We start from the raw sequence: 71,784 nt of genomic DNA, 5'->3' as shown, positions 1-71,784 counted from the left end.
ATTGCATGTAGAAAAAGTGTGTGTTGGTACTTAGGGTGGGTGATGTTTTTAATTTGGCCATTGTTCAGTTATTTCTAAGTTGTTTTAGATGAAGATTCTATTGCTGAGGTTAAATACTGTGGTCAGAATTGCCAGTCTGAAATTACATGTAATATTTCCTAAGCAGAAAGCCCAAAGTGTGTAGTTCAGAGACAGCATATGCTACCAGTTTAATCCTAAAATAGAGGTGGAAAGTGGCAGAATGTTAGAAGAAACATTCAAGTAGACTAATTGTGAAGTTGTAATGGGCATACAGAAAGCTGCACATCTTCTGTGTAATACCTGAGTAGTGCTCTGCTTAGGAATATTTAGTCACATCTGAAAATAAGGCTATTTGCCATCTTCCCCTCTAAAATACATATCGAAGTGCTTTGTAAAGGAGAGGTGTCCTTTATTCTTTTGTTGTATGTAGGCTTTTTACACCAGCTGAAACTGGAAAGCTTATTTTGAAAAGTCACAGTTTTCAGTTGGTTCTCTAAAACAATTTCCTTCTTCCAGTGTTTCAGATGAAGGCTTTTGATCTTGAGCAGTCCCTGCAAGAGGTGACAGAGAGATACGAGAGAGAAAAGCAGAAGAGGAGAGCTCTACATAACAGCTTAGTTGTAAGTATCTTGAAAGACAAAACATCTTCTTATTCTGATTTAGTAATGCCCACAACTTCTTCGCCAATGAAACTAATTAATGTAGTGCTGCTGGATGTATCACTCCCAACCAGCATCTTCCACATGCATTCCTGGAGCATTTTGTCCTAAGGAATATCGTCCAACTTGAATAGTGTGCTAAATTTGAGTTTCTTCATCCCTTTCTCTAATCAGAAAATACAGTTTCTTATCAGGCAATTGCTCAATATGAACTTTCAGGTAATTCAATTCAGGTTTGATTTAGTACAAATGTTTCTCTGAAACTGTTTTAGAATTCTTAAAATGATCAGCATGAAACTGCAGAATTATCTTCGTTTTATTTTTCCAAGCATATCTTGCTGTACCTGCTCAGGCATTGGTGATGGTTCATTTGGGATTTGTTGTTTTGCTTTTTGTTCTTCAGTTTCACTGCCTTCTCCTCTCCCCAAAGGACTGATTAGGGATTCAGGACCTCATGTTTAGAAAGATAGGCAATATTTAAACAACGTTCTTCTGAGTTTTTCTGCCTGGGAAGAAGCAGCTCTTCATTGGAAAGCACTTACCTCCCAGAATCTTTCCCGTGTTGCAGTTTGCTGAGCGGATATTCCCTAAGGCAGTGTGGGGAGTATTCAGTGCTCATCACAGGCAACCTGTTTTCAGTAATACAAAATGAGAAGAAATGATCATGAACCAAGAGGGAAGAAAAACACCAGATTAGATGAGGAGAAGTCTGAAGCAGCCTGGAGAGAAAAATCAGTACTGGTTTTGCAGTCATATGTGAACATAGTGTGAAGAGAAAAAAGAACAAAATGTTTTATATCCTACATCTCCCTTAGGGCTGCTGAAGGAGACATGCAGTTTTTAATCTTGGTTGCTGTGTTAATGTAAGTTAAAAAGCTCAAGTGGAGAGGAAGGAGGCTGAAGAGGAGAAAATAGCTTTAACTGAAAGCATATTTTGTTTTTCATAGAGACTGAAGAGGGCTACACCATTTCAGAGCTCTGAAGACATTATACTTTATTTAAGAAAGTTATGAGAAAGCAAATGATACTGAGACTATTTTATCTCCACAGAGTCTAAGGCTGTGATGTCGCAAGCAGTTGCCTGCTTTCTTAAACATATATAAATTTCTGTATGTGAGTGTGTTTGTCCTCTCCAGTATTTGATATTGAATCACGTTAATGTTCTAATTCTAGGAGCTGAGAGGGAATATCAGAGTTCATTGCAGGATCCGACCATCGCTGCCTTTTGATCATGCTGCTGGACATACAATATCACAAGATAGGTAACTTATTATGGCTGTGTTATACCTTCTCTGGCTCACAGTTTATGTGAAGAGAAAACATTAGCCACATATATATGAGAATATGTGTGTATACTGTCACAGAATCACTAAGAAAAAAATACAGATTCTTTCCTCTTTCTCCTGCTAACTTGGCATTAGGCAACCTTATCCCTTCATCTAAAACTATGTCCACCTGAATAGGAAGACATAACAGTTGAGCAATCCAAGATTATCTGTGGTTTGGCAGGAGTAGCACAGCTGTAGTTGATGTAGAATACATTCACCATGCTGTACAAAGGCTGGGATAGAGTGATGTAATAGCAACTGTCAGAAATCGTAGGTAGAGAAATGCTCTCAGCATTACTGTTCCTTTTTTTTTTTTATAATGCTACAGAATGGATTTGCTGTCAGCACAAACACTGGTGATTCTATTTCAGTATGATTTGGCTCTGCATCCCTAATTTATAATACACTTACTGTAACTGAAGTGTCAACACCACTCAAGATCCAAAGGGAAAAGAGGGATTAAGTGCAAGTATGTGTCATAACAAGCTGAATTCTCCATAGATGACTAACACGAAAGAAGGTAGGGACTGAAACATACACAAACAGAGAAAGAAGGGGAAAACTAGGTGGGTGGCTAAAAAACAGAAATATTATCATCTGACCTATCACAACATGACTAATTTGGGAGTTTATTTTACTTTTCACTGACTACTTTTTCTAAACGACTACAGACACAGTTTTAAAGTTTGCTCATATTTGGCAAATCTTTAGAAAAAATATACAATTATTTTAATTAAAATAATGTAAAAATACCAGACAAGAAATTTCAAGGAGCCTAAAGGAGAAACGTGCATTACCCTGTATTTGATATACATGGGGAAGAACCAGTGCTGTTTTTGTTGCTGTATGGAATGGATTAGTTAGGTGCCAGATCAGAGTGTGAAGTTTTCTTAATATCTAAAAAAAAGAAATTTAATTAATGCCTATTTGTAAAACTAGGGACGGATTCTGGATGCACTTACACACGAGTGCATCTATACACCTCAGCATTCCCAGTCATTAGTTTTTGACTAATAATGGATACCGAGTTACTTCTGACTGCATTTGCAGGATCAGGACCAAGTACCTGTGAAGAAGGTGTTCTTCAGTTTAATGCACTAAAAAGGGAAAAACTCTTCTTACAATCTCACCTTACCATCCCAAAATGATGGAGTGGTTTGCATGTGAGATATTCTTAATTATACTTGCTCTAAATTGCTTTTTTAAAGCAGATTATTTTGCTTGATTGAGCTTTCATGATTCATGAATAACTGTGGTGTGCTGGCATGTTCATGGGGTACAATAGTAACGGAGATATGAAAGGTGCTCTTTAGATAACATGCCATTCACAGACATTTTGAGCATTGACTTCTGAACTAAATGGAACATTTAGATTTGCAAGGTACCTTTTCTTTTTTTTTTTCAACCCCTACTGGTTTCTTTTTTTTTCCCTTCCAGGCACAGAAACTCTCTAGAAAATGTGGCGTACGCCATTGATGATGTGAGTATATTTGATGGTGAAATTCAAGAACGTGCTTACTGATACTTGTAAAGAGAAACAAAAGGGATGTGTGAACCAGAGGTATAAACATTAATAGGGTAGGGTGTTTTTTTTTGTCAGTTGGTGCCCAGCTTTGTTTTCCTGTGGTGCAATAGCAGGAGACCTGTGCCATTTTCATCCTGGCTCTTTGTAGTAACAATAGCTTGGAGTTGCTGCTGCTGTAAGAACTGGAGCTTTGGTGTTTGCAGCAGTCAAACTGTTGCAGAATCCTCACAGTCTCAGTCCCTTTGAGTCACTTGCATTTATTGTAACCATTTCTAAAGTAAGGTGGGCCTTTTTCATTTACTGTTAGAGAACAACTAATGCATTAGCATGGAAATGTGATATCTCAGCACCCACAGCAGCCTGTGTGGTACTGCAGTCAGGCATATTAAAGTCTTGGCTCAGATCCATCAGAGGAAGGAGAGTTAGTATTGAGGCTGCAAATCCAGATGGTGTTATGGCATTAATTGTGGCCATTACCAAGATATAAAATTTGAGAAGACACAGTAGCATGAGCTAAGGTCGAAGTGTTAAATTAGGTTTTAATTTTCTTAGCCACCATAGTTCTTCCACTGTTGCTATACGGTGATTAGCCAGATTCTCTTAGTATAGTGCTTAAAATATTGCTGAAGTGACCTGAGGTATGTTATGCATTGAAATTTCCCAAATTATAGCTTCATTAAGCAGATCTTGGTTGTATAAAGTGAACAATTAGAGAGATATATATGCAATTAGGGGCTAATAGAGCATATGAAGAGTCAGCTAAGAATGAATAAATATGTCAGGAGATAATCAACAGGGATCTGCAATATTAGATGTAGTGTTTCTGGATGTCATTTATTGTGCTGTAAAATTACTCACCCATTTAAAACCTGTTATACTTTATTGTATGAAGATGAAATTAGGTTATATTTGGATTATTTTATATAGATATATCTCAAATCCGCACCAGTGGAGATGACCCACTGTTTCTATGACCCACTGCTGCTCTGGTGGCATTGTTGCTGAAATGCACCGTCCTCCACCTCACTGTGCTCACATCCACTGTCTGGTCTCCAGAAACACTCAGCAAACATCAATGAATGTCAGTGAGTGGGGCTTTTTCTGCATGGAGGAATTCAGTGCCATACCTTTGCTTCATATGTGCTTCCATGTCAGACACCATTCTCCCAGACTACCCCTCTTCTGCCATCTGTCACAGAGCAACAACATATAATGGAATATTGATGGGAAGCTTCAACCTCTACTGCCATACCGCTGACATCCACCTCTGATGTCATGAGCTGACAGAATACAATAGGAGACATTATTTTTCAGAACATCCATCCTGGTTTGAGGGTTGTAAGTTTAGCAGCCTGCTTGCTGTGGAAGAGCAGTAAAAATTTCAGCACTTCCATCAAATGCTGTAACATAAGCCCAGGTTAGTAAGCTAGGAAACCTCATTGAACTAGATGAAGTATTTTGTGTGCTGATTAGATTCCAAGTGAACCGTTGTAAGCACTCACATTTAATTCTTTACTTTTATCTACACTTAATCAAGATATGCCACAAGGAGTGGAAGGTCACACAACTTACTACTTAAGGCATTCCAGACAGCTGTGATTTCTCTGGTAATCATTCAAAGAGCTGCTGACACATTTGTCCAGCTTACAAAACTGCTACATAATCCATCTGGAAAGTGGATACTACTAAAAAATCATGGAAATCCAGCAATTGTACAACTTCAGTTCTTTCTCACAACTGTGGAGTAACATGATATGCCAAGAAATGCACATCTTCTGCTCAATTCTAGGCACAAATATTTATGAAAACTGTCCTTACAACAACAACAACAACAAAAGAAGAAATCTTGTTGCTGTTTATCTACCTGTAGTGGAGATTAGAGAGGCTGGATTTCTAGGTGTCTTGGTTTTATGGGCACATAAGAAGTTTAGGTTATTTTTTGGATCTTTCTTATGAAATGTGCCTATTTTGTGTTGGTTGTTTGTTAATAATCTGAATGTGCTCTAAGATCCTTACTTTTGATTTTGCTTGTTCACTGCAGTGCAGTAAATGTTTCCGTTTTATACAGACATTTGTGACATTAACTGTAAATATTTTGTTCTTCTTGTAGGAAACTGTCCTTGTGAAGTGTAGCCGTCCTGGTCATGCACCAATAAACAAGACTTTTCAGTTTGAAAGGTGAGTAGACCCACGCAGCTGGAATATTTGTGTAGTGAGGGACAATTTTTGAGGTCGGTAGGTGACAGAGAACTCACATAAATATGAGAGATTCTGAATGCAGAGGCTGAGAGAATGGTTCTTAGTTGGTCTTTGTGCCTTATTAGACTTATTAAACTTGATTGGAAGTCAAATGCATCCAACATGTATTATATGGTCTAAATTAATGTTCTGAGCCTGTTTTAGCATATGCTGCTGTAGGTTGGCCTAACACTGCCAGTTACTTGCTTTCTTTGAGGTGTCCTTTGAAGAAGCTGCCATTTTTCTGCTCCTGAAGCCCGGGGACTGCTGTTGTGTAGGCCACAAAATTCCTGAGATAATGCAAATCTTGGGGGAAGCTTTACTCACCTTAAAGGCTACAGGATTCCCTTGATATGAGGCATATGCAGCCTCTCACATGTTTGCTAAGTAATTCCTTTCACCCTTTAGTTATACCTATATAGACATATCAGTTGAAGTAAATACAGAATAATGCCGGAATTCAGTTCCACAGACCAACGCAGTTAATGGTTGACACTGGACTCCAGAGCCGCTGCGACTCTGTACATGTGGTGCAGATCCTGATAATCAAGGAAACGGGTTGAGAAAAAAATGTAAATCCCCCAAAGAATGCCATTCTTGGGGAATGTTTTTTCAGTGTCCCGGCACAGCTCTTTCTTATAAACAGTAGAGCATATGGTTCTTATGAACTCAAAAATGTTTATTTTTTTTAGCAACATTTTATGGAACTAATAAATGTCAAAATATTTGATTTCAGCTCAGGAAGAAAATTCCAGCTTTCAGCATGTTATGCTTTTATAATTTTTATTGGTGAATCAGTTAGCAAAATAAAAAGAAGCCTGGAATTTTCAAGGTGAAATTAACATTAATCACTACACAGGGACAAATCTGTCATCATTCTGATAAAAAGAAATGGGCTTAGAGAAATAGATTCTCTGGATTTGCTGCATCTTTCATGGTCTCAGATAGCTAATTGTCTGTCCATGCCTTTAGCCACTATGATTACAGCATAGCATAAACCAGTTGAAGCCAAACTGACAGTGCTTCATTTTGGTACTGGTAGAATTTGAAGCTCAGGAGCTAAAGAGAGGCAGTAAAAAAAAAAAAAACCTTTAGGAAGCTGAGTAAATATTTGGAGTAGTTACTGTAACATTGAACTCCATGCCTTTCCTCTGAACTGCTTACACGTACCTGAACCTGACATAGTGAGCTATTAGCTATGCTGATTGTGAAAGCACGGCCCACTAAAACTGGCTGAGTTTAGCTCTAGCTGTGGATAGTTAGAACGTTTGCAAAGAGCCAAAGCCCTCAGTACCGACTGAAGATAAGTTTTAATGTTCTTATCTCATGAATGCCCTTTAAGTTTGGTGGCTTGGTTTGTTGTTGTTTTTGTTTTTTAATGTAGTCGCTCTGAGGGAGATGTTTTGCTGTGTTAAGAAAAAGGTATCGTTTCAACAGAAATTGAATTATAGCCTGAGTTGGTTAAGATACAGGATTTGGTGCTAATGAATATTTCATTGATTGCAGATGATAAATGAAGCAGAGAAAAGTGTCTGGAAGTGCTTTTGCTCTCGTAGTGACCTTGAAGATGTTACATGCAAAGCTTATAGAAGTGTGTTCTTGTATGCATGCAAAGCAAAGATGGCGTATTGCTATTCAGTGTCTGTGTCCTCCCAGTAAGAACTGTGCCACATCTCTGCATGTTTGTTGGCTTCTCAGTTTAGCATGACAGCATGTCAGTGGAATGGCAAGACAAGCAGTATTTGTCCATCAAGCCAGAAAAGTGCTCATATCCTTATTAAAGAGAGTACATTTTCATACAGCTTACAATTAGACTGTGGAACACGTTGCCACAGGATGTTACTCAAGGCCAAGAATTCAGAAACATGTAAAAAGAAACTGAATGCTAATGCTAATCATCTTTTATTTATTTTGAAGCAAAGATTCAACTTATGTTTCAGCTTTGAGACCAGTTTGCAGCAGTTATTATTAGGCAGAGATAAACTACTCTGTCTCCCACCACCATAGTGTTTTTTGCTTCTTTCTCTCGCCATTGTCAGAAGCAAAATGTTGAACTAAGTGGTTTACGTCTAATTCTGTATTCATCAGTGATCCCTCTGTACAGTCCTATTGGTGGAGAATGCAAATACAAAATCTATGTGCTGTCTACAGACTGTAGTGATCAGATCCTGGTCGACATACACAGCACTTTGAGTAAAGAGCCAACTATGTTCTCCATTCCTTCGAACTTTTAGCATTGTGTATTAAAGCCAAGTGTACTCATATGCTATATACACAGGAAAATAACGACACTTTGTAATCTTTGCTGCAACCAGAAGTCCTGTCAACTATTTGGCTATAAAAAATAGAAAACACGCACAACTTAAAGTGGTGCTCAATGGAAAACAACAAGAAAAAACATTGCAACATAAATATAGCAGAAAAGGAAGCTTTTTCCAAAGAAGATTCATGCCTCAAATTTCTAAGTGTTGGCTATGATATTCATGTTGCAGATTTGGACCATCTTCTATAAGCCATATCTGTTGCTGACTGCGTTCTTGTGGGGGATTCTTTTTTGGTATGCTAGAGAAGGACTGAATGAATTAGGATGTCTTTAATCAAAATTTCTTCCCTCTAATGATTTTTTATTTTCAGGCACTGGCTTTATATTGTATGAGGTTTATATTTGAAAAGGTGGGAGGACAAACAATAGTTTTGGCCCATGAATTATATTGGCATTGCTCTTTTTCTAATAACTTACTCCATTTGATTGTCTTTCATTCACTTTAAAACTTAGTTTGAAGTATACATCATGACTCCAAAAAAGCAGAGGAGAACCCTGAAGTTCTAATTTACAGTCCCCTGCACTGCAACAGGACAGAAAAACAACAACCAATAAACAATTTCTTTGGTGAATTCTGGCCCCTCTCCTGCTTCAAGGTTCTCTTCTGTAACGTGCCAGAGGTACATCACACATTCCTACACAACCTCTGGGACATGTTGATGCGTCACTTTTTTCCCCTTCTAGCCAACTGAACGAAGTGGTGACTCCCAAGGAAGCTCAATTCTGCCTCATTACCTTTTAATTTCCTGGCACAGGAAGTCAAGTTTAGAGCAGCAGTGAATAGTTTTGGTCTGCCAGCTTCATATTGCCAAGCTAAACAGTTGTTTTTTAAAAACCCAATCTGTAAGTGCTGTTGTCATAGAAATGTCAGCAGGTCACAAGCTTTAGAAGATCATAGGCCTACGTTTTCCTTTGTCTGTGCTCCTCGATTATGATAATGTAGATACCTACGTCTTTTCTTCATTGTACTTTGCTCCTCAGGGTTTACAGTGCTACTGAGTCTCAAGACACAGTGTTTGCAGATGTGGCCCCTTTGCTAACATCTCTCCTGGACGGGTAAGTGAAAAGGTGTGAGTAAAAAAGCTTAACAGCAATTCTCTACTGAAATTCATCACCTAGAAAGGGTTACTTAATAGAGGCTGTCCTGATGTGTTCTAAAGCTTCTGGGCTCAGTTTTCCTGTTTTCTTTCTGATGAACACCATGTGAAAGTTGCTTCCCCATGTAAAAAGAGAAAACACTGCTTACAAAAATTAGCATGACAGACAAATTTGGAAAGGAGAAAAAAAAAGTAGCTTTTTTCGTCTGCTTTCTGGCAAATTTAAGCACTGCTTCTGATGGAGGACACCATCTTTGTTTCTTTGCTGTGATTTGGTAGAACACTGACATTTCCCAGTCACTTTTTCTTCCTGGTAGTTAAAAGCAGTGCGGAAGAGGCATACCAGGGTGTTTTAAATATTGGGAAACCCCAGGCAACCATTCACTCATGCCACATTAGGACCTATAAGGGCTGTCTGGGGGCAAGAAGACACCTACATGGCCCATAAGGCACTATTCTGTCTTATCAAGGGTGAACGACCACAGTTGAGTAACCTTGGGATCACTAGATTGGAGGAGTTCGGAAAAGTCTGTAAAATCACTGTTTTATCTCTCTGACTTTTCCTTTTGTGGTGAGTGTAAGTTTGTTTTGGCTCAGTATGTTACCTATGTGTATTCAGACATAGCTAAAAAATACCTTGGTCTGCTCTACTTGCCACTTTCTAATTTGCACAATGAAAGGATCCCGTCCTAAAGATGGGGCTTTTATATTCATTTAGGAAATGTTCTGTTATTGAAAACAAAAAGCTGCCTTGTTCATCTAGAAGTGGCATTTAAACAGAAGCAGATTTTCAGAGGGGGACAGACTGCACACTAGCCATGTTTCTGAGCAGCATTCCCACCGTAAATGTGAAACAGACTTACTTGGTTGGAACCTTGAACCTTCTTGCTGTTCTTGATTATTTTGGTCAGATCTCCAAAGTGAACTGAAACAACTTTAAGCTTAAGTAGAAAGGAGCACTGCAGTCCTTTATTTTTCTTTTCTTTTTATTTTTTAATGACTTGTTTTGTTGGGTTTTTTTTCCTTTTTTTTCCCTTTTTTTTTTTTTTTTTTTTTAAAGAATAAATATCCAGGGAGAAGAGATTATTCCATATGCAAAGCAGATAAAGTACAACAAGCTTCAGAGATTTCAGTTAGCAGTACAGGGCCAGCAAGGGACTAAGATAACATTTCCCCTTTCCTCATAACACTGAAGATTCAACCTTATTTATTTTAAGGAAGGATACATTCCTCCTTCTTTAATTCCCATTAATAGTGATAACTTTCTTCCTAGCGATAACTTTCCTGTTTTGAACAGCCCCACTCTTCTGAGAGCAATAATGTGAAAGAATTGGTGATTTAATTTGATTTTAATTTTCTAAGCAATAATATAACTAATGAAGTAGTGTGGAAAAGGAGAAGTGTTGGGGGTACATAGGAGAATCATAAACAGAAAACCTCAAATTAGAAGCCTGAAGTTAGAAGCGGCTTCATGCTGTTTGAAATGACTTTGTTGGAAACAGAACATCAATAAAGTGAAGTAGATAAACATAAATTAGTCTTTTGCTGCTGCTTGTCGTCTTGTTGAATTACCCAACAATTCATTCTCTCTTGTGTCTTCTTCAGATATAATACAGCTTTGGGTAGTTTTAGTTCCTTTGGACTTACGGAAATACCATTTTGAATATGGCAGAGAGACTGTCACTGGCTTTATTCATGATTTGTATCTTTAAGGTTACTAGCAGCTGACTACTTAGCTTTTGATCATATCACCTGTATCTTGTCAGAACCTATTTTGATATCTAACAAAAGCTGTGAAGGGGGATTTAAGTAACAGCACTATATGGAAGTTGAAAAACTTCTGAGAAGACTTCCATTGTCTTTTTCCTATGGGCAACAGCCACTTGCAGACTTCTGGGTCCCCTTTTGGTTTCAGAGATCTCTCTTTGATTTTGAAAAGGCACTAGAGGTCTCAGGGAGCTATTATTTGGCCAGGCAGTGGGCAATAGGGAGCTGAACTATGAAAATCGCTTGTTCTTAGCCTCACTGAAGACTATCAAAATTATTGGAAGCTTCTCCACTGTAATAAATGCAAGCAGAATTATGTCAACAGTGAGTACTTAGGGATATCCCTTGTTTCAGAGTTACAGCTCTAATTTGTAACACATTTTGCTCTTTATTTTCAGTTATAGTTCTCTCCTTTCCTTCATCATATCTATGTCTAGACTTCCAGTTTATACTCTTTGTATCCTAAAGATTAGGGGAAACCTTATCATAGGTTCACTGACTGCAGCTTTGACTCCACATTCCCAGAAGGGGTACAGAAGTATTTGTTGTGTTGTCTACATTGCTTTCTAACAAAATAAAGCTGTATTTGTAATCCTCTAGAAAAAAATGCTTCTAGACATGTTTAATATGCAAAAACAAACAAAAAACCCAACCAAATAAATTAAAGGAAAAAAAAAAAGCCCTGCATATATATTTCTCTGCAGTGGTAATGTAAGGATTTGATGACCAAAAACCATACATCTAAAACAATTAGATGAAGGGCCTTCATTGAAATTTGCTGGCATGTACTTGAAACAATATTTTTTGATATAAGGAAAAGCATCAGATAACCAAAAGCAGCTGTTCAGGTCTGCCACAGAGGAACTAGAGCTTAAGCAGTAAAATTTTACTCTCTGCCAAGGAAGGAGCAAGCCTATTTTTGCAGCTCTGGTAGAGCAGAAAATCCAGCATACTGCACAGCACTTCCAGTGTATGGAGTGTCCTGAAGTTGTGTTTCTGAACAAATAAGATGGATAAATAGATGTGTGTTTTCACCTTCTACAAGCCCATAATGAAGCAGTTCCCCCCACCGTTACTCCAGAGTAGTCTCCATGTTCATGCTTGTGTGGAGCCTTATCCAATGCCTTTGGCTTAAGATTTGTGCCTTTTATTGCTTGTGCTGTCTAATCTTCTCCAGTGGCTGAGGGCTCTGACTGAGGAGTTCATCTGAAAAGACTGAGAGCTGAAGAGTTTACTGCTCGCAGCTGTTAAGATGTTTGTGCTGCGGTTTGCAGCATAGCACTGTCAGACAAATCACATGCAGCAATGGTTTACTTTAAAATGCTGTACTGTAAACAGCAGTGGTTCAGGAGCTGATTAACAAGCAGCTCAGCAGTGCATGAACTGGAAGTTGGACAGACAGGAGGCCTAACCTCATCAATCACTCCCAGCTAAGCATCCCTGTTTTTGTCAGTTACTTGCCCTTCACATTTGCTTAAAAAATAAAACCTGTTTAGGAGATGTAATGAGCAGTACTTTAATTTGTCAGATTTTGAGAGCTCCAGAAAGAAAGCTGCAGGAGTGGCATATATTTTTCCTTTCAATAGTTGTTCCCAAGTTGTTAGAGTCTTAACTTGGTAGCTTACTCAGTTTTGATAATGGCAAAATAAATGAAGTCCCTTTTGAATTTCAGATACAATGTGTGTATTATGGCTTATGGGCAGACTGGAAGTGGGAAAACTTACACAATGTTGGGACCACAGTTAGAGGAGAACCTTGCATTTGTCAGTGAAGATGAATCAGAGCTTGGAATTATTCCTCGTGCTACACAGGAACTGTTCAGGTAATACTGATCTGATAATATCAACCTAAGCAATGGATGACTACAGACTTTTCACCTTAAACTTTACAGAAAGGATGAAATGTTTGTAATGCATTTATTGTTACAGTTCATGGTTTCACAGTTGTTTATAGTATTTCTGGCTGCCATTTTGCATTTGAGACCTGATATTGATTTCTGGCTTCTAGCTTAGTCTGTTTTCCTAAGAAAATAAGACAGTGCAATTTAACTGTGTATGTATGTCTGTCTTTCAGACTCCTGTAACTTTTCAATATATTTCAACTATAGTAGCACAAACTGAAAAGACAACTGAAAATCCTTACCAGTTATGTGACAAGGACAGTTGAAATAGATGAAAAGGATCCAGATCAGAGCTCAGTCCCAAACAAATGATAGCTGTGTTTTAAACCATGATCTGTTTTCACTTTGAGAATACTTCTCACCTAGGGTTTTTTTAGTTGAACCTCACATGTGATTTGAACTGATGTTGGAATAGAAGAGCCCTTACATTTTTTTCAGCTAAGTTGATTTCTTCTGGGGAAAAAAGGTGTAAGCTAAATTGAAAGAGTGGATTGTACCAGAATAATGGTGTCTAGCTGGTAGTATGGAATCGCTTATCTGTTAATTGCTTGCACTCTGAAGAGTTATCATATCTTAAGCTCTGAATGCAGTCACCTTCAGCAGAGAAATGGCATGAAAAAATCTTGAGGAGGGAGTGGGGTTAGAGGAGAAAAAAGAAGCTGGCAATGCTGTTTGGAAAATGAATGTTTTGATTCTTCAGGTTAACATTAGCATCTGGGTGAGGTAAAGTTCCAATTGTTGATATTTACTAAGCACTTTTATGAGAATGTTGATTAGATTACAATTAAAGAATAATTCTATATTTACAGGTTGTTCACTTGAAGTTTGATTTCAGCCTTTTCTGGTTTCATTCATTTGCTTTATTCTACTTTTATCCTCCAGACTTATTTCAGAAAAGCCACCAGGAAGTTACTGGGTTGAGGTTTCTGTTGTAGAAGTGTATAATAATGAAGTCTTTGATCTTCTGGCCAAAGACAGTTGTGGAAAAGCATCTGGCATCAGACGTGACGTTGTCACAACCAGAGAAGGAAAGAGTGATGTTCCATTGCTTACATATGAGTGAGTACACAATTTCATCCTTATCATCTGATCATGACTGAATGTTAACGTGATGCCTGGCTGTTCGTAATTACATTGTAGATGTCAGAACTTGCTTCTAAACTACAAGTCCTTATCATCTGCAAAAGAATATATTGGATGGTTCCATTACCTGTGTCAATTAGACTGCAAATGTCAAAATATTTTCAGCATTAACAGTACAATTATTTTTGGTTAAACTTCTGCATTAGCAACTTTGATCTTCATCATGATGGCAAAAGGAGACCCAAAGAAATGAAGGATACAGCTGTACTTACTGTGAATTTTTCTTTTATGTATGTCTCAAGTATTACAAAAGAAATTTGTTCTAGTGCACATGAGAATAATTGTGGATGTTACATACATGTACTGCTCAAAGCAAATTCTTCTAAAACAAACCCCCCTGCCTCATCAGATAACAAAAATATCATGCTTGTATCAATTTGTGCATTAACAAGAGTGAGTCTGTTTCAGATATTTTAGTAACAGGTGTCTTGTTTATGCTGGTATTAATTAAGTCAGCATTGATAAGAATGAAAGTGCTGACAAACAGCACTTGTGGCACTTGAGGGGAGAGGCTGCCCCGTGGAATTAAGCTATTGGCCATCCCTCTGTGAGTGCCTAGAACGTGAACAGATCCCAAAAGTGCACATTTCTGCTTGTGCACAACAGGGAGGCATAGGAACTTAGAAAAAATGTTCTGTTCTTTGGCCAGATAAATCTGTGAAAAGTCTCACTTTAATGAAATGTTTAGTGCCGTATAATAGCTTTTTGTGTTTCTGGAGGAAGAATAATGTTTTATTTCGCTTCCCTATCATGACGCTGATCACAATCTAACCTAACCTATACTTTTCTAGGAGGAATTGGAGGTCAGTTATGAAAAGCATTTTCCTTGTCTCCGTGTTAAAGCAAAATGCATCTTCAGTAGGAAGGCAGTATTTGTGGGACAGAATCACATAAGCAGACTAGTTCTTCGTTCATGTGAGTTCATGCCTTGATATAAAAATACAACAAGGTTCTGGCGGATTACACAGACATACTTTTATTCCACCCAGTGATATGCATTGCATTTTCTAGGCATTGTCAGGCTCTTAGAAAATGGAATGCCAGAGAAGTCATAAAGTGCCTTTCTTCACCATGGGAACTATATAAATCTCCTTTCTTTCTATGAAATAATAATCACTGTAATACTGTTGGAGGGTTTAACATTTTTCTCTGGGGTATGTCTGCTCTTCTTGAGGTTAAATATGATTTCCAGACAAATTCTGCACCCTTGATTGCACTCTGTACGCTTCGTAAGAGCATGGTATGAATTAAAAATGAATTGAGCTTGAAGTGATGAATCCTTTTGCCATCTCTGTCTGTATTATGCTGCATGGTGGGTTGTTATTGGCTTGTGTTCTTGGTTTTCCCCTGCTGTGGCTCTATCCCAACTTTTAGGATCTGGTTAAGTCTCTGTCAGTAAAAAGAAAAACTCATTCAGAAGTGAGTGGTATGGAGCCTAACCCGTTTGTGCTGAATCTTTCTTGAAGAAGCTGATCTCTTACTTGTGTCTAGAGAAGAAAGGAACGATGTGACCCAGAAAAGAAAAACAAGTTAACATAGTGCGGGTATTATAGAAATTAACTTTTTAATAATTCTTGATTATTGTATTTCTTTCAGTAAAAATGAGTTTTCTGGATTTATTCTTGAAGAAAGCCTATGCTCTTTACCCATGGAGATTTTTATAATATGCAATGACCCTTCTCTTTTCCCAGGCTTTGGGGAAGGGAGAGGTGAGGTGTAGCTGGATTTGTGCCACAGAAAAAGGGATTATAATCCACAGTAAGGCTTCATTTGTATTTTTAGTTCATAAAATTGATGCAGTGTTTATTTCTCTCACTTTTAATTTATGGTGACGGAACCTGGTGCCTTGAGCTAACCACTTCTTAAAAACACAATCAATCAATAAATATCCTTTTAGAATGCAAATATAAATAAGAATATGGGCTTGCATCTCAATTACAATGCAAGCAGCAAAGAAGTCCAGTTCATAAACAAGCTATATTAATAATTACACAGAAAGGTTAATAAGAAAGAGCAAATCCAAACAAAGTAAGGGAACCACTGAATGAAGCCACCCAGCTGCCTGAAATCTAAAGTAAACAGCTGATGCTTTGAATAAAAACACATCATCATTTGTGATAATATTTCATCTAGAATATAGTGGCCTGCTGGGCCTCACCGGCCTCCCCATATGTCCATTAAAATACAGTAGTCTCTTTCCTGCTAACATGTACATCCTCCCGAATCACAAAAACCTCGGTCTCTTTCTTCTTTTATGACTTAGTTGACTTTGGAGAAATATCAGCACCAAATTTTTAACCTAACCACAACAGGGTTTCTCTTTGTAGAACGTGGTGCAGGAGCACACGGTACACACAGCCCAGTAAGGCAGTAGAGGCTATTACCATTCATCCTGCTGAGAGGCTACCACCGTGACAGGCATGCTGCACTGTGCTGGGGATGCTCCTTACCTCCAGTGTCAACTGCAGCTGCCTAATAGGTGACCAGCACTGACTGCATGCCCTGAGGTTTATCTTCTGCAAACTCCAGTAAGAGCACAGCAGTCTATAGGCTGAAGACTGCTGCGGTCATTTAGCTCCCACGGCCATGTTTTAGAGTGTAACTGAGTTACACAGGGAACTGCTTTTAAGCGGCTGCTTCTCTTTAAGAACATATAGGTATGGTGAATCCAAGTGTTCTTCTCTTCTTCAAATGCCTTTGGTATAGTTCTTTTCTTTTTATGTGCTCTTCAAGTATGGCTTTTTGTAGCATGAACTGTATTTGTGCCTCATATGCTTTTTGCTGAAATCAGACAAATCTAAGGCAAGAAGGCCTTGTCTTTTATCGCATGCTTGCTTTTGCTGACTGCAGTGATGTGGAACCAAGGCTATAGTGGGCAGTCTGTCAGGAGGGGATTTAGGGATTCTGCCATATTACAAGATATTCAGTAACCAGACTGTGATATGCAGCCATAATAATTTATATCCCCATTGAGAAACTAATGGTTAGGTGAAGCAACTTGAGTGATTATAGAAGGCAGTGACACAAAAGGAGAATAAAGGCAATCTTGCATCATTTGTTTTTAACATTGCAAACCTGGGAAAATAAACATAGTGTTTTACTTAACCAGTTGATTTCTATGTCAGGTTTTCTCCCCTCCAATAGGTTATATAAGCAGAATGTCTTTCAACTGGAAAAGAAAACTGACATCATAAGATAAAATTGTCTATAGAAACTTACACTTGACTCTTCTGACTCTGCTGAGTTCCACTGTTTGACAAGCAGCAATTCTAATGTTTTCTCAGGGATTCTGGATTTAATTCCAAGTATGAGTTACAGTTTCCAAAGGTCCAGAATTATTTTTTGTCCCTTAATTCTGTGCCTCCAAAAAAAAAAAAAAAAAAAAAACGGGATCTACCTTAACATCAACTGGACAGTTCCACATCTGTAAAACTTTGTAAAAAAATCCCTTTTTTCTTCTCCAGAGTATGAAGAAGTAGAAAATTCAGTCACCCCGAGAGCTGAGATAGTGTATCTGAAGACCTACAAGGTTGGCAGGATGCATCCTTCTTCCTCAGTACTTCCGCTGCTTTATCAGCTTTTGTCTTGAATTTTCATGCCAGACTACAGAACTCCTTATGAAAAAAGCCTGTACAACAGCTGTTTGTTCAGCTCAAAACTGAGATTAGTTTTCAGAGGTAGAGTTAAGAATAGTACAGGGAGTTAGAAGACTAAGGAAGTGTAAAAGCTGAAATTCACATTTGAGCTGCCCGCTTTCTCCTGTAATTTTTACTGTGAATCAATTAAACCTTCTGCTTGTTTGTTTACTTCCTAGGACTGTTGCGAATGCATCTGAATTTTTGCACCTAGTTATCAAAGGTCTACAGCTAAGAGTCAGGCACCCAACACTGGTGCATGCTCATTCCTCTCGTTCCCATCTGGTGGTTACATTGACCATAACCACAATTGTCTCTGGAGATAACTTCGGTAAGTAACACTAAAATACACCAAGAACCAGCTGTTTTTAAAGAACAGTCTGTGAGGCTTTCATATTGCTCTTACTTCCATTTTTTATTTTTTTTTTCAAAGCTTAATACATTCCCTCAGTTATTGTTTTTTACCTTCTAAATGCTGTCTTAAAAAACTGACTGATCACTCATTGCTAAGGGTTTTCATAGAGGCTTTCATAGAAAGCTCTCACTTGATATCTCTTGACTTACAGAGCCCTTGACGTTTTATTACATGAAATGGCTAATTAAGTAAATTTTATCTGTAAGATAAATACTCAGACAGAGTAGTTAAATCAGTTTGTATGATGTATCATTTAATTATTCATGATAAGTTGGAGGTAAAGCTAACCACATCTTTTAGGGGTCCCTTCCATTCAGAATGTCTTGAACTGTTAATAGCAGGTCACTATAGGAATAGACAACATAGTCATCTTAGTATGGCCAAACCTGTATTTCTACTTTTCATTAAAACACCAAGACTTACCAGTTTATTGCTTTAGGAATAACTTCGGCTTTCAAGGGTTAACTTTGTTTTCTTTTGCTTATGTTGTAATTAGACTCTGTTTCCAGTGCTGTGGTCTGTCTCCTTCATACTCTGAAACAACAATATGGTTTAAGAAAGTGGAAAATATTTAACATTTTTTCCCCTAGATTGCTATCGGAAATTAAACCGACAATATTAGCAAAACAGAACAAACAGTGCCCTCATTTACCTGCAACCCTTGCCAAAAGACACAGTTGCTTCACATGTTGCAGTTTTAACATTCCAGATGTTAGCTCTGGCCAGTTCCAGATTCTTGTCAATCAGGCAGATGTTACTTCTCAAAGCACAGTGTTTGCACTGTAGCACAACAGCCATCTTGTCTAATCCAGGCTTCCCTTTGCCATTTCTATATTCAACACTATGACACCGTGTCATCTGGCAACAGAAGTCTAGAGATATGTCTAATTTACAGTGAATACCTTTATTTCTCACCTTCATCTGTAAAAAGAAGTAGCACTGCAAAAGGGATCTCACTGTAGCAGTGCGACAGTGCATCCTATCTATTTACAGAGAGCAATTCTGGATCTAGGTGTAATTGTCAGATATCTCAAAACTGGAGATCTAAAAATCACTAGATATAAAGTTTTAAAGCCTGTGACAGACTAGTTGTGCACTGAAAGCCCTAATCTCTGTCCTTACATCCTGCTAAGAAGAGAATGACAGATTTTGGCACATCTAACATTTCAGTTAGTTAGAACAGCCTGAAATAGCAGTACTCCCCATTGATAACCAATTTCCAGTGCCAGTGAGAAGCTCTTACTTAGTTGGAGTGGATTTTTTTGTCTTTTAGTTTTTTAGGGGTTTTTTTGTCCTCTAACTAAACAGGTACTTCATGGGAAGATGAACAAATCAATCAAAGATTGAATAAAGAGGTTTCCTGCACCTATCCACAAAAAAGAGACAGTAAATCTACCTCTTCTTCCCGAGCCTCTTCACCAACACAACTTGAAGCAGCTGAGAAACCGAAGCAAGTCAAAACTAGACTGCAGCTGGTAGATCTGGCTGGCAGTGAGTGTGTAGGTAAGCAAACGTGTTTATGAAAAAGCTGTTATAAATGGTGGGCATGGATTCTCCCAGATCTGAATTAAAATATTTCTCTTTAGCACTTTCTGTATGTAGGGGTACGTGCTACCCTGCTTTCACACAACAGATCCTGGCATAAATGAAACACTGAGGCCTGATTGTTCCAGTTTGAGGCTGGTATGGTTTTAATTGAAAAATCCAACTGAATAAGCCTGAAAGAAACCCAGGGCATTTACCCCATTGTGGGTATATTATTGGTTCAGACTGGTTTTATTAGGCCCACTTTTCTATACTGAAAATTACCATATAGAAACATTTCAAGTGCATGCAACATTTAAATAATTTATACCTGTAACAATCGATATCACTATTTTTCTGACTTATTGTGGAGAAAGTCTTGAAGGAAGTTAGCCCTGAGAAGAAAATATTGCTTTTGTTGTTTCTTCAAAGCATTTTCTTCTTTCTCCCCTCCTCTACACACAAAGTAATTTCAGAAACTCGATTATTTCCTAAAGGGCAAGATTGCTTACCAAGAAAAGCCATGCAGCCAAATGTACCATTCCAGAAATAATGTTTTGATAACTGAACCAGTATTATGAAAGAGTCTTTACATTACTGCCAAGAATTCTTACTGTTCTTCACTGTTAAACTTTTGTTCTACAGAAAAGCCTAATATAATACAATATTTTTTTCATCTGCTCTGAGTGCTGGAAAATGTTTGGTAAACATGTAATTGAGCAATAGCGTGTGGGTTTGCTCTCTTAGTTCAACCAGGACAAACATTTACTTGGTTTAGGGCTCTGCAGGCTCACTTACACATCAGTATTAGATGTGGCCCAGCACATGTGGTAGACTAATCTCTGCCATTTGGCTGCATTGGTGGGGATATGAAAATGCCAGACTTACTCTGATGAAAGAGAGGGACAGTATCAACTCATAACTGTTTTAAAATGTAGACAAATAAGTGAGCAGAATTACAGCGAACGTCACACACACTTAAGATGTACATCAGCACCTGGCCTTGCTAGCTCCATAGCCATCCTGGATCATTTACCTGAGTTACAAGTCAAGAGATCCATTTTTTAGCAAACTCAGGTTCAGTTTGAGAACAGATATATACTCTGTGGATGTTCAGCTGACCAAATACAGATCTTTGTGGTTTATACTCTAACCTTTTAGCAGATTCCTGTTTCAGAGTGATATCTACTGATTGAAGAGTCCCTCTCTAGATTTGGAATTGCTGACCCAGATAAGCAGGTCTGAAACATCCTTTCTTACACTGTCTACCCCACGGCAGGGTTTTCCAAGCTGTTTTGCTCTGCTGAGGTTGCAGCACTTTCTAAAATGAATGCAACTTGATGCGTAGACAACGCCCTTGCTTGAGGTCCGTATGGTTAGTTACATACCAACATGGTAAAGGCGCATCTACCAACTATAACAAATCATACCATAAAGAACAGCATCTTACAGACCTACACAACCCCTCATGCTTAAGGCTGCTATGCCGTTCTGTTTCTGCAGCTTATGCTATCAGTGCCACTCTTGTTCTTCACAAATGATACAGACTGGGTAGCTGTTACAAAAATGGTGGAACACAAAAGTCTCCTCTCCCAAAACACTGTGGACTGGCATCTTCAAAGCCAGTGTTGTCTCATCCGTTCTTTTGTTCTTGTTTTCTCAGTTTCCTATTCATGACACATGCAGAGCCAAGGTGCGTTGTACAACCGAAGTGACCAACTTTAGCAGGAGATTTAGTTCAGGCACTGAACCTTCTTTGACCTTCCTTCAAAAGAATACAAATACTGAGCAATGTGTTAGCAGTCTGAGGTAAATAACCACTGCATCTTTCTTTTGGCATAGGCGGACTTGAAAGTCAGAATTTGTGTTTTGAAAGCATTGTGTTAGAAGTGGATGACACAACAGGATTTCTCACATGTTACATTTGAGGCATGTTTACTTACTTCTACCATTGCCTTTTTCTGCACTGTATTAGGCATGTCTGGAGTGACAGGCGCAGCACTGAGAGAAACATCGTGTATCAACCGCAGCTTGTCTGCCCTAGCAGATGTCCTTGGAGCAATAGCAGAACAGCGATCTCATGTACCGTATCGAAACAGCAAACTTACGCATCTGCTCCAGGATTCTGTAGGTGAGGGATTGTTCTGACTTTTGCTTAATAATAGAGATACTTCTCCCAATATTATCCTCTTCATAACTGCACAGAACTGGAGGATGCTCCCACGTTGACACTCCTCCTATCTGGACCCCTGTTCAGAGTCTCTAGCTCCAGAGCAGTGCAAGTGCACTTCTGCTTTCCAAGGTTAAGAAGTATACTTGGAATAATCACATCTCTAATAAGATAGTAAAGGGTAATGATTGTATCTCACTGGCATTTCATGCCACATACACTCTTAATATAAGTAATCTTCTACAGTGTTATCATGAAATTGCACATTACTTAATATTCTGCATGCACTGTAGCAGAAAGACAAAAGAGGGAGGCTCCAGAACACATGCCTAGAGCTACACTACAACTTCATTTGTACTTCAGTCACCTCTTCTTTTCTAGATTCTCATCTGTGCAGAAATAGTTTTAGGGCAATTGTAATTCCTGCAGTACATTCAGAATAGTAGCAATCCTTGCAGCGGTCCATTTTTCTTCAGCCAGAAAGCATCAGCCCTCATGATTTCAGTCTCCAGCTTACAGTGACTGAAGTTAATAGTTCTTTGGAGCTGCTGAAAGACTATTCACTTTTGCATGAACCTCTATTTTTCCCCTTGTGCTGGGGTCTGTGCTGTGTAAGGGGAAAGCCAAAGAAACAAGTCTAGGAGCTAAGCCGTATGGGCACTGAGCCTGGTTTTAACTATGTCTTGTGTATGACCTGGTGACACTGTTTAAATGAAGTGCTGAAAGTGGCGCTTCCCTTGTTTGTTTACTCAGTCTCTGAACTTTTAGTAGACATGTTTTGCATTTTACTGTCATGAATGTGGCAAGCAAATGTCACACAAGGGAGACTGAATTTTTGGGAATTTGACAAATCTTAATGAAGTGTCCAGATCCATAACTACATGCAGAACAACTGGTGATGTTATAAGGGGGAAGAAATCTACATTACAAATTAGGAAATGTTTATTCTCCTGGAACAAGCATCATATAGTTAGATACAAGCTTCCTTTTAAGGACTTGCCTGTTTCCAACAGCCCCCTTCACGTCTTCTGCCTTGTGCAAGGGCAGTATATGCTAGTTGCTACGTAGATGAGTACATACCAGTGCTTAATTTACCAAAAATAATGAAATAAATGATCATACTCTTGTCTTTTTCCTGCTTCTAGGAGGTGATGCTAAATTGCTGGTGATGCTGTGCATCTCTCCCAGTCAGAAGTACTTAACAGAATCGATGCAGTCTTTGGGATTTGGAACTCGTGCTCGGCAAGTTCAGAGAGGACAAATCAAGAAAAGAAATCTCCCTCTGCTGAGTAAAACAAAATAAAACTCAAGACTCCTGTGGATTAAAGTACTATTAATGAGTTCCTCAGACTGAAATGTATATTGTTATCCAAAAGCCATTCTTTTAGATATCAACTGCCAGATAAAATAAGCAATCCTCAACATAGCATTAGTAAGCCATAAACCTGCTGATAATGTTCTTGCTCCAAAGATAATAACAAGTATTGACGACAGCTACCAGCTGCGGTGGAATCACATGGAGATAAATCAGGCTTTTTAAGAAAAGCTACTTCAAGACATAGTTTTGGTGGTGCATTTCCTTTAGACAAGTAGAACTAAGTCAACAGACCCCCTCCCATTTTAAGTTGGCTCGCTTCTGAAAGGCCAAAACTGCCCTCTGTTTTCTCAGAGGAAGACAGGAATCTGAATAGCATTGCAGCACTTCAAAGCAGCAAATGAAATACTTCCTCACAGCTTAGATTAAAACAAGACACATCATCATGGCTTGATGTAACATCTAACTCAGATGGGGCATCCCTGCCAATGGGTAGGAATGCAAAGGAATCCACCAGCTATATTGAACACAGTGCTGCTGTCAGATTTTATGTAATGAAGTAATGGCACTAGTGAGATGGATAAAAAGGATTAAGGCTCCAGCTGGTATCACTCTGGAATGTAGCTTAGGAAGCAAATGAGGGGTTACACAGCTCTTTGAAAATATACTTATGTTAAATGGTTGGAGCAAATACTGATGGGTGTTGAGTTCACTGATGGGTACAAAATAAAAGCAATGTAACATAAAAAAACAAACCACAGTTCTGACTGCTGAAGGATCCTGAACTACTGATCTTCATGGCTCATGAGAATTAACTTGTACAACCATTTTAGTAGCAGCCCTGCTTGTTGTTTCATTTGCATTTCTGAGTTAACCACATCACAACACAGAAGCTGTTTGCACACTATAAATTCTTCCCATCCATAAAACGAATAAAACACCAAGAACCCAGTGCGTGATGACTGTCATCCTCAAGAGGCTTTTACATTCATTCACCAATAGTGAAATAGCTGGGTTTGTGAATGACTTTACAATGACAGAAGCTTCAAAGAAGCTTAAGCAAGATGAGAAGTGGTTCTGAGATGGAAGCTGGGTTCACGTAATATCTGATGTGTTTTACGCACTGCTTTGTTGCTCAGTAGAGGTCAGGATTCACTCTGAATTTTTACCTCCAGTGAGGACTCTGCCTCTAGACTGAGAGAGGTCAGTAGTAGGTCACCACCAGAAGGCTTGAATTGCAGTGGCCTGCTCGAAAAGCTGAAGTTTATAGTACTCCTAGTCACTTAACCTTCATAAGCACAAATATTTACCCAGAGATTATATAGCATACTATTATTGGAATTTCACCCTTGACTATATAACAGCTGCTGCTGTGTTGCATGCAGTACTCTAGTGCTCACAGCATTGGCATTGCAGCTTGGAGAGCTGTAACATATTTTCCTAGAAAAATATAATTATGGTAAATGTCCCAGCTTTACCCGGTAGTACAGAAGGACACAGGACCATATAAAGCTCAATAGTCAATAAAGGAATCTCAGTTAAGAAAGCTCAGACTGAGGAATGTTGGCCTGTTAAATGAAACACAGGAGCAGACGGCATCAAGCTTGCCTTAGTCTTATGACAACGACTACTAAATCAACCAGGATTAGAGCTCTGTAAGAGGTTAAGTGACAAGAGGAGGTTAGCTGAATCCATCAGCACCCTGAAGTTCCTCAAATATTTTTGAGGATTTGGCATTGTTGCAATGAGCTGTGCTTTGTTTTCTGGAGCCGCTCTTCAAAACTCAGTGTTTGTTTACCATCTGGGTGATGGGGAAAGAAGAAAAAAATCCATCAATCCTTATTGTTAAAGCTGAGAACTAAAACCTTCAAATAACAGCAAATAACAAAAGTTTAAGTTTCTACACTAACAGAAGCTCTGCCAAGCTGTGCATAGGCAGCATTCCCTATTCCTGTTTTCTTTGTCAGCGTAGGGTAGTACTCTGAGCTACACAATGAAGTGTACAGGATATACAGGGCAGTGATGCTAATATTCTGACATGCTAATATTTTTATATAACAACTTGCAGTTTGGGAATTTCATAGGTTACAAAGAGTTGATTTCTCAATCCCAGTATCAGCTTCAAGGCACTGAAGGAAAGAAGGGTAGAAAGTGCAAGGCTTCACCCCAGCACCTAGAGTTTTGCTCTGTCACACCTCAGGCTGTCCCCTTGCTCACTGCAGCGCACAGCAAGTCAATGCACTTCATAGCACACCTATCTGTCAAAATGGGCTTTGGATGCTCCCCTAGAATTCCTTCTGCCTGTTCAAGCTCCAAGTCCTAATATCAGCTTGTTTAGATAAAGCATTCAGATATGCACATGCACGGACCTATACAAAGTCAGCAGAAGTCTAGGCATAGAATCAGACAAAGGCCTTCAAGGTACAAGTCCAAAATAGGGCCTCAGACTACACTTCTCAGTAAGTTTATCACCACAGATTGGACTGACTGACTTTCTCCTGTTGTCACCACCGTTGCAATCAGAGGAAAGAGAGTGTTAGGACAGAGTCACTTCTGGTGGTCTCCCCAGAGCAGCCAGGGAGCCCTTGGTGTTCCAAGCCCTGACTCCCAGCTCACCACATCTGGAGAAGCTGGCTACTCAAGAACCTGATTTCAAAGGTTATACAACCACTGGGACACCATTTATGTCAACCTCTGTTCCTACTTCTGTACGCAGTTCTGACTATACACTCTGCAGCTCTGGTCCAACACACCTTCCCTTACTCCTCACCCTGTCCCCAGTCACCTGCAAGGCTTAGCTCCATGCACAGGGATAGCAGTGTGCAAGGAGCCTGAGCACAGCACGTCACAAGGCAGCTGCTCCCTATTCATCCCACACAAAGACATTATGTGGTGCCCACAGGGAATGCAGGGCAGCTCAAAGCACTCTGTCTGCAGATGAGCCACTGAACTTCCTTGTGGCCTAACAGAGCATTTGGCCAAGTCTGAAACAAAACCTCAACCTACGCTGAAGCTGAAATATGATTAGTTTATTATTTCATTTCTACATGTGGCTTCATGCCTTGGCAGCAGCCACACCACAGAGAGATGCTGCTCTTGGTTACAGCCAGGCTAGAGAAGCCATGATTAGCATTGGAAGGTTCACAAAATTGTTTAATTTGTTATTAAATAGTCATCATTGCTGAGTCCATTTGATGAAGCAGTTTTCCAAACCTCTGCAGAAGGCACAGGCAGGACAAAGTGGGAATTGGAAAGGCACCCAAAAAGGGGCTTGTAGCCCCTTTTAACCCTGTGTGTCTGCTGACAAAGAGCAGACAGCCCTGAACAGTGAATGCATCACAGTCTCTCCCACAGTCAGCTCAGCTTTTGGGCAGTGGATAAAGACAGCCCTGGCCAGCCAGAAATACAAGCCACGTACCACAGACAGGAGGACAGAGGGTGAGCTAATTGAAAGGCATGACTGAGGGGAATCGTTGCACAGAAACTTATTATTTTCTTACTTTTTATAAAGCAAGGTTTTGTCCTGTAGTATGTTTACCTTTTTATTTAGTTTATACCAGAGGTAAAAAGCATGACAAAATTTGAGCTGATAACTCATCTTTGCGCTCCACTGCAAATCCCCCCTTGAGCTCTTGGATGGGGAGTTTCTGACAGGTCATTGAACAGCCTCCTTGCTTCGTGGTACAACTCCTTTCTGCCCATGTTTTTACCAAGATTCCAGGAAAGGGATGATCCCTTTTCTCCCACAACCAAGAGTTTGAGATGGATCAGACGCAGCATTTGGAAGAGTAATCCCAAACTCAACACTTGACTAACTTGATGCGATGCTCCAAACCCACACTGTGGGTTCTGCAGGACATTTCTGAAATGCTTATAAGATGAAATGACCAAAGGCATTCAAACATCAACACTAACAGCTCAAACACCAGGACCTACATTTGGCAACAAAAAGAGAACTGCAAAACTATATGGGCAAATATATAGCATCAGCCTCAGTAGAAACAATGGAAGAAAACCCAGGCCACTGTTAGTTACCAGACCCCAGACACAAAAGTTCTGCCCTTCCACAGATGTAGGCTTAAGATACTCTCCTGTCATTTCCCAGAGGAGCCAGGCTGAGCTGGCAGCCCCATGCTCTTCCAGCTCCACCAGCCTCCTACTTGCAGGCACCTCCAACACGTGTCCCTGCTCACCCTTTTTCTGTAACACAGAATTACTATCCCAGCAAGGCAAGTCAGTGCCCAACCTCACTTAAAGGCAGGCACCAGAAGGAGTACCATTCCCTCTCATTTTCCCCTGGCCTTCACCAAACTTCTTCCCTCTTCTAAGCAATGACCAAAAGCAAAACAAAAAACAACCAAACCGCTGCTATAAAAAGCTTTGGAAACCACAGCAGAGGCTTTGAAGATCTGAAAGACAGAAGATGATGCTTTGTCCCTCACTTCAGGGGGTAGGAAAAGACTACAATGCCTGACCACAGTGAGCTGTATCCACACCTGCACCAGCTTAGCCTTGTGAACAAGGAGAGAGGACTTGGAGCAGATAGGCTTACAGCTCATACAGCCAGGCACAAACAGCATGCAGGATGCCTACATTAAGTGGTACAATAAACTGCAGCCTAACAACACAGCTCCTCCTGATGACACACAGACCCTCATCAAGGCATTACTGCCACTCTCATCCATGCCACTGCTACCTGCATGCTATTCCTTCAGCAGCATGTCTAAGGTCCAGGGAGGAGCCAGTGGTTCTATCAGTAGGCCACGCCAGGCAGGGCAAAAGGAAGAAACAGCTTCTATGCCCCACCACAGCAACCACTTATGACTTCTACACAGAACAGCTCTTCAGAGAAACTGAAACCCACACAAATCCCCTTCCAACACCCCCCAAGGTGGCCTCTCCTTACCTCTTTCCCATGCAGCTCACACCAGAACCTATTGGTAACTCTTCTCCCTGCAAATCTGAAGAAAACTCCTCCTCTCTTCAAAGAAGAACTGATTCCTTCTGCTTTAATTGCACTCATCTGCAGCACCCTCCACCCAGCCCTGCTACCAGCTGCATCGAAGAACCCACCAAAGCTTCAGGCTGCTAGGATGCTGGTCTGTGAATGGAGGAAAACTGCTCAGGAATGACACCAGGAAACCTAATGCTCCTACAGGCCTGGGATCATGGAATCATAGCATGCCTTGGGTTGGAAAGAACCTCAAGGATTGTGAAGTTCCAGCCCCCTTACCACAGGCAGGGCTGGATGTGACCTGGCTGCAGGGCCTGTCTTAAAGCTTCTTAGCTTTAAAGGCATTGAGTTGCCCAAATGCCTAGACAGTGCCTTGGCAATACCCTTGGGAAGTCACCTACATGAGCTCCAGCTCAGCTGTGTTGGGCTGCAGGAAAAGAAGATGGGATAAAACCAGTAAAGTGGCTCTAAGGCTCTCCTTTCACATTAGCCCTTACCCTGTATTTTTCAGCAGTAATTCAGCTTTGGCTCTCAAAGTGGTTTGCAGTGAAGCAAACAGAAAAGGAAAGTTTTGTGCCTTCTCTATTATTTGCAAACATTTAGCAAAATTGCATCCAGCTGTTCCCAAGTAAATCCTGTTGCTCATCTGCTGTTGCAGGACATGGCCAGCTGTGTGCTTGTAGCCAGCCAGGCTGAGACTGTAGCTCTGCTGATGTCCTCCTTCTCCTGAGGAAGCCCAAGCATCTGCATACTTGTCCTTGAGGTATTCATTCTTTAAGTGCGAGTTCAGTTCTAGATGTTCAAATGTTGGCTGATAAGGGAGGTGATAGATTCACAGTCCCTGGAAATGAAAGAAGAAGGTAGATGTGGCACTGAGTGACACGGTCTAGAGCTGTCAGAGACGTGGGTTACTGCTTGGTTACTGCTTTCCAACCTTAATGATTCTATGAAAAACATGCCCATATTTGGGGTTCTGACTGCCTGGCCAGTTTTACTCTACCTTTTCTTTCAGCCAGGTAGGCTGGGAAATGACTTTTGTTTTCCCGAGTGCAAGCAGGAGTCTTATGCAAGAATATGACTCAGGGACCTGGAGCTTTAAAGAGAAAACATCACTTACTGCAACACCCATGGCAAATGTGGTCAAAGCTGGCAATTTTAATATTGCCTATACAGCCCCAGGTGCTTCAGCTGCCTTAACGTATGGAGTCCCTCTGTTGGTGTCTGGCTGGAAAAAAACACACACAGAAAGTTTGTTTTCAGAAAGGATGAGGATGGCAGCAGTGGGAGTCCACTCCAGCTGCCACGATCATCAAAGAATTCAGGCTGTCCGTGAGCTGGTTGTAGCAGTGGGGCTGAGCACTTTCTTTGACCCACACCAAAGCGATTTCTCCTTTGCCAAAGGGTTTGCTGCCTCTGAACAGGCTGATGTGCTCTGGGCAGCCTGGTCTAGTGGCTGGCAACCCTGCCTATGGCAGAGGGGTTGAACGTAGATGATCTTTGAGGTCCTTTTCAGCCCAGGTCATTCTATGGTTCTATGGAGCTTTAAGTGGTATTCTCCATGCGGTGGGTTGAGACTTGGACATCTAGCACATGCCATGTCCAATTATCTCATGGCATATGGAGGGCGGCAATGGTTGGAGGAAGGAAAATAAGGCTTGGTATAAATGTATTCCTGAGATTTCAAACAAAAACATTGTGGGAATTTTTATTCCAGGAATAAAAACAAAGAAGAATTTTAAAATACCACAGCTATGCTCTTCAATAGCCGGCATTCAGCTGCCTCTGCAGTCTACCAGAAAGGATAAATATCATTATTTGCTCATTACGCCTCGGTGATAGAACAAGAAGCTTCCAGTAACAGGTTTCTATTGGGACCTTACTCTGAGTCCCGGCTCGGAGGGCAGCGGCCACAGCGCTCCTCTGGCGCCCCCTCGTGGCCCAACCCGGTACTGCCGCCACCCGCCCCGTCTGGCCGGGAGGGGGCGGCCCGGCCCCGAGCTCAGGTTGCCGAGGATGGAGTGGCGAAAAGGGCCGCTTTTCTCCTTTCCTCACTGCTCCGGACCCAGCCCAGCCCCTCCACCTAGCACCAATATTTCCCGCTATCCCATGTATGTCCCTCAGTACCACATCCAAACATTTCTTGAACACCTCCAGGACAGCAACTCCACCACCTCCCTGGGCAGCCTGTGCCAGTGCCTGACCATTCTCCTTCCTGCATCCCCCACCCGAAGCTGTATATAAGCCTCTGTTCCTTGAGAATGTAAGAAGTAGATGCTCAGCAGGTGCTGAACCGAAGTGTGAAGCACAAGGAGGAAAAATTACAAGCATGGTGGTAACATTATACTATTAAAATACATTAAAAAATAAGTTTGAGTTTTTCTTTTTTTTTTTTTTAGGTTTCCTTTGAACACCAGCTTTAGTAGCCCTTAACATGGCCAGAGAAAAGGAGGAGAAAAAAGGATTCACACAGGAACTGCAGCCAGCAAGCTCCTTTGAATAGAAATGTGAATAGTTTTGCTATTACATTCCTTCAGAGATCACAGAATCACAGAATTGTAGGGGTTGGAAGGGACCTCTAGAGATCATCGAGTCCAACCCCCCTGCCAAAGCAGGTTCCCTATGTTTATGTCCCGAGAAAAGCACAGCTTTCCTCTCTGTGCCAGCAAGCAGGCCAGCAGGTTAGGTGACTTAGGGCAGAGAGCTCTTCAGCAGCACATCCCTGTGTGCTGTCCTCAGAAGCAGCCCCAGGGCTCGCTGACAGGATCTCTCTGCACCCCTGGGAGTTGTCCACATGCTCTGTTTTCACCACTAACCACCACCAGCAGCTTCATGTGTCTTTTGTCTGGTTACTTACACTGGGCTCCCATTACTGCTCCTGCTGACTCCAGCTGGCTGGGCTGGGTCCCCAGCATATGAGCGGCCCCTCTGGCAACCTGCTGTTGGGACTGGCAGAGAAGAAAAGGAATTATTCTAGTGCCTGCAGTGTTTATGGCTTTCTAGATGAAGCTGAGCTCACATGGGTTAAAATCTAGCAGCAAATTTGCTTCCACCACCGAACTAGCTCCAATGGAAGATGTCGCTGATGTGCATCTAGAAGGGGAAATAAAATTACACAATGTACCTTTCTCTTTTTCCTGTCCATACTTTATTGCAGGTATACATATAATTATTTATATTTTATTTTGAACAAGAGATTCCTTTCATGGAAAGGAGAAACTTTTACCATTAAAATAGAGTGATTATACCAGGAGTATATTACAAAATATATACAAATATTGGCAGCTAGTTCCTAACATTGACTGATAAATGCTTACGTGTTACCCTCTACCAAACTAATCAAACCAACACAATAAAAGACATTCTAAATACAAAGACAAAAAAAAGAGATCTATTACTACCAGGAACATTTTTCCATATGAATACAAAAACTTGCATAATAGATATTCACAGTGCTCGTAAGGGATGATTTCATTCTCAGTCTACACTAAAAAAGCAATGTCCAGTCTCCCCTTCACACGTATATTTAACTTACAGTACTGGAGGGAGATGTGTAGACCACTGAATAACGATGGTCAGACTTGGGAGAGCTTGCCTTCCCCACCAGCTGTGAATAAATACAAGGAACATGTACATACAAGGCAAAAAATACTCCTTAAAGAGCCAATTTCACTGCTGTCAGGCACTGCTTCAGTAAGCTTCTAAGGTTTTATGACACCCAACAATGATATGACACCCAAGATATCAGGGAAGGCAGCCAGATAAATTTGCCTAAATGGTGAAAGGACCTTTTGGATATAATAAATATACCTCAAGTACTCTAAAGGCATTTTGGCTTTGCTTGGAAGGATGGAAGCTGCTCATTACAAGAAGAAAGTACAGTGTGATCGAAGAGGGCACAATCAGCCGAGTTGTGGTTACAGAGAGCTTGTGTCCATCACTCATTCATCAAACACAGTTAGGGTTTGTGCCGGGTTCACCTCTGAGAACATACAGCCACTGATGCCACTTCAGTAAATGCAGATACATCTGATGGCCTGATGTTATATCCCTGCACCACATACACTTACACAGAAACATATGATTCAATATAGGGGGCCATCATGCCTTGTGAAATTCTCCCGTCACAGTCCTGTCTTCAAGAACCAGTTATTTACTGCTCTTAAGTCATCCTTGTATGCTCAGAAGTGGCCAGATCATTTGTTCCATCTTTTCCCCCTAATCTCCCTCAAGGATGTAACTACTTATTTACCAAACACATTTACCATACACAGAACTCCAAATATGCTCAGAGTATATCCCGGCCTGACAGCTGTTGGCAGTGTTGCAGCAGCACAAGCTCTAAACAACCCAACTATCTGCTATACTAGCATCAACATACAGACCAGAAGAGAAAGGCAGTAAGCTAAACTGATGTGGACCTTCTATATTTATTTTTGATAAATCGTTTAGACACGATGCTTGTTTCTCCAGCTAAGTATCAATTTCGGCCTACTGTTCTGTGGGGTTTTTTGATTGCTGCTAATGGTGCAGGCCACTTTCCACTTTCTGCTCAACAGACACTTCAGTGCCAACATTAAGTGCTACACTCCAGTTGATTTGCCCTGTAGATAGGCCTGCAGAAGTGATGCCACTTACTGATCAGGGAGCTGAGTAACAAAGCTGCTCAATCTCCTGCAAGAACCAGTGACATCACATGTGTTAATGAGGTATATATTTCCACAACGAGCTGTTTCCCTGGGTATGGAAGAGCTCCAGTCTCCTTACACCACAAACTCCTCTGGCAGCTGGTCCTCTCCCAGAAGATCCAAGGAGAGGCAGTTCATGGATCGCTTCCCATAAAGGGCAGACTTGGTTTTGCAGTCTGCTGTGGAATAAACACAGCCATAGATAGCCAGTTTATCTTCCAGGCTGCAGCCAAACGTGTAGCTGTGGGACGTGTCCGATGACAGCGTGGCACTTAGTGGTGGATGCCGGTGTTTGTAGAGGCGAATGTCATCCAAACTCTGGCTGTGCTGGTCTGTGCAGCTCCTGCCCTTGGGTAACTTGACCTGCCAGTTCAGTAAGATGGACATGAATAAAAACCATTAGCTCAGACTGCTTAAGGACGTTAGTTATGCATGCTTCAGATTTTCCAAATTGTTCTTCCATTCCTTCCAACAGCCCCACCAGCCTTCTGATGAAGCTATGAAGCACTGAGAAATTGAAAGAACATTCAGCTGCCACATTACACCAGATCCTGATCTCTTTGCACTGTATCCTCAGTGTCCAGTACAATGGACAAAAAAAACTGGCCAGGTATTAGCATCTGAATTTTAATTTAGTTTAATGCTTAATTTTAAACGAAGACACTTCCATTAGCAACACAAAAAAGTGCCTCCCAAATATATATTTATTCAATAAGATACACGCTCCTTGCCTTGCTCTTAAGTCATTCAATGCAAATATACAAGTAAGCTCACTATGGTCTGTACTGTACCATTCAGCTCTGGAAAAATAACTAAGATTTTATCTTAATCTCCTATAGCACTTAACAGACTACTTCCCTGATAAGTGAAAAGTCCTTATCACTTCTGACTGGGTCTAGTTAGAAGCATGAAAAGGAAAATAAATCTTAAGTGACTGGAGTCATCGTTCAGATAGAAGCTGAGAGTAAAAGGGAAAAAGGATGAACAGATTCTTAAAATTCTTTTAGCAGATCAAAGTAAGGCTCGTTTGGATCCAGAAAGAAAAGGCAGAGCCTTTTTTTTTAATTTCGTTTTTTAAGTAAAATACAGCTATGCTTCAAAAAGAGATTTTGCTTGGCCTTACAAAGACATCTTAAGCTTTTTGCTTTTTCCACAGTGCAGCTTACAATACAACATACTTTACCATATATAGTTGCCTTTACTCAAAGAGTATGATGAAAAGAGAATGTTGACAACAAAGACTTTAGCACACACATACTATAATCACACAAACGATAATCACACAAATTAGAGCTTGAACATCTGGTTTTGCTCTGATGTGAGCTCCTCCTGGCTTCAGAAGGAGGAAGATGATCAAGTTTGCAACCCACATCCAATCTGAATGGATGGTCTTGGCTCTAAACACAGCATTGAAAATTTGCAAGTGGTTTATTTTCCATTTCCTGTCCGGAAGTCTAAGGCAGATGATGGCTGACTTGCAAGATTCCCATGTTGGTCACTCCAAATCTCTCTATACTTGTGTAGACTCAAACATTGCTCCCATCCTATACATGACTGCGGTTGCTATCGAACAGCTGTTCCTGGTTACACCATTTAAATAAAATACAGACTTATCTGTTTCACCTGATTTACAGCTGTATTCATTACCCTAGACTTTGGTTCAAGGCCCCCACACTCACCTGCTGAAGGGACTCCACACTTTGACCTCTCATTTTTATTAGTGTGACTTGCACCACAGGCAGCGATTCTTGATTTATAGCTGCAAAGGAAAAGGAGGAAATAAGAAGCATTACAGGTTTGATTTTTTTACTGGCTGAAAAAAGTGAGAATTGTTCTCACAGGCCACGTTTAAACTGTGCTACCCAATAAATATAAGCATACATCACTAAGCACCCTCAGTGCTCTGGGAGTTTTGCTCACAAGAACATCTTTTTTTTGCCCCTAATGTTTAAAAACTCGCAAAAAAACAGCTTTTCACCTGTCCCATATTCACCAGCCTTGCTGTGCTGTGAATGCTACACATCTTAAAGCCAGACAGCTCCTGTATTAACCTACTGTCTATCCTTCTCCTGTATCAGGTGAAGTTTTGTGGCTTATATTAATTCCTGTGACTAGCCCACTACTCTATGATTGAACCCCTTGATTGCCTTGTGTTACACAATCTTTTAAAATAAATTCCTTCACTACAGAAGGTTTACATCAGTTATCTTGTTGTTATTAATGGAATAAAAATGCAGTAACTTGTTAAAATTTGGAAAGGGGAGATCTTGAGGAGCACAGAGGAGAGCAATGCTGCACTGCTGGCCTTCAATCTCTAGAGGAGCTGACTTCAAATACGGTTGCAGTAGGACAGTAATTAGTGCTGGTACTTCATATGGGGGAAGATGCAGCTTTCTTAGATCTATCAGATTACATCTGGCTTCTCAAACATCTTCCTGATGCTACAGCCCAAAGAAAAGCACTGTGCAGTAGCAGAAAGCCATCTCACCTTGGCAGCTAGCAGCATCTAGAGGAAGAGATTCAAAAGATTCTCCCACAGTGGCCTCCTCTAACTGGTCTCCCTCTAAAGGCTCATCTACAGGCACCTCCTCTGGCTCATCTACTGCCAGCTCAAGATCTAGGAGGAAAAGAGTAGCAGGAGAAGTGTTAGCTTTACACTTCTGCTCCAAGCTGCTTCACACATTTTCTCCCTATTCTGCTGCAGAACACAGAAGCAGTCTTAGAAGTTGCTCCAAATTCTTTACCATCATCCTGAGAGTCATCTTCAGCCCTTCCTTTGCTGCCACTGTCAATGCCAGAGCTTCCGTAGCTGATGGTTGAGCTGCAGGATTTCTCTTTCCTGTGCACCCGGTCAATACCAAAGGGCTCGTCCACTGACATTTCTACTGACACACGGTGCCTTGAGTCAGCCTCGATGCCTGATGTGTGAGAGCTGCCATGACTCCCTGTGGACTGACGTGACAGACGATTATCTCTCCGGCTGCCTCCACTGCTCCCGCTGCCACGTGAGTTCTTATCACATGGATCCAGGTCCATGTCCAGTGTGTCACTGATATAGGATTCCCGGTAGCGCTTCTTCTCTAAGGAAGACAGTAGGAAAGGCAGCAAAAATATCATTAAGTTCTGGGACTGGCACAACCTGAGGGTGAGACAGTAATTACTGCAGCTACTGAACAAATAAAGGCACAAATGGCTTTATATTCTGCTTGCTCAACAGACAGCAGGATGTCCAGCCGGTTGTAACAGAATTATAGTCATAATTACAGTAAAACCAGTATCTCCTGAACTAGGGCAGGCAGCTAGAGGCAGTTACGATACAGAAAATACTGGCTTCCAGAATGAAAGCAATGTGAAAAAGCAGGAATTGCTTACATAACTTAAGAGCACAGTCCTTAAAACGCAGCACATCGGTGACTGTTTTGAGAAACAATATCATAGAATCCGAGAATAGTCTGGGTTGGAAGGAACCTTTTAAAGATCATCTACTTTCAATTCTTTGCCATGGGCAGTGACACCTTCCACTAGATCAAGTTGCCCAAAGCCACATCCAATCTTGGCCTTGAGGGCTTCCAGAGAGCAAGGACTTTTTTCTTAAAACAAAGACATTCTCCCTTTGCTGTTCTCACACTTGCGCTTTCTGAGCAGAGTCTAGCAAGGCAGAGACCATAAACATTTTCCAGTAACGGACTTGAAACAAATCCAACATGTCTAGTTCCTCACCTTCTACTCAATAAAACAGAAACGTCATTAATTAGACAGGGAGCAGCCACTGTGAAACAACAGCACAGTCTAACATACTGTATTCTTCCCCTTACCAAAGCCACCTGCTCTTTTGTCACATACCTTCAGCCTCCTCCAGCTTTTGGATTTGCTTCAACACTGGCTGGATATTTAGAAAGAGCCGGTGGCTGTTGCTGAGGAGCTGCAGCAGGTGCCGTGACCTGAAGGGGCAGCCTGTGTAGTAAACCAGTTTCCGTGCAGAGGGCAAACCATCTGGCTGGATCTCAAATTTTTTCCCCTGCATAAAGAGATGTCAGGGAAGTGAGCATGAACATGTTCACAGCCACGTGGCTGAGGTAATTACAGCCTTGTGTGTATGGGTAAGGAGACTTGATATGGCAATTTGGGCAGGACAATGCCAGATCCCAGGTTAACAGCCCACTGCCAAATGGATGCGGCTCTGTCATACTCACCAAAAAAGCCAGCTTCCCAATGTGCGACCAGGGGAAGTCGTAGAGGAGCTGACGAACATGGTTCACCTCCTGCAACACATCAAACTCTCAGTCACACAGGGACTAGCAGGTACTGGGTGGAGTCAGTGATGTGCAAAGAATTTGCAAACAACCAAGAACGTGAGATATGCGGAGCCTGGCGCTCACAGTGGAGGCAGAGGAGCTATGGTGGGGGGAGGACAGGGGAGCTGGACAGAGTTAATGCTACACCAGAAAGCTTTCATGGCAATCTGTTACCTGATAGATGTGCATTCCTCTAAGGGTCAGGCCCAGGATAACTGTCGGGCGATCCTCCTTCTTATCCTGAACGAACAGAAGAGCCTGAAGTCAAAGGTTAATCTACAAAGACCGTGCTCTTGTTCTGGCACCTACTGCAAGAGAGGTAGCAGGACTGCTCATCAGGCAGATGCCATTTGCTTTTTACTGTTTCTGTCTTGTTGATCCCTGAAAAATTCTGAGATTAGAAACACCTACAAATTCCCTCGTGCTGAGGCTTCCAGCTTTTCAACAGCAGCAGATACCATAAACTTCTCTGCAAAGGGAATCCTACAGGTTAAGTGATTTGAGAGCATGGACAATTACTGTTCTCAGAAGCAATTTGCAAAAGACTCTCTTACTACTTTCGTGTCTGCAGTATGCTTGAACATTTCAGATATTAGGATATTAGGAAGTATTTCTTCTCATAAAGAGCAGTTAGGTATTGAAACAGGCTGCCCAGGGGAGTAGTGGAGTCACCAGCCCGGGAGGTATTTAAGGGAAGGGTAGATGCAGTACCTAGGGATGTGGTTTGGTGGGCAATGTTGGTGCTAAGTGGACCATTGGACTACAGGATCTTAGAGGTCTTATCCAACCCTAATGACTCTATGATTCTATGCACAGCTCTCACTCTCCAGGTGACAGAGAGCCCAAACCAGAACTGATGTCTGTCCTCTCTCTTTGCCACTACACAGCCGTTCCCATCCTGGAACTTACCAGACTTTGGGCATACATTTGCTAAGAGAGAATTAATCAATGCCCAAAGCTGCAGGGACTTTCCCTCCTAACGTTTTTATCTCAACAGCAGATGCTTTTAGGTGTTTAAGCCTGAGCTGGAAAACTGCCTTGTTTTTCCATACACTGTACTTTCACACAAAATACTTGCTTAGTAATTAGGAGATTCCTTTGCTTCTTTGCTTAAGGATGAAAACAAAAAGAAAAAATATCCAGAACCAGTTAACTCAGTTTCTCTCCTGGCATGGCAGACTTAGATAGGAACACACGTTTTTCTTACTAGGAGGAAGTGGAGGATGAAAACTATTGGGTAAAAATTTCTGGTGTCACAGAGCTCAAACTTTACACCAAGACTTCCTCACTTGGCTTGTCAAGATAAAAAACCCCACACCAACACATTTACCTCACCCTCTACTCCTCTGGTACTACTCATGTCCAGCAGAATCAGAACTCCAGCTTAAAGTCAGTAAGAAATGCTTTCTGCCTCCTAAAGTACAGTGACTCCATTTGGAAAAAGAAATCCCTGCAATTCCTAATTGCATGATCAGGCTTTACTCACTGAGGAGGAATACAAAACTGCTCTTCAGTCCATTTTCTAGGCCTACATTCTTAGCATATCAAAATGAAACAAATCCTGTTCAAGCAGGCTTGGATAGAAAGGCAAAGACTTAGGAACAAGCAATGATAAAGGAATCCAAAAGTTACACAGAGCTGAAAAAGTATCAGACACTCCAACAGGGGTGGATTAAGGTAAGAAAGCTGGGATGATTCAGTGTCATCTCCAATTATTACATGGCATTTGCATGAAAGCAGGCTGCCACCATTTCAATGGACTGCAACGAAATAAGTTTCTCAGTGACTTCTTTGGCACTGACTTTGTCCACTGACAGGAAGAGACTAAGCAAAAATTAAGCTTCACCATTCCTGTGGCCAGTTTATTGGATGGGGAACAAAATAAGGTTCCAACTACATAGGTGAACTGGCAGTTGCTTTGTTTGTGGGGGTGGCCTCGGAGCTTGGAAATTTGTTTGGCTTCCCCAAATCAGAGGCAGCAGACCCTCAATTAGAAAGTAAAAAATGAAACAGTACACCCAATTAAAGAGGGGAAAGATGTTTGAAATAAGCTCTTTGTTTAACCTTCTGCAGCCTGTAGAAGTGGACAGGTACATCTTCCAACAAGCAGGACTCCTTAATGAACTTCAGCACAGCATCCTTTGCACTCAAGCCTTGCTGTTCTCGGTGCATCTCTGGGGCATGTTTCAAGATGTAATCACTCCCCCTCTTTGCAATTATCTGAAGGAAAACAAACAAGTCAGCAACTCTTCAGTGAAGCCCACGAAAGGCAGCTGTGATCAACAGGAAAGCCAAGACTGGAGGAGGAGAAGGTTCATACATTCTCTCAAGAAGTTTGTTCATGTTCACCTCTATCCTCCTGGAGGATAAGCATTTAAAGCAGCCCAGATGATACTGATGTCTCCAAACAGGTCCAAGATGGCAAAATCACAACAGTCTGAGACCACAGAGCTTGTGTCAGCCCTTTTCATTCTTAAGCATTGGAATCAGTTTTCCTAAATCTTGGCATCCCTAAATACTTATGGACAGATAACAAATACAGCTCTGCATGCCAACACAATCAGCAGCAACATCTCCAAACACTGCAGAAATGCTTTATGGTCAGGGTGGGGTGGAGTTTGCTCTCTTTGTTGTTGAATTTTTTCTTTTTTTTTTTTTTTTAATGACTAGAAACTGCACATTAGGCTTATTTAGTATTTCCATCCTCAAAGGGGAAGATAACACTATCTCGAGCTATTTTGCATCTGGAGTGGTTTTCAGGCACACAGCTTTGCTAAGCAATAGAGAAACCTGCACTGGACCTTTAATTCTTGCCCTGAGAGCACGCAGCTCTTATGCTTGGACACATGCTGCCTCCAGTGTAAGTAGGGCACAAAATCCCTTGCTACTCAGAGCATTTATAACCAGATCCCACCTGTAACCAGTGAACATCCAGCCAGAAGCCAGTTGTCCATACCTCTAACAGCCAGACTCGATCAGTCAATTCCCATTTCCATTTTAAATTAAGCCCCTTGTTTACTAACACCTCTTCTCTCTCCTTGCATGCCACCTCAGATCAGTCATCCTATCATGAGGAAGACTGGACTCTATGAAGAACAACACTGATGCCATCAGCTGTGCAATGTCAGCAGAAAGAAGCATCAGCTCCACAGTTCAAAGCGGGGCTGCTCACCCCAGGGGCACCTGCCTTTTCTCAACAGTAGGAGAGGTAAGGCAGCTATCGACCAAGTGATCTTCCACAGTGATCTCCAACACGTGTTGGAAGAGAACACACTGGAGGAGTACCTCCCCATAGCAGCCCCAGGGCAGGGAGCAAAGCGTCCCCATGACTGCCAGATTTTCCTCTTTGTAATGATAAATCACCCACATACCTGCTTGGGGCTGTAGCTCAGCATAGGTGAGCCAGGCTTTGCCTTGGCCTTTGCAATGTTTGCCAAATGAAAAATAGTCTGTGATAAGACTTAAGTGCCCCATAAACTGGGTGCACCAGACTCAATTTTTCCAGCCCTTTGTCAGCTGCCCTTTACCAGATGCCCTGCTGCAGGATGAAGACCTGCTGTTGAGGGGAAAAGAGCACAGCAAGGCAGGCTGGGACTCATGCATAAAGGACATTCTACTAACCTTGCCTCCCTTCCACAACCCCTGCTCCAAACCTTCCCCTTGAAGTAAGGGACAAATCTAAACTGGGTTGCAGAGGTGGGTATGTCCAAGTCCTAGGAAAGATCCTGCTTGTGCAGATACCAGCAACAGAGGTGTCCACAACAAAACTGGCTTCTTTTTCTATTCTGACAACAGCTCTCATGACCATTTCACCACAAGAGCAGAATTTTCTGCAGAAAATCAACTCTGACAGACCTTTTTTTCTTTTCCCTCAAATCTTTAGTCCTCAACTCATTTGCCTTCACTCAACAGTTAAGCCAACTCTGGATCTTCTAAGCTGCTAGTACATCTTATAGGGCACAAGCCAAGGTACACATGCTTACCAATCAACACGTAAAACCACTTCCAGATTGTCTCTTAATGCAATTCAGACTCAACTAAATAACAAAGTAGGCATCAAAGGCAATGCACAGCAGTACTACCTCTAGGGTCTGGGTCTATACATCCCAGAGGTAAGCATTACAAAGCCAGGACCAAAGGGCATACTACACATGGCATTGTGGCCCTGTAGTTTTCTGCAGGGCTTCAGTTGTGCAAATTATTCTGACATAATATTGCAAGTACACTAGCCTTTAAGCAACAGATGACTTTTTTTCAAGATGACTTGAAAAAAAGCCACACTGCTGGAATCACTTATTTGACACCAACACATTCCCTCACTAAGGAAGAGTACAACCGCCCACCTCACATAGCCCAAGAGGAACTGTCACCCACAGCCAGCAGAAACACAGAGGGCAATTAACTCCTGAGGGGAATTCAGGGTGACACTGTCACTCTGCCTGATCATCATAATGTAAGTTGGGGAAGCTGTATGGCTGCAATTAGGTACCAGCATAACATAGCTCCTGCTGCATGCACAGTATTGACAGAAAGATTCCCTCAAACTTACCCATTGTGGGAAATATGCCTGAGGTTCGAAATATTTCCCAGTATGGACCTCCTCCCTGTAGTTTCCCAAGTCTGCCTGTAAACTGTAAGCAGCCAGCAGAAAGTAGATTTCTTCTTTGTGGTTGCACCGAGACATAAGTACTTGCTCTTTGAGATGGCAGTAGTAGAACTGCCTTGCCACCTTATCACTGAAAGACACAAAGACAGGTCTGCGTAAGGAAGAGAAGAAATGTCAGGCTCATACAGAGCCTCTCAAATGCATCTTCCTTAGGAGAAAAGGGATCCCTGATGTGTGTGATGCCACCATGATACATTTAAGTGTATGTGGGGAAACCCCAAGCCAAGATGAAGGTCTTCTCTCACAGGAATTGTATAAACATGAGAAAGAATAGCCACTGTCTTGAGAAGCATGAGATCTAAGGAGGTAGGGCAAGGGTAGATGAAAGAAAAACCATATCACACCTGTTTGGAGACTGACAACACCAAGCATTTCTGTTACTCTGGGAAGCCTATAGCAGTCAAGAGAACCATCTCCCCTGAATTCCAGTCCTGTTTCTTGCACACCTGCCCTCCTTTCCCCTCTAAACCTGGCACTGCTTTTTCATTTCACCTTGCCTTAGGCTCAAGTTGCTTTTCAACAGCTAATTCCCTGCAAGGTAGATCAAAAGATGCAGGAGCCCTGGGCTTGTTTTGGTCTTCTTCCTTAGGCTGCTAAATAGGGATAGTCTGATAAGGCATGTGGACCACTGATAATATACACACACTTTGTAAGAGCTCAAGGGAAGCATGCTGTTGACATGCATGTATAGATAAAGTGCTGGACAATACAGTCTACATGTAAAACCACGTATGTCTGAGTGTCTCTGCACTGTTCCACAAACTCCTCCAATTAAATGACTAGTACAAGAGAAATTAGCTTGTGATGCTAAGGGATGCATATACGGGGTGGGAAAGCGTTATTGAATCCCTTCAGTTTAGTAAAAGTAAACAAAGAACACCTAACAATCAAACAGACTGCAGAAGAGAGACTCTCCTGCATCCAAAAAAAAGAGAACAGGGGGGTGGTGGGGGCAGAGGAAAAAAAAAAAAAAGTCTTTGTTTAAGATGAGAACAAATGCCAAAAATTAAGTAAAGATTTTAATCTACTGGAGTGATCCCAGCTCTTGGCTTGCCCTGGGGTCACAGCCACGCCAGCAGTGCTGATGCAAATCAACTCTGTCAGTTGTTCATTTCCAACTACCTCATCCTTTGTTCTGTACCATGCAGTGAGGCTGGCTGTGTTTTGAGGGCAGCCCATATTCCACGTGAATGGATCGCACTCAAATGCAAAACTCTCTAACTTATGAAGTCATTTCTTTTGTCTGATTATGAAAGTCTGTTTCCAGGAGAACACTGCACAGAGCACTGCACAGATACAAAAACCTGAACTAAAATTATTAGCATGTGCTTCGGAGTCCAAATAGCTGGTTTTGGTATATTCATCTGATGCCTTTCATACAGCCTAAGTGAGAGACTGTTCAACATATAGACACCAAGAGGAAAAACCTCCACAAGATGATTTTTTTAAAAGAAATGTTAATAAAGGAACACAAAACACAATTACTACCACAGAAAAGAACTTACCTTATTACCCTTCCATTTTCTACATAGTATTGTACTCTAAAGAATGCAACAAAAGGAGGGATGAATTTCTCTGTTCCCTAGAGCAAAGACAGAAGACATGTGAAATAACATTCAGCAACCAAAATTTCTCTTACCGCCTTTCAACATCCCCTTCTCCTCAAGCTTGCACCCCATACTTCTTTTCATTTGCCAAATGTAGCCCTTTAGCGATTCTGGGGAGGGTTTGACTATCACCAAGGCTCACACAGATGAGGGATAATAAAAAATTTAGACAGGCAGAATGGCAAAATACCCTTAGGGGGAGTAGAAGAGTTTGGCTGAGAGAGGATGAGCTAGATAAAATAGCCACAGTATAGTCTTGGAATGCCCAGCCTGGCTCAAAGTTACCTAGCTCAGCACCTGGCAGCACCCCGAACACATCAGTGCTGAACACAGCAAGTTTAACAAAACCTTCCCCAACGCATCAGTCACGCAACAGGCATGCTCGCACCGCTGCAGTCTTTCCAGCACACACCTAGAATTAACCACTTATCTCTGCTCCACGCCACATCATACAGCAGGGACACGCGCTGCTGCAGGAGCTGCTCAGCCAGGCTGTACTGCCCGAGGCTGAGGTGCACCAGACCAACATTAACTCCTTGCCTCTTGTTTGGCAGGGAAAATGGTTAGTTATTCACCACTCCTTATAGCCACAGACCAAAGGGAGACATCAATGTCTGCTTCACATTTGAGATGTCTATTAGTAGAAAGCCAGTAAGATATCTGTTGTTTTCACTACAACTTTCCTTTCAGACTAACAGTCTTGTTTAAACAGGAGGGGAGAGGGGGAGGGAAAGGAACATCTTGTCTCATTAGCTCATTCATCTTTCCATCTTTGGCACTCACTTCTAATATTTATACAGGTAATTTTTTTCACACAAGGAGCTCAAAATCTTTGCTGGTCAGATTAATCTCACTGTGCATGGCATGCTGTGCACATCTGATGACAAAAGCAACTTCCTGGTCATCAAATGTTTACTTTAAAACAAGCATTTATTTTTGTTTTTATGTAACTGGAACTCATCCATAGTCACCCTATTTTAATCAACAGGACCAGGCATTCCAGGACAGTAGTTTCCAAAATTAAGCTCCTGTCTTACTTTGCTGGTTTCTTTCTTCCATTCCTTTGAGAAGTATTTGCTAAGCTTCTGCTCCAGGTCTATGAAAACATATTCGTTATCTGGAAGGAAGGCAAGACAGAAAAGCATTTAATGTTAAAGAAGCAGAAATTCTGTATTGTTTTCCAATTGTATTCCAACCAATACACTTGAAAACAAAAGCTGACCAGGGAATAGACAGAGGCAGGGGAAAGAAAGGGCAGCAGGACTCAGTGCACAGGCTATTCCTGACAGCATGAAGGAAGCTTGGCTATGCTTCAGATGCTGAGCTGGAATTTCCTAAACTGCCACAAATGTTGAATCCTTCCTTTATGAGTCACTTACAGAGAGAAAATATCACCTTACCAAGATGACCATGCTATCAGTGTAATGCAGTAATTTTATTAAACACGTAAGCCCTATCCAAACTTCCACTTCACCGTCGTGTTGCAACATGGTCCAGAACGATATAAACAAGTAGACAGGGAGAGATATTTGACAGGTTTAATCTTCTACATATGAATGGGATTCTGTGGAATGGAGAGGGGGATCAAATCCAAATGTTCTCTTCAGAAAGTTTGGTGTCTCTTACTCACACTTAATCTCTTTCATAGAGCAAAAGGATGGATTAAAGGAAGGAAAACCTGACCTACTTCGAAGAAGAGTTTGTTCTCCACCTGGGTGAAAGGGAGCAAGAACAAGAGCCAGTCTGAGCAGCACATCATCTTGAAAGAGCTCTGTGCTGCTTTCAAAGCCAGTGCTTTGTAGGGCTACTTACCAATTATCAAATACAAACAACTCAGCCAATGAATTTTTTCTCAAGCCTTCTCAAGTCTCATAAAAAGAGATTTGATGGGTCCTTCAGTGGTAACGCCAACTGAGCACATTCACCTGACTAGTCAATCTACTCCATATTCTTGAACAGAAAACTTTTATTACAAGTGGCATAAGTCTCAAATGGAAGACTTTGTTCATGAGAAACATGAAAGTTGGGGGGAAAAAAATAGAAGAAAAAACTTCACAACCACTCCTCTGACCCAAAGATCCACCCAGACTTCCAGGCTTTGGCTTTTTATTTCTGATGTCAAACAAAAAAGGAGGAAGAAAAGAGGTGAACTGTTTCCAATAAAAGATTTCAACCAAATTAAAACCTGCACTACCATTAATGCTGCTGATGGAGAAATGACACAGGCTGGCATTATAGCAGGTTTTCAATGAGCAATGAGCTACTCCACAGCCATCTGTGGAGCGCTCGTGGCAGGGCAGCTGAGAGAGGTATGTTGGCCCAAACCACCCATGCTTTTAAGTCCATAAAGATCAAGTAACTCTGCCTTGAAAAGGCTGCCAGAAGACCTAGCCAGCTACACCATAGTACAGCTACTTGTTACTCATATCCCACAGTCCCTGCTTATCTGTCTTATTAATTAGATTAGAGACATAACCCCAGGAGGATCCAGACACTAAGCATGAGAACATCAAGTCACTAGTAGGGTTTGCACGCAAACCCCAATAAGAGACCAGGCTAAAGGGGGAGGACACCCTAAGCTTTCCCTGATGGTCCTGCTCCTCCTCAACCAAGCATCCTCCCGCTCCTCCCTCACTGCAAGAATGCTGCACTGCATTCCTGCTTTAATGAAGTTAATATTGCTGGAATGTCAACCTGCAGTGTAAGCCTCCCTCTACAAAAACAAAGAGGCATTTCCCTCCCCAGCACTACATGGGTTGTGGGCTTTTTCCTTAAAGTGGATTAGTGGTGAAACTTAAGAGATCTTTGTGTGATGCTGAAACTGTTTCTGGTTTGAAAACAAGCTTCTCTCTAACAGAAATGAGGACGTGGGATTGCAGTGTCTCTCGCAGCAGTGCTGTGAGGTATCATACAGATGGTCACCCTTCCAGGGAAGAGCTTGTCTGACCTGTGGATCAAACCAGGGCTGAATAATCAGCATGTATGAAGTGCCCTTGCTTTGCTGGCCTCACATGAATGGCAATAACCAAAGAAGCTGGCTTGGAAGCATGCATGCATGCCAACATGCAAATATCCACTAGCAGTCACTGACACTGCATTCCTCACTCTCTCAGTAATGGTGGTGAGCTTAAAGATACATCACACTGCCTTCGCATAAAAGTTTCCTGTCCAGTCAATGAGTTTACAGCAGCACAACTTAGATATTTCCCTCAACTACAGCTTTCAAGTACCCTCAGATTAAATGAAAAATCTGTGCTGTAACAATCTCACTTCAAATTAATAGTCACCAGAAATGCAAACATTCAAGTACACTGACTGCAAAATGAGCTTAGCACATTTAACATACTTAAGCAAATATAGGACATGAACTGTTGCAAGCAAAACACAAAAAAAAAATAAAAAAAAAATAAAAAAAAGGGGCCAGATCTCTGACCAGAATAAAATGACAATTCTAATGAATTATGTGGATGTAAAACATGCATTATCGACACTACATGAAAAATGGAAGTAGACAATTCTGGCTCTAATGTACAGTCAAATGAACTGTGATTCACTGTTACTCTAGAAAGGAAAAAGGATAAGTTATAACAGAGGCTGGGAATACAGCAGAGGGGTGGCAGCAGTCCCTTAACTGAGATGGACAGGAAAATAAAAGGAGTCAACATTAAGAAGCACGAAGTAGTTTGGCTGTCAGGAACTGCTGAGATAATGGCCCAGTATTCCTGACGGTGAGCACATAATACTGCAGGTATTTTGTGTTAGCATCTTCAAGCTAGCAACAAGGCAGGCCCAGGCAAAACTCTCTGGACTGTTGGCAGAGGATCCTTCTGCACAAGAAGAGCTTCAGAACCATTCCCAGCATTCCTCATCTAGGAGAAAACAATGTTTGCAGTCCTCAGACAGGAGAGCATCTTACCGGATGGTGCACTGACAGTGAAGTGGAAAAACTGACAACAGGTGTCGGTCAAAGAATGCTGTCCTGGGTAAAGACCATACAAGTACTTCTAGAAAGCATTATATAAAGTTCTGAAGACCTGACCACCTGCAAGTTTGCCTGTGTGGCATATTTCTGAACATATTTTCCCTGCTTTGTAAACAACTCTTGATTGAGGTACTGAAGTCGTTATAATGAACTGTATCTTCTTTGTTTAGGATACAGGAGCAACTCAGAAATGAAATACAACTATCCCTGCATATATCTAAGGGAAAAGCAGTAGAATCAGGGGTAGCAGGGAAGGACTGGGGTGTAGAAATCACCTGAGGGTATCTTGGAAAAATTCTGTTATCACCTGCCTTCTTAAGGGACAGTATGCTATAACAGATACCCACAGAATACAATGTACAATGCTGTAGACTCTTTTGCCTACAAACTTCAGTATTGAAGGATACACTGGAACAGAAGAGTTCCCTGTAGACACAGAAGTCCTGACAAGGTTAACCTCCAAGCTCCCTGCTAAGCACACAAGTAAGAAGAACTGGGAGCTATTCTTACCCGGGTCTGGCAAAGTAAGCAGCCAAGGCTGCAATAACAGAAGGATGACCCTCGAGGCAAGGGAGCTGAAGCAGAGGGATTGGGTTTTATAAGAAATCCAACCTGACAAACTGGTATGAGCACACCAACAGAAACAGTGGCAGGGTCCAAGAGCTGAACGCTTGCTTCTTCCCAGTCAAAGGTTTTTATGCGCTTGGGTTGAGCAAGGTTTGATCCTAGGAGAATCCCAAGACTTAAGACTGCAAAGATCTGGGTTACAAAAACAAAGGAGACCTGCCTGCTCTCTGTCTGCTGACAAACAGTTTTGCTTTAGAAGATTGAACTGTGTTGCTGCATACACATCCTGATAACAGTAGGGAAAACTTGCAGGGCACCAGATAAGACTGACCCTGTATGAGGAGCTGCAATATAAGACCCAGCTGCCGGGTACTATATTGCAAACCTATGGAGCAAGCACAGACCTGGAAGAACTGCAGGGTCATCACAGAACAAATTACAAGAAAAAAAATGCACTTAAGGAGCAGCAGAACATTAGGTATAGCCTGCTTGATGACCTGTGACAAAACTTGAAAAGCAACACATCCCAAGTTAAATGCTGGTGTTGCTCTGCATTAACACTCTCCTGAATATAATTTTCAGACAGATACAATTCTTCATACAAATGCATAGGTCTTTCTTCCCCTTTGTAGTTGTCTGAAGTGCTTTCAGTGTTGAAGGGGAAAAAGAAAGGCTAAAGAGCAACAGCAGTGAAAAATCCTGTCCTCTCACCATTACTGTTGCCATAAATCCTGAAGCTTGTTCTCAGGATTTCTAACAGTTGGAAATTAAAAAGAGCCCCAAATTCTCATATCCTTTAAGCAAGGAACGCTGGAAGACATGCTCCAAGACCTAGAGCTCAGATCTCACAGCAATTACTGTTTGCACAGTGCTTAGTAGTGCTATTTTCATTTCTGCCACACATAGGGATTAAACTTCTGTTTATGATTAAGGAGCCCAACTTTTCCCCCTCACACACATACTTACTATGAGACCGACTGAGCATTAGTGTATCTGTTCAATGTCTGCAGGTCAAATGGGTTCCTAATCCAGATAATCCACCCAGTGTGATTGGTTACAGTTCTGCAGAAATGCCATAATTTTCATTTTCTTGCCCCCGCTGACAGTCAGGGTTTTGTTGGCAAATTAACAGCAAGGTAATGGATGCAGGTGGATTAGAATATCTTGTTCTGCGTGTGGCAGTCTCAGATTGTCAAAAATAAACAAACACTAAATCTGTGAAATATGTCCTTCCTGGAACAGGGCAGTTATTTCTTAAAGATGGCATTTTAGAGCTGCAGCACCAGAAGGTAAAAATGTGATGTAGAAAAGGAATATGCTCTGCTATGAAACGCAGAGGCTTCCTCTCTAGTTTTTGGATACCTATTCCATGTAGACAATCATCAAACCTTCCACACGCTAACTGCAGTAAGCACACAATCTCTGCCTGGCAAAGGCACTAGACTTTACTCACATGACAACCTCGGGCAATGCGAAACTTACACAGGCCTCCCCATAACCCAGACAGGCTACCTCCCTTTCTGGAGATGAAACCAAAACTCGCAGAAAAAACTGACCTAGGGTGACTCAAAGGTTATCTCCCAAAGCCCAGGGATGGAGAGCACTACATCTGCAGTGGAAGCAAGACCTCAGTTACCACCATCAGCAAGAGATTTATTTGTTGGCCAGAACAGGTAAGGGGGTAGCAAATTTGTGAAGAGAAAATGAAAGACTTCTTTTGCTACAGCTCCAAGTAAAGACGGAAGGCAGGTAACAGAAGAGCATAGAAGCACATAGGCCAGGTTTGCTCCCAGTCTCAAGAGTGAGCTACAACTTTCCTGGTGGCTGTGGCCATTCATGCTGAGAAAATGACTCCTGATGCTTCCCTCCCTCCTGTTGTCTGGTACCCAAAATCCAGACAATTTCTTAAGCAAAGTAACAAAAAAAATTCTCTTCCTCATCCAAAATCTTGACACTCACCAGGGTGGAGGAGGTGCCAAGGTGAGCACACACACAGCCTTCATCCAAGCAGTTTTAGAAACTGAGCTACAGCAAGCAAGAGTGAAGAACAGTGAGGAAAACAGAACAAAAGGAAAGGCTACTTGTCATTTTTCAAAGAGCACTGCAAAGAATTAGTTTATCTAAAAAGGATGAATATTTTTGTGAAGCAAGCAAACACTGTTTATGTTTAAAGCTACAGGTAATATACTTTTGAGCTGTAAGTAGCATTGCTTTATTAACCTAGTTGAATTGGGGTATTCAGCACTTCCTCACTGGAAGGGGAATAAAGAACTGTGCTGGTTTAAATCCACAGATATGTTTGTCAGCTACTGGTTTAGTTATGCCGATGGAACCTCCTGGAGACTTGTCCAAACATCAGGGAGATAAACAGCTTACTCCCATCTTAGCTTCAATGGTATGCTAAGAAAAATGAAAAAGGTTTTAGAGAAAGAACAGAAGGAAAATGAGATGAGAAAACTTAGACAACTTTCTCCCACATACTCGTAAGCAGGCAAAATAAACCTCACTTAGGATTTATAAAGTTATTGCATTGATAACGTAAAGAGATGCTGCAGTAAATAGTGAAACATCTGAGAAAAACTTCAGAGGGAGAAGTCAACGGATTCATTACTGTTTTCTAAGAGGCTGGGAGGTGTTGATGCACACTGTCCTAGAAATGTAATATCTCCTATCAGTTTGCTCCTTTAAGTTTAAGGCATCATCTTACGCTATCACCTGGTCAACACCAAGATACAGGATCAGCAGACTGCACTTCAATTCATGTACTAAGACATTTTGTATTTCCCAGATGATATTTCAAAACACAGTTTTCCTACTCCTCACGTATTCAGCCCCCTCAAACCATTTAAGCTTCCTCTCCCCATTCTTCACCATTCTTTGCATGAGATTTCAGAACATAAATAACATTTCCAGCCCCAAATTCCTTTTAAAATTCACCTCCTGTCCAACTATTGACAGTTTTGAACTCATACGGTGACAAATATGTTGGCTAGCAAGTTAGCTATAGGGGAGAAAGAAAACTCCACAAAGAGGTAGAACATAAGAACAAAGGAAGAGAACAAAAAGGCCCCCTTCTCCTAATTTGTCTGCCCACATACCAAAGATCAAAAGAGCTCTGAGAAGGCTGTGCATAATCTACATACTTTGTGACCTTATTACAATCAAATTCCCCACAGGCATGGCCACTGTGTATATATGCACACACTGTAAATACACACAAGCAGGTCTGTGGAAGTTTGCCAAGTCATTTGTTCTGTGCATTGAGTTTGCTTACTTTTAACAATGCTGAGGCCAAAGAAGTGAGGCTCTTTAATCTTCACTAAATCACAAACTTGCTGAAAGAGCTCCTGTCCGGTGGCTTTGACCTGAAAGAAACAACCAATCCAACGTTACAGATGGCTCACACACCTGAACCAGCCAATTCTCCTTCCTTGCATAGGCCAATACATTTTTGGATACCAAAGCTGAAGAACTCCCAGAGAACAAGATTTGTTTTCAGTATTATCATCATAGAAAAATTATCAATGTGTTAGTTTTGTACCTTCACGCTGCAAAGTGACTCAGCTCAGTCAGATATGAATTCAGATCTCCTATTTATTGGCACTGTTGCATAAGGAGAACTCTGGAGTGCTAGTTTTGTGCAGTACTACTGGCAGGTGTTCTCATGGAAAAAGTTTGTAAACACAGAAATCAAAACACTGCTCTCTTGTATGAATGTTTTCTCAGAGGTGAAGAGAAACAATGAAGCTTTCATTCAAGGGAACTAAAAACAAAAGCATACAAAGAAAGCCAAGACTGCATTCCTACATTTACCTGAAATGCCTTGTGGGGTACAGACAAGCTTGCTCTCTACTCCACACTGAACAGCTTATTCTGTCTGCCACTGACTTCTGGTCACACAACAATTAACACCTGCATTTTCAGAAGTTGTTATCAATTGCCTATGAGCTTCTTCCTGTTTTCTTGCCAAATGGAGACTTGTTCAGCACAAGCTCCCTTAACAAAGTGGTGATACGGGCTACTTGAACAAGGAAAGGATGTGTACAGTGACTGGAAAGCTCCCCATTATGTGTCCTCTCAGTTATAGCCTTATTTCCCTCGCTCCATCACACCACCTCAGGAGCACAACTCAACAGACTAGCAAAATCCCACAAAATCCCCAACCCTCAAGAGACGTGGGAGGAGTTCTGAGCCAGAACAGCTGCAGAGAGCAAAACAGTACTGTGACACACAACCAAAGTGCTGCCTGGGGTGTAGCCAGCTGCTGTGAAACCAAACACAATCTCAGCTGGTCAGTGCCAAGCAGCAGCACCAGAAGCTGCCACTCTGAGGTACAAAGCAAAGAAAACAGGGCAGAAGTCTATCTCTGAACTTGTCTGCAGCGTAATCATCACCAAATTAACTGCCACCATAATTCCTCAAGCCCTTTTAGGGTTAGTATGCCATGCTGCCCAGAAGCAGGTTCCACTCTCCTCCCTGCCCCAGGATGTATCATGTCACTAGACAAGGACAATGGGAAATAGGGTCACTGACGTTTTTTGTTTGCTTGCTTTGTTTTTAATTCTTGACAATGCACCACCAATCAGCCACTCACTAACGCTTCACTCAAAGCTTTGAAACCTGCACTATGCCAATATGTGTGCAACACAAACTGTAGGAGAGGTGTGATCTCACACCTAAAAGCTGTACTTGTTCAGCTGCCAACAACATGAAGTTGTAACTGGCATCGAAATCTGCCTCCTTTCTCAAGAAAGCAAGCTCTGTAGGGAAGGACTAGGTGACCTACCTGTAGCTGGAATGCTTATACACATACATCAGTCACTAGGAACACAGGACTATGTAAAAGCTAAACAAATAAGTATATTTTGTTACATACTTTCACACCTAAAGGAAGAAAACCTGCTGGAAGATGCTTATTTCTATGAACTGAGCACTTCAATGTTTTGTGACATCTACCTTGAAAGCAGAAATGTAAAGAGGTTCCTTACACAGCAGGTATGTGATCTACCACCTTGTCCATTATCCTTTTGGCATTTTCCTACTGCATCCAGTTTTACTCCCAAACTTCATAGCTATGCAATACTGATAACACTTGCAATCTCTGTTTCCTCCTCCTACATTCCCCTGTTAGAACAATCAATATTTCCTTTTGAATTTTCCATTTGTTTTGTGATTCTGTTTGGCCTTTCCTCCCCTTGCACATGGTTTGTATGCCAGATTCCACTCCAAACACACTATGCATCATTCCTTCTTCTGACAGGGCCTGATACTCAGCTTTGTTCCACCTCAGAATGAACTAAATTTCATAGTGTGAAGAAACCCAAAAATAAAATCATGTGCCAGGTTACACATGCTACTCCAGAGTCATTCTACACGCAAGCATTCCTACATGCTGGTCAACCATCTCTATTTTAGTGGTCCATATGCTTTAAAGCACCAGCTCCGCTGCTCACAGAATAACCGGGAGACTTCAAACCTATGCCTGCTGCCCCTAATCACATGGGACTATGCCAGACTTTCTCTCTTCCCAAGTTTCCATTCACATTCCCACCTCTCCTCTGCCAGGTAGGCAATAAGCAACAACTTGGGGCACTTCTAAGACACTTAAGCACTAGTGGAGTCTCCCACTTTTCTCCCTTCAATGTTAATATCTGTGAAGGGCACACAAACAATCCACCTTAAAGAACAGGCTTCCATCTACATGTGACCACACAAAACACATAGGAAAATTCTTATCTGGAAGGATGGAATTTGTATGAGAGGAGGAGAAAGGAATTATGCACATAAACCCTTTTCTTATCAGGGAAAGGATCTATAATTTATTCTGCTGGAAGGATAACGATTCCTACCTACCTCACTGAACTCAAGCTTATTTAGTATTTGCATTCCACATTGAGGAGGTTAAAAGGCTTTGGAAACATTAAGTAATGACATTATTATTCTAATAAATGCACAGGCAATCATCTGTGGCTGTGCTAATTAAATTTGTGTTCTACTAATACTACTGGAAAATTGCCTTGATGTTCCCTTTAGAAGATCTCTCCAGCTGCAAAATCCTGATTTTTGTTGTTGTTTTGAAGGAGCGTTGTGGTAAAGAATGAAGCCAAATGAAAAGCTGGGTTTGGTGACTTGCCCAGTTGTAAGAGGTCATATTTCACTCTCTATGCAATTAGGACACAACTGTGTTTTGAGAAGTCGTGTTTTGACCCAAGCAGATATTCTCTTTCACACCCAGGTATCTCTGCATATCTATTTTTGCAACTTTATGGCCACTGAAGCATGAAGCAGCTGAAGAGAGGAGAGAAAACGTCTTAAAAGGTCTATGGATGGATCTGGTGCCACAGTTCCTGCCAGAGAAAGGGATATTCAAAGACCTTTAGCTCTTTGCAGGAGCTGCAGGAAGGCAGGTGTGAACAAGGCATGCTGCCTTTCCTCCATGCCCACAGTACTCAGTGTGAAAGGCCATTCCTTATGCCTTATTAAGCTGCTGCAGCCCAGGGCAACTCACAATGGCATTTTAAACATAGACTATAGTTCTTGCTGCCTGCCCAAGACTGGGTATGGGACCTCCTGCTGCAGTGGGACACTGCCCAAAGACCCTGGAGCTAGGACAGCCCCACATCTATCATATGCTCTTGGGACAACACTCAGCCACATGTGTGATACCACAGTTAAAATGCCAGACAGGGAGCAAAGGTGGAGCAATGAGACTAGAAAGGGCTTTGGGCATCTCTGGTTGACCCTCATTTAACGCTGAGCCAAACCAAATGGCAATGCCATCAGCCCTGCCTGCACTTCTGCATACAAGTCTACACCTCAAGAGAGGCAGGGCAGGCTCTGCTATCTCACATAATTAGCCTTGCTGATAAAAGCTATAAAAAGGTGAGATTTAGGGTCAATCTCAACAGACCATTATCACTGGCCTTTGCACCTGCCTCTAGGAGGTTAATTAAATTCTCATGTTGTGACTTGCACAAAACCAATAAGACTGCAGAAGTCTTTTAGGAGCTACCTGGGCTGAATTTGAACAGATGACCTGCAAGTAGAGAGCCCCAGGTTTTGCAGCCAAAGTCTCATTCTGACCAGCCCTTGTGGAACTTTCCGTTAACGATGCCACATTTAGGCATAACAGGCAGAATTCCTACATGGATTTTAAAGATTAGCACACGTGCCATGTTTTAAGCTGACTGCTTAGAACAGCTCACCTCACCCGTCTTCCCTCTGTCCCCATCCCAGAGGAGAGCCAATAAAACCAAAAGGATATATCTCACCAGCACACGGGCAAACACCTGCACACTGCTGTAGCTGAAGGGCTGCTGTCAGTTCAGTTTCTCACAGGCTGAGGAGTGAGCAGCATTGTGCAAGGAGCCCATGTGCACTGCAGTGGGCATTGGGTTGTGCTGAGCAGGCAGCTAGCAGGGCTCTGCCAGCACTCCTGCACATGCACTCCAGTATTTGAAGAGCTGATCAAAGAAATGAAGTGACTTAGCTGTGGTCAGTGTGTACAAGTACTCGAAAGAGGGGAAAAAAAGCCTCAGAGGTTGTTTGCTCTGCTCTGGAGTCTTTGAAAGTTGCTGACAGGCTCTCAAAGCAGAAATAGCTGAAACACTAGTGTAAATGGTCATTATAAGGTGTGTTTGCTAAATCATCAGGGCATTTCAGGTTCAATATGAAAAAAAATCTCTGTTTTATTAATTGTGGAAAAAACACTGTGGGTGCTTAAAATAACCCCAACAAAATAACAGCAGAAAAAGAACAGAGGTTACCTCCATCTCAGAAGTTTTGAGTAACTCTACTAATGTTTTGAAACCACCCAATTAGAAAATGGAGCGCCAATTACACTAAGCTGGCTAATAGCCTTTGGGTCAGCAGACTAGGCTTTGAGAGGAAAAACAGCAGCAAACAAAGCCAGCACCAGCCTGGAGCGAGGCCTCCCGGCATCCCTTGAGATCCACTTACCCCCACAGTCAGGCTGAGCTGCTCCCGGTCAGGCAGGAAAACACAGACGCTGCGGCCTTCGGGGTGCATCCTGCCGGACAGCAGCACCCGGCTCATGGCGGGCAGCGGGTGTCTCCTCTCCGCTGTGGATGGGTGTCAGGCTCCCTTCATCCCACGCACCTGCTGGGAAGGGGAGAGTGTCAGTGAGGCCTTGACGCTGCAGCTCTGCCCCACTGCTTGCTGAGGTTGGCTGCGCTATGCTGAGAGGGCAAGTCTCAGTGGCACCCGACTCACCCATTTTACAAGGTCACTGACAATGTTTCTGATGGCATCGTGGCACAAACTGGGCAGAGACAGCCTTTACATAGCCTGAGGGGCAGAACAGAGTGCCATAAAGCAATCAGATCTCCTTAGAACGACAAACCCAAAACAAGACTGAGATGTACGTAAGCAATGAGACAGATGATACCACAGGCTACTGCCTGAAAAAAGCCCATGAGCAAGAGGGAGTGCCACCTCCTTCAGCTTCAACATTTTGATGCCACCTGAAGTGAAGGATTTTGACAAGCTGTCAGCACAGAGCACTTCATCTGAACCAGGATCCCTTCCACCCAGCCCTGCTGTCTGGGAAACCACTGCCCTCATACCCATCCATTCCCAAGGCTGAGCCACCACTCCATATTTTTTGCCTTCTCCCAAGGGCCAAACCTACGCAGCACAGTTGGGAAGCCTTCAGTTCTGGGGAAAAAGCTGCTGGAACAGCATCGAAAATGCAGCAGCCTGTGAGCTGCACAAGCAACTTAGAACTGAAACTACAACAACCACAGAAACACAAGAGGAATTTATTAGGAAGTGTTGTATACGTTCTTTCCTCCATGAGAGCAAAGCACACAACACTTGCATTTACTGTATTAATAAAGGAGGGAGTGCCATTAAGGGACATAGTTATTACTAATTCAGTCTTTGAAGAAAAATAATAAATGGGAATTAGGATCTTTAAAAGGAAGGTTGCTCTAAATTATAAGCACACAGAAAAGACACATTTGACTTCCCAGATGAGAAGACGTCAAAGCTTCCAGGCAATGAGATATTTGGAGAAAACCCCTCATTCATCCTCTTATCAATATAATTATATCAATGAGCTCTCCTGGATTCCAGGCTACACACTGTGAACAGCTACATATAAATACCAGATGCCTATAGAATGACTTGAGGGTGATAGGTCACTTTTTATTGTCATCTGATGTCATACGCTCCATAAACTTTATGGATAGTATAAGGACCTCAGAGTTATGAGCTCAGGCTTTCCATCACAAGTAGGTTTGTTTCAATTGTCAAACCACTGCACTACAGCCCACGTCCTCACTCACAAGGGGAGGTTACACCCACAGACACACATTCACACAGCCTGTAACATAAGTCAGAAAGGGCAAAAAAGTAACAATAAGAATAAACTGACTTTCTTTTCCCCTGTGGTTGACTCAAGAAAAGGAACCCTATTTCCTCATACCCTCTGTTAATCAAGGCTCACGAAAGGCTCATCCCATCCACACTCACTTTGTTCTCCTAAAATTTCAAATGGACAACTGTAGATTGCAGGAGATGGGAAGTAAGAAAGGGAACCTCTATTAGCAGGGGGTTGGGCTAAATGGTCACCAGAGTTCCCTTCCAGCCCCTGCAATTCTGTGATCCCATGAAAGGACAAGGAGATGTTTTTTTCAGTGTTTTAAAACAAACCAGCTCTTCAACCCTGCAGCAGGTAAGAGGTTAAAGAAGCGATGTCCTTAATCTGAAGGGGGAGGTCAAACACAAGCCTAGATCAGCTTTCTCTTCTTCAGAGGTATGCTAGAATGTGATAAAACTTAATGAATCATTAACTTGCTAGCACTGCATGCTTATACTGAACACACACACACATACGCACACACACACACAAGCCAAGAATAACTGCCCAACCAAAACAAGTGGCCAGAAGGAATGCTCTTACTTAAACATACACAATTTCAGACTGCCCATATGCCATTCTTTTGTTTACCACAGATTCCAACCTCTTAACCTCAATTAAACCCTAAAAGCTCTGGCAAATGCACTGCAGATGAATTAATAAAAGCTCAAGTCAATCACTGGCCTCTGGGACAGTTTGTTTGGGTTTTAGTTGGTTTTTGTTTGTTTGTTTTGGTTGGTTTTCTTTAAATAACATCACTCCATGATTTTGCTCCCAGAGAAGTCCATTTTGGGATGTAATTGTTTAGTCGAAGGCCTCTCAGTGAAACAGTCAAAGATGCTTTTTATTCCTACTCTTCTGGTATCAGTCAGGCATCTTTTTAAGTGCCTGGAGTTTATTTAGCACTGTTTATTTTATTCTACCTAAATACACGTGCACCAGAGCTTTGGACAATAAGCCTGCCATTAATTTCAACACTACTCTGATTAAACAGCTCAAACATGGCTGTAAAAACTAATTAGTAAGAACCCTAATCTTCTGCTCCTCTACCCAAAGTCCCACAAGCTGACCACCAGCAGAACAGGGCTACAGCATTCATTTAGTGAGAACAGGAATTGGTGGAGTTAGCAACAGCAGTAAGAGCAAAATAGTCCTTTGGAGACGTAATTGATTGTTGCATTTCCATAGGAAAGTTTGAAATCCACCTTATTTTCTGGTCTCAGGTAATGAGGGGAAAAAAAGTTAGAAGTAGTTCTTGCCACTTCCTGTACTTTGTAACTTCAGGTCCCCAGATGGCACCTATGCAAACCAGCCCATGCACTTGAACTGGGATTCAGTTTTAAACTGCATAACCCTATTTTACATCAGACCACAGCCCTCTTGGAATTAGGTCCTAATCCTGATTTTAGCCTCCTGGGACTGCCACAAGCACACCTCGAGGGGATAAAAACAAATGGGTGAAATAATCGTCCACCAACTCTAAGCAGCAAAGCAGAACAAAATTCAATCATCAAGAAGAAAGAGAACAGATAATTATGTGCTTCTCTCAAAAACATCCAGGAACAAAACCTGAAAGCATGCTTTTGAAGATTTATTATAGTAAAGTATCTTGGGAAAGCTGGTTTTGCTACCACTGACAAAAACAAACACTGAGCACATTCCCAATGAAACCACAGCAGACTGGCCCTACAGAGTTCTGTCAGGAACTGCTCAGAAATGCTGACTATTCTTAATGTTTTCCGCAGATGTCTTATGCTCCTAAGACAACCGGTCTCTTAGACTGTCATTCCACAATCAGCTTAGGTAGCTCTAATCAAGCCAGCTGTGCAGCAAGGCAGGCAGACAGCAGAAAAGAAGCCTACCTTTGTGCAGCAACCCAAGCTCACGTTGCCCAATCTGATGATAAAACACAGCCTTAAAACTGAGAACCGCCCTCACCTATGTCTTCATTGTAAAGAAGGTACAGTAATATCTAGTGAACAGTGTAATAAAAAGCCTAAATAAGTAAAGAATCACAGAATAGCTTGGGTTAGAAGGGACCTCAAGGATCATCAAGTTCCAATCCCCCTGCCACAGACAGGGCTGTCAACCTCCATATCTAATACTGGACCAGGCTGCCCAGGGCTCCACCCAACCTAGCCTTGAACACCTCCATAGACAGGGCATCCACAGCCTCTCTGGGCAGCCTGTTCCAACACCTCACCACTCTCTCTGCAAGGAACTTCCCCTTGATATCCAACCTAAATCTTCCCTCCTTCAACTTAAAACCATTTTTCCTTGTTCTGCCATTACTTACCCTTGTAAAGAGTTGACTCCCCTCCTGTTTGCAGGCTTTCTTTAGGTACTGGAAGGTTTGCAATGAGGTCACCCCGCAGCCTTTTCTTTTCCAGGCTGAACAAGGGTGTAACAATGGCATGTACTGACCCTTCTCAACAACCTGAGTCCCCATGCAACTCCCTTGACTAGCCCATGAGATGACAAAATGTTCTGGGTGCTCCAAAAGACAGGATCCCAGAATAGGTGCAGTCTGGCCACAAGAAAGACGCAACACTGTCAGCAGAAATGATTGGCAATCGGTTCATAGACTATAAGGAGATGCAAACTGCAGCAGGTCTTGTGCATCTGTTACATTTGAACACAGCACCCTTGCATGGATAGGATGTGGGCCCAGCTCTCACTTCTGGGACTTCCAAAAGGAGCAATAGGAGATGCCTACAAGAATTCCAGGGCTACAGAGCCCTGGCAGAGTTCATTCTCACCACACAACTTCGAGGACAGATAGGGAAGTTGCTGAATATTAGTCTTAGATGCCAACTGACATCCTTTTTCTTTTCCTTCTGTACAAACAGCACTCTCCAATGACACTGAGCTTTAACAATAGAGAGGAAAACACTTTGTTTGTAGTCCTATTGCAGGATTAGACACACAGCTCTTAGTCGGGCATGACTGCCCACACTCCACCTGCATGCTGTGAAGTTTTCCTGCCTGAAGTCAAGCATCACAAGTGAGTACTAGAGCATGAAGTGCTCTCTTGGGTTTGTAACTCTTCTGCTTTGCTCTGCCTCTCCCACAACATGGCCAGTGTGCTCAGGAAGAAGGGTCCCCCTAGAATTCCCATGACACCTATTCCAAACCTGTGATCATGGTGATGTGCCACTTCATGGGCTGCCCTACTCCTGCTCAGAGTCAGGGGACAACTCCGACTCAGTGGTGATGCAGTGTTCTTTGAAAGCCAAAACACACATTTTTGTTACACATTGAGACCTGCAAAACAGCCTTCAAGGAGAGGAAAAAGGCTCAGCTGAAGGCAAAGCACCAAAGGACATGCATGCTCCTGTAGCGTGGAGATAAGGAGGCTGCAAGGGCAGGACCACGTGAGAGGCTGCCATGTTTCTATCTGGCTGCCCCTGGGATGAGAAAAGCACTTTAGCACTTTATATCCCATGAAGAGAGCTCAGAGTGAATCACCTGGGCTTAATCCTTCCCCAAAAACAGAACTAAATTCAGAAGTCTTTGAGAGAAACAATGAGCATCACAGCCTCCGGGCAAAAGGGATAAATTAAGCTCTCATGAGGGACTAAGTTTTTCCATCACTTCCAAGTCCACGTACGCCTTTGAGTTTCTGTGCACAAAGGTAAGCAGTCTTTTAAAGTGCATTAATTGAAACGTGCAAAACTTTGCAATATACATCCTTTGAACATTAAATGTCTGCAGTGAGAACACGCATCTCTTTTTCAGCGTGCCATGTTCCTGGGAAGACTTTCTGCTGTCAACATCAGAAACAGCGATGGTTGAGCTGATCCTGCCTGCTCATTGATTGGTAATGCAAATACAGCATTTCCTCATCATGTCTGACTACCAGTGTGAAGTTTCTTATTACAGTGAATTTGTTTATTTCTGCACAATCTACAGCTGGGGTCCTTTTACTGATTAACAGTCACAGGACTTCCTCGGGCTTTGTAAACCACACATGTGAATTAGTGTTTACGATTAAGTACTATGTGAAGGAATCAACTGGCTTAGGCAAATGCAGAAACATAAGAATGAACCAGTGAAATATGGCACAGCACGTGAAACAGCTTCAGTGTCCAGGACACAACACATGGACCTGCTGCAAAGAAAGCTTACATGGAAGTGCAGAGCTCTGTTCTTTCAGCTGAGTGACCAAAGCAGCATCACATGAATCCTTCTAAGGTTAAGCAAAGCAAATTGCTTCAGCAACCGTTCACTCTCACCAAAAGCTTGCCCACACTCAAACACAAGGACACATCCCTTTGGAGAAAGATCGGTACAGAAAGCTAACTCACAGACATGCATACGCAGGCAGCCCAGAGTGCAGTACAGACAGTACCAGGCAGAGTCTGCTGCCTCAGTGTGAAGGGGAGAAACAGAAGGTACTTCGCTTTGGTGCTCTCCCTGAGGCACCTCTGCCAAGTAGTGCAACCTTTATTTATGAAAGACTGCTCGCCTTTTGTATGTAGGTGAAATAAGAGAAGTAAAGCACAGGTGGAGAGCTGCAGCAAGGTCTTTATAATAAGGGAGAGCGAGGCTTGTTCCCTGCTCCTGCAGCTGTTGGGATGTTTAGGAAGCACAGTGAGAGCAGAGAATAGCAAGACCTGATCACTCTACCAGAGACTAAAGAGAAAAGCGTGTTTCTGTCATGCTAATTGAAAACAGGTGAAGTCTCAATAACCCCAAAGCCTATCAGCTAATTCTCTAACCAGGAACATATTTCTCCTTCAGAGTCTATCAAGGCTAATAAACAGCGATTCTCACAAGTCAGTTTATTAAATACTTGTTTAATCTATTGTTTCAACTCGCATTTAGTCAAACAGCTGAGAACATTCTTTTGCAAGACCACCTTTGCAGAAATAGTGTGGTGGAATTTCTATATTTCAGCTGGGCTGAACTGGAACCAAGCCACCAAGATTTTATATCACTTCTAGAAGTAAACACACTACGGGCTATTTAAGAGAAACAAAGGCATCGTTATAAGTTCAGAGGTAATACCCAGAACTGCAAGATGGATGAGAACATACATGCTTTTACCAATATAATACATAAGTAACCCTTTGAACCAGCAAGAACTGGGTAATTAAAAAACTGCTTACTTCTCCAAAGGAGAGAAAGTCCACTGCTCATCTCATGGCACTCGTATCCAAATCTGAACATCCACACCAACCACTCAGCTTCTGTATCCACCTGTTTCTAACTTTTTCCCTCCCTGAAAAGTGCAGCTTGTCTTAAACCAATACTCTTCTCTGCTCTGAATATGTGAAACAGAGGAAGTTCCAGAACGGAGAGAGAAAGCTCAGTCTGGAACACAGCCTGCTTCTGTTACAAGCATGAAATCACCGATCTGCCCATACTTTGACAGAACTAATGCCAACCTCACAAACAGGGCCTGTAGCAGCAAATGCCGTTTCGGGGCCCACACACACTGCTGCCAGCAGCTACCTTCAGCAAAAAAGATAGGGAAACAGGAAGGCAGCCCCAAAAAAGAAACAGAATGAGGACAAAAAGCCTTACAGAGAATGGCTCCTTTTTGCAGTGATACTGAGTTTTGCAAAAAGAGAGAAGAGAAAAATAAATAAACAGAAAAGCAAGCATAAGGAGTTCCTTAAAGCAAAGATCCGCCTCCTGATGTTCTCCAAGGAGCAGCTCCTTCTAAATCTGAGGACTTCTGCATCTGGCCCACACCTTTTCCATGCTCAGTCTCTAAGAATTAAAGTGCCACTGCCAAACACCCCCAGGGAGCAGCAAGAGAACTCCTGTAGGAAAAGAAGCAGCACAACCCCAGAGCACAGCAGGTACGCAAGTCATTTACATTGCCCTGAACTGGACTAACAGCCAGGCAACCACAGAACTGCATCACACCGTGTCTGATGGAGACCTGTTCTGCTTGTGCTTATCTTCATCTTTAAAAGGGAAGGGGGTATGAGTAAAACACCTTTTCCCTCTGCTGGGTCGCCCCAGTTTGAGGTCCATGTGCCCAGGCAGAGCCCCGAGAGCCCCGGCATCACATCAGCGTGCCTGACTGAGAGCATATCGCAATTAGAGCGAAAAATAACCAGCACAGCGAGGCCACGGCATTCTGCAGCCGCTCCGAGCTTTCCAGGAACTAGACAGAAAAGACCTTAAAACACCTGAACAAACGAACGCCTGAAAGCCTTGCTTTGGATACCACAGCAAAAGTAAACCACCACCAGGGATACACCAGCATTACTTTCTCTCACTGGGATCCCAATCTCTCTGGGATTTTTAGGTACTTATTGTCAGGACCCGGCACCTCCGCAGCCCAGCACCGACAGCACGGGACAGCCGGAGCCCGGCAGCTCCAGCCACAGCCGGGTGCGCTCCGAAGCTCCCTCCGCGCATCCACCGGGACGGGCTCACACCGGCAGCCCCAACCCAGCGCTCGGGGCAGCCCCCGGGGCTCCCTGCCCGCCGCCCAGCTCGCACCGAGGCCGCCCCGCTCCTTTGTCCCCTGTGCCGCGACATGGAACTGCAGGCGGTGGAGAAGCGGGACCCCCGCACTCACCGCGGGATGCCCCCGGGGCTCCGCCGTTCCGTCTGGGACCGCATCCGACGCGTGCCGAGCCGAAAGCGCTGGCACCCCAACCGGCAGCGCTCAACGCCCGGCTCCCCCCTCCGGTACCCGGTCGGGGGAGCAGAGGTAGGGGCGGGACCATGCGGAGGGGCGGGCCATGTGGGTCCCGTCCCGCCCTTCCCCAGCGGGGGCGCCCACGTGGAGTGGAGACACGCGGACAACATTATGCATGCAGTCTATAGCAGAGCCAGCAAGGTGCTCATGGTAGGGCTTGCTGTCATGCCCTGACAGCCAGCATGAAACTGGAAATGGGAGTAAACAGCTCTGAGTGGTTGTTGCATGCTTCTGGGCTTTGGTCTTTTGAAAAAGAAAACATTACACTTGCTTACAAAATCATAGCATGGCTTTCTGTGACAGGATCCATCATCTATGGCAGGAGCAAAGGACTGTGTGGGCTACTGAGTCAGTTCTGTGTGTCATAGCACATCACCTTGGCCTTCTGTCCTCCTTGTTTCTATCAGCAACCTTAATGCTTTCACACCTGAATTTTCTTCCTGTGGAATCTAAGTGGAAGGGCTTGTAGTGTGGGTCAGCTGCAGCTCCCAGGCTAGCTATGGTCATCATGGAAGACAGTACAGTTTGTCAGGTATGGTGCTGTAATTACAAATCTAGTAATTATCCTGCATATCTGGGCTCCTACGAAACAGCTCGCATGTGTCACCCCAGAGAAAACAAGCTGCACTCTGAGAAACAGCAGAACTGCAGGAAAATGCATTTAGCATTAGCTTGTTTGTTTTTGAAGGGGACATCAAAGCATTGGAGTCTGAAGATATCTGTGATCCAAGGAAACACTGCTTTGCCTATTGAACATGTCAACTCCAGCTCTCCTACCTGCAGTGCAGATAAGCAAGTTTGTCCAGCTTTCTCTGTAAAGGGGGTGGAGAATAGGGGGGCAGGATTTCTGGAAGAGCTCTTATAAAGCAGAGTCTTGATTGAGAAAATAGAGCTCCTTTTGTTAGCATGTGTCTCATGCAGAGCCTTGCTAAAGTCAGAGGGACTTTAAGCAAAAGTCTGCATAAACAGATGTCTTGGCTCATGGTCTTGTCTGCACTGCATGTAGATGAAAGGATTTCACTGTGTGAAAAGGAAAGCTTGGGTTTGCCTTCATAATCATGGAAAAGAATCCGTTTCCTTTTCTTATGATAATCTAAAAAAATGCATGTAGGAAATAGTTTTGTTAGTACGATTTATTTTCTAGTTCACGAACAGCACTGAAGCTCGGGAGAAGCATGTTTGTAGTGTCTGGAAACAAAAGGAGTTTTCACTAATGATCTGGGGAGCTGAAGCTGGCTTCAAGCTGTTCAAGTGATGAGAGGATGACTCAGAAGTCAGAAATTTGAGGCATTCTTATGTCTAGCATTTAATCAACAGGCAAAGCATTGGCAAGTAAGGCGAAGAAATCAATGGCAAATCAACGAATAATAGGTTGGCTGTTCATTAGAGAGAGGGCTGATCGCCGGGATATTAACAGAAAAGAGGGCATGAAATTAATCTTAAAATTCGAACTAGCAGTGGATGCAATGAGCTGACAGTCAAAAAATTCCATGACTTTCATGTGTGAAAGGCTATTCTCAGTTCTCTGCGTTCTGCATTTATATCAGCCAGATCCCTGCTGTACGTGTTATTCAGACTTACAAACACAAAGCAACTCTTGCAGGGCTAATAATTGTTTGTTTGTAATATTTGTCATTGTATATACAATCATCTTAGACATTACACATGAGATGATAATAATCTGCTCTCTCTTAGCATTCATGCTGAAGCAAAATCTTGTGTTGTGTTTTCAGTGCATGCTGGAGCTTGATTTTGCTGGCATTCCCTATTCCTAGAAAATTATCAATGGCTTCATTGTGAGTATTCATCAAACAAAGGCTTTCATGATTAATGTTGCAAAATCAGGTTTAATTTTGAGCTCTGGGACAGAGAATGTGTTTTTTTCCAACTTTAAAGTACCACATTTATCTAAAACAGCACGCAAACACCAATAAAATTGCATGCAGGGTAGCTTATATGCTAATAAGAGTATTTGTTATATTATTAATTATGATCAGTTGTTATTATACCAAAAGTTGTGTATAATCTGTAGTGATAATTAGTGAGTTTTGAGACATCAGCTTATATTAAATAAAAAAACAAATGCTTTGTGCAGTGAGCACCAGCCACATGATGCTGCAGGCAAGGCCAATGGTTGGCATTGGAGCAAAAAAATGGTTGCAGGCAGTTCAGGTATGGCTCTTGTGCCACGTGACTGCAAGGAAACATGGAATATTGCTTTATACCCTATTCTGTCTGGTGTTTTACAAGTAGTATGTATCGTATCTTTAATCTCAAGGAGTCCCAGTGTCCTTCTTCAAGAGAGCATTTCTTTCGTCTGCTGTTGAAACAGATACACCCTCATGTCTTTGAGAACAGCTGCGTAGTGGTGCTCCACAGTGCTGCAAAGCTTTGGAAACCATATAAGCAATCTGGGTAGGAGGATGGGCTCATAAGTAAAATTTGGTCTAGCTCATAGCCTGGGCAGTGTCTCCATGGGACTGCATTTACTAAAGTGATCATATGCTCCACATATGAGCTTTAAAACAGAACAGAGAAGCTGAGTCTTTCAGTAACCGTAAGTCATTAATATCATTCTAGGCTCATGATTTTATTTTGAACTCTGACCACATTCCCAGAACCCTTTCTTGCTACCTTTTGTGCTTCAAGATTTCCTAACCCCAGCTCTGTGCACGCCCAAACCTGTATTCATTACGCAGTCTTCTGAGATCACAGCTGGTGGTGACATGGCTGCTGGCCACGGGGATTTTAAATCGCCTACTCTCTGATGGGACCTGTTCAATAGATATTTGTCTGTACAGGTGCTCTGGCAAGATGCTATCTGTAGTTAAATACACACAAAGTGCATAAGCTGTTGATACGAGTTCGCTTTAGGGGTCACAGCAATGCCAATTCGATGACTTTACATAAAATGTAATAATCTCTAACAGTTCTTCCCCAGTGGTCGTAGTTAATTTTGCTACAGTAATGACACAGAAGGAGTTGACTTATCTAACCATGCTCTGTGGTTTGAACCGTGAATTTTGGTTATCTTAACCTTGAAACCTTGTCAGTGCTGTTAATTCCCTGCCTGAGGTTTCTTAGTGCTCATCGTGTTTGTGCATCAGTCACAGCATTAATAACCTGCATGGAAAACACTTGCTTCACACTGTCCATTCACTGCTTAAGGAAAAAATATTTCTTGCTGTCTATTTCATGCAAGTTTTCTTCTCTTGGTCCCTATGGGCAACAGTCCTGCTGAGGCACTACTCCCTAACAGAGTCACGGCCTCTGCTGTATCTGATGATGTGTTTTCACACAGATGGTGGATTTCACACAGGCTTTGTGTACTTATTTTTGCTGGTTTTGGAACTGCCTTCTTTCAGATTCCCCCACCTTGGGAAATCTTAAGCCTGGGTGAGAAAACTCTGGGAAAAACAGAAAGCCAGAAACTAAAATACACCGCTGTAAGCTTAAGGGACGAGAATAAATAACCTTATGTGCTGTGTCATCCTGCTTCTTACATAACAAATTGTCTATAGAAGGGAAAAAAAAGCTACATTTACATTGACTATTTCCATGAAGTAATGGCACAAAGATAATTTGAATTGCCCACAGGATGAATTTAGCCTGACATGTAAAATCTATTTCTGCCATTATCGCTGCTAACCTAAGCCTATTCAGAGGTAATTATAGTCAAGTGCTTACCCTGTTCTTGCTCATCTGTTTTTCCCTCCTGCCCATTTAGTAAATGCATGAGTTATGCATTAGCACTGGTATGCTGTGTCAAAGCAGCAAGAGCTTTGAAATCAGACAGCAGGAGTGGAATATAATAAGGCAGGAAATAATCGGTGAAATCTGTAAACAAAGGGTTGTAAAAATAACAGCTAGGATTCAGCTATGTTCTGGAAAATGAAGATTTTAGAGTGAAATAATTGGAATTTGCAATGGTGTCAGTGCAAATGTAGGTCAGATTTAGTAATTTTGACTAAAATGTGTTTCTAATTCTTGCATTACTCGAGGCAAAACAGTTCCAAACATGAAGAAAAGGCATTGCCTCTACCTGACTTAAAACCCTATTGGATTTCACAAGAAACTGGCTTCTGCCGTACAGTTACATTCCTTGTATGTTCTTCTCTCCAGCATGCTCAGGATAAAATTACCAAGGTGTATGTATGTGTCTCACTGCCTTCCTCATCACGTTACCTGTGTGGTGAACAAGGGATTCAGGTGAAATCCCAGCTCCTGTGCAAAGCCAGGAAGGACCACAGGGAAGAGCTGTGACAGAGGAGACGGCATTAGAAAAAGTAGGTTTGGGGTTATTCCACCCAGGTATCACATTTTGAAGGAGATGAACGAAAGAGGCAAGTATGCCTCACCTCATCACATTTCATCATGTTATAAAAACAACTGAGGTATCTTATGAAAGGTCTCGAGCACTGAAAACTCCTTGTAAACAAAGAATGTGGTTGTGAAACACAATCCCTGGTGGAGTTCATTTCTGTCCTTTAGGAAAGAGCACTTCAAGACAAGATAGAGGCTGGAGATGAAGGGTGGGAAGCAAAGAAAAGCCTAAGGTAATAAAAAATGTGCACATAGGAGTTCCTAATCTGCAATGATTGCAAACATGTCTCACTCTCTTCAGCTTTTAATAAATCATGTTATTTACACTGAGGCTATCTCCTTTTGTCATCATCCATCAAGTAAAGATGAAAAACAGAAGTCAGCTTGGTTCACTTAAGTTTCTTCCAAAATGTAGTTAGAGTCTTGAAGAAGCGTTCTCTAATTCTAAGCGTGTATTATTTATGTCTCATAAAAACTGTTACTGGTATTGATTAATTTCCATCTCATGGTTCAGAGTTGAAGGTTTTATGGCTTTTTCTTTGTTTTTCCCCACAAGAAAACATCCACAGTCACTTGGAAACGACCCCGTGAAGAACTGAGAAACCTAAACCGTAAAGAACCTCATTTTTAACATCGTTGTTTCTATTCCTTCCAGTGGAATGGAAAAAGAAAATGGTCATCACGTAGCAATGCAAGCAATTTTTTGGAGTTATCCCTTGCTGTCTCCAGGGATACAGCTGCATTCTAGTGGGGGGAGATTGCGCCTAGGGGTGTCATTCTCAGGTAATGCACCTGACTCTGGATGGTGCCTTGGACACAACGCTGGGTCAAAGCAGACATGAGCAGGAAAGCAAACTGCTGGAAGAAGTTGGTTGAGCAACTATCAAAGCATGTTCAGACAGGTGTCTTAGTCTATGGGCTCCCCTTTTTTAAGACATTAAGATCTGGTGTGAGGCAGGAGACAGCAGTAGATAACCAGGGTAACAAAAGACAGGAATCACTCTGTCTGTGTTCCTAATAATTCTCAATAACCCAGGTACATGTTACTGTGTAGGCACTGGACCTCAGTGATTTAAAAGAACTTAGGTATGTAAATAAGGCTTCACTGTATGTGGATCTGTACCATAGCTACTTGGTCTGCATTGCGAGCAGTGAAACACTGGGATTTCTTGGTTAATTGTAGGTCACATGAGAGAAGGGCTTGGATTTGACAACCTGAACGTGATGCCTTCACGTTCCTAACTGGAATCTAGGGTCCAGGAAGAAGCTTGCCCAAATGCAAGAGGATATGGTAAGACTCGTGTACATTTGGATAAGACTTGGGGCTGTAGATAGCACTTGTTGTCTGAATACTTTTGGTTTTCAGAGTTCCCCTAGCACAGGACACAAGTCTTCATATGGACAGGCTTATCCCTTAATAAAACTGCTTGTATTTGGGTGTTGATGATAATTTACCGAAGGTAAATTTTGCACAGTCACTGTAGGTGCTCAAGCAAATTGTTGGAACATAAGCTAATCTTTGTTGGAACATAAGCTAAATGACGTCATCCATCCTGTATTAATTTATGTGAGGATAAACTGATGAATGAAGCCAAATACGGTCAGATACTGAACAAAAACACAATGTCAGGATTTATTTGCATATACTTGGTAGCCCAGAAAAAAGAGTTGTGATGGCTGCAGTGATGAGCCTGAGGAATGTTGCTGGCATTGAGAGCTCTCCACTGTGTCACACATTCCTGTGTTTTGCAGTCACATTAGGATCTGAAGGAATTAGCCCCAGGAAAGCTCGGAGTTTATTTCAGGTGGGTAAACTCTGTTTTCTGGTCTTTTGGTCAGCGGTGGGAAACATTCATAGTGATTTAAGAAAAGATCAATGGGCTAGATAAGAATTTGTTATCTTCCAGATGGCAGGTTCCAAAAGCAGAGAAGAGTGCGGCTTCTGTCAGGTGTGGGCCAGGAATGACAAGGAAATTTAACTCCGTTCCAAAAATGTTAACCATATTGTTCACGCTCAGCAGTGAGGGGGCCTGTAGCTGCTGTGAGATTAACCTTGTGACCTCAACAAGAGTTTAGACCAGCCTGTCAAAAGCATTATGCTTGAAGGCGGTAATCATTCTTTATTAGAAGAACAGTGGCTTTGCCTTGGTTTCTGCTGCCTACCTATGGGTTGCATTTCAGCTGCAGGTCCACCTTTAGGAAATGGAGTCTAGTTTAATTATTAACAACTGTGGATTCCTAAAGGCTATGCACAGACACTGCTCCAGGCTGGTGTAATTCACTCTTAAAAAGCAGCCCATTGTGAGAATGTACTGATCTGGTCTAACAGTGATTTTCCATAGGGCTGCTAAGGAAATGATAGTAGCCTTTTCCTAAAAGGTAAATATTTTCAATAATGGAATTGGGAAAAGTTTGTATTTATATTTTCAAGCAAACTTAAGAGCTGAGGTTTTAGAATGGCTGCACATCTACACATGGCCTTTACTTTTGGATCAGGCTATTGATAAATCCTGTGAAAGCTGCTACTCTTAAGAAACCAGCCCTGAAATTGTTGCAGCCTTGGTGGTCCAGAGAAGTGCTTTAAGAGAGCAGTAACAGCCCCTACAGCTGTAAAATGGGAGCAAGCTGTTGGGCCTGGAGACACTTCAATAGGATTGCACAGAGCCATCGGCTGATCCCAGGGCTCAGCTTCCACAGCTTGGTTGATCTCTGGCTGTACTGTCATGTCTCCCAAGACAAGTTATGATCATAATCACTTTCCAGAGTTGTGGGTTTTTGGTTTGTTGATTTTTTTTTCATCTTTGTTGGCAAATTATCAGTAAGATAAAGTGTAAAGCAACTTAGCGTCTCATTCAAGTAGGCTGATTTGGTACAGCAGGCTCTGTAGTGGTTCAGATATTCCCTCATGATGGTATCACAGCATTTATGTGTCATAGACAGGCACTGAACTTTTGGGAACAAGAAAATAACAAATATAGGCTATAGGACTGTAGTCTTAAAAGCTGATATCAAAATAGATGAAAAGCATTTTTAATACAAAAACCGCTCATTTAATAATATCATTATTAAGCAATATGGAAAGAGTTTGCTGACTACTTATGCCTTAGGAGAAGCTAAGCCTCTACATTCCCCTTATCCTTGTGTTTATTTTGGTGAGGATGCTATCACTTGCTTTCTGCAATCAATAGGTGCTGCCAGTATGGTCATAACAGGGCCACGTTTAGCTGCAGCCTCCCTTGGGGCTCGTGAGCATCGCTGTCCTAGGCTTTCAGGACAAAAAGCTGTAGTGAAGCCATTCATCTCAGGCACAGGCATTACACCACAGGGGGAGGTGCCAAGTTTTTAATGCATGAAGTCACTGCCATTCACAGTGAACTAATGAAAACACTGTCTTTAGTTATGTTTAAAATCCCTTGGATGCCTCTGTGTGTGTGTGTGCACGCAGTGAGGGACAGATGAATGATACTGTGAGGTCTTTGATACCTTTTTCAATGAGGCTAATTGTCTCTGCATAATTTTTGGACAAGCCTGCAATAATGATGTTTGGTTGCTGCACAGGATTAGCATGTTTAGCAAGAGGACAAGGAGAAAAAGGGGGA

At 42.1% G+C, this 71,784-nt stretch overlaps 2 protein-coding genes across 4 annotated transcripts in view; one reads left to right on the top strand and one right to left on the bottom strand.

Moving 5' to 3' along the window:
• Positions 1-23,093, top strand: part of KIF25 (kinesin family member 25) — a 28,853-nt gene extending 5,760 nt beyond the window's left edge. Inside the window, exons 6-16 of the mRNA XM_015858019.2 lie at positions 538-641; positions 1,854-1,942; positions 3,446-3,488; positions 5,644-5,711; positions 9,076-9,150; positions 12,631-12,780; positions 13,741-13,917; positions 17,816-17,967; positions 19,360-19,554; positions 21,551-21,706; positions 22,891-23,093. Coding sequence (XP_015713505.2) covers positions 538-641; positions 1,854-1,942; positions 3,446-3,488; positions 5,644-5,711; positions 9,076-9,150; positions 12,631-12,780; positions 13,741-13,917; positions 17,816-17,967; positions 19,360-19,554; positions 21,551-21,706; positions 22,891-23,048 — 1,367 coding nt within the window. The 3' untranslated portion in view covers positions 23,049-23,093. The remainder of the gene's footprint in view (positions 1-537; positions 642-1,853; positions 1,943-3,445; positions 3,489-5,643; positions 5,712-9,075; positions 9,151-12,630; positions 12,781-13,740; positions 13,918-17,815; positions 17,968-19,359; positions 19,555-21,550; positions 21,707-22,890) is intronic.
• Positions 23,094-31,132: 8,039 nt separating this feature from the next.
• On the bottom strand, positions 31,133-63,883 carry FRMD1 (FERM domain containing 1). 3 transcript variants are annotated; one of them, XM_015858003.2, is made up of 14 exons: positions 63,740-63,882; positions 55,776-55,937; positions 51,091-51,181; positions 44,305-44,384; positions 43,166-43,242; positions 41,544-41,730; positions 39,059-39,214; positions 37,169-37,234; positions 36,893-36,961; positions 36,543-36,717; positions 35,444-35,779; positions 35,188-35,316; positions 34,379-34,458; positions 31,133-33,062 (listed from the first exon to the last, which is right to left on the bottom strand). In XM_015858003.2, the coding sequence occupies exons 2-14, from the start codon at positions 55,869-55,871 to the stop codon at positions 32,775-32,777; spliced, it is 1,830 nt and encodes a 609-aa protein (XP_015713489.1). In that variant the 5' UTR covers positions 55,872-55,937; positions 63,740-63,882; the 3' UTR covers positions 31,133-32,774. The 3 variants fall into 3 exon arrangements, with proteins under 3 accessions (XP_015713489.1, XP_015713488.1, XP_015713490.1); XM_015858002.2 differs by having other exon boundaries at positions 55,776-55,934; XM_015858004.2 differs by lacking the exon at positions 35,188-35,316 and having other exon boundaries at positions 55,776-55,934; positions 63,740-63,883.
• Positions 63,884-71,784: the final 7,901 nt, after the last annotated feature.

Source organism: Coturnix japonica, chromosome 3 (assembly GCF_001577835.2).
Source record: "Coturnix japonica isolate 7356 chromosome 3, Coturnix japonica 2.1, whole genome shotgun sequence".
NCBI classification, from domain to species: domain Eukaryota; kingdom Metazoa; phylum Chordata; class Aves; order Galliformes; family Phasianidae; genus Coturnix; species Coturnix japonica.
Note: the sequence above shows the minus strand (reverse complement) of the source record. Positions and strands in the feature narration are given on the sequence as shown.

Bases quoted from the DNA above. Each gene is read 5' to 3' on its own strand.
- FRMD1 (XM_015858003.2), bottom strand. From the start codon at position 55,871: ATGAGCCGGGTGCTGCTGTCCGGCAGGATGCACCCCGAAGGCCGCAGC. The intron at 44,385-51,090 runs GTAAGCAAACTC...CCTTCCTTCCAG, and splicing joins TGGCCTCAGCATTGTTAAAA to ATAACGAATATGTTTTCATA. The intron at 35,317-35,443 runs GTAAAGAATTTG...TTTTCCTCCTAG, and splicing joins AGATGACTCTCAGGATGATG to ATCTTGAGCTGGCAGTAGAT.